This window comes from Natator depressus, chromosome 28, assembly GCF_965152275.1.
Source record: "Natator depressus isolate rNatDep1 chromosome 28, rNatDep2.hap1, whole genome shotgun sequence".
In the NCBI taxonomy this organism is placed as follows: Eukaryota; Metazoa; Chordata; order Testudines; family Cheloniidae; genus Natator; species Natator depressus.
In genome coordinates, this window is record NC_134261.1 from 6,911,890 (window position 1) to 6,964,615 (window position 52,726).

General features: G+C 49.9%; 7 non-coding genes across 7 annotated transcripts; 4 read left to right on the forward strand and 3 right to left on the reverse strand.

The window, feature by feature from the left end:
* Positions 1-9,237: 9,237 nt before the first annotated feature.
* On the reverse strand, positions 9,238-9,309 carry TRNAE-CUC (transfer RNA glutamic acid (anticodon CUC)). The gene has a single exon. It is a non-coding gene; the product is annotated as a tRNA-Glu (tRNA).
* Positions 9,310-11,503: 2,194 nt separating this feature from the next.
* On the reverse strand, positions 11,504-11,575 carry TRNAA-UGC (transfer RNA alanine (anticodon UGC)). The gene has a single exon. It is a non-coding gene; the product is annotated as a tRNA-Ala (tRNA).
* A 1,601-nt stretch (positions 11,576-13,176) lies between these two features.
* Positions 13,177-13,248, reverse strand: TRNAC-GCA (transfer RNA cysteine (anticodon GCA)). The gene has a single exon. It is a non-coding gene; the product is annotated as a tRNA-Cys (tRNA).
* Positions 13,249-27,723: 14,475 nt separating this feature from the next.
* On the forward strand, positions 27,724-27,795 carry TRNAE-UUC (transfer RNA glutamic acid (anticodon UUC)). The gene has a single exon. It is a non-coding gene; the product is annotated as a tRNA-Glu (tRNA).
* A 6,251-nt stretch (positions 27,796-34,046) lies between these two features.
* Positions 34,047-34,120, forward strand: TRNAT-UGU (transfer RNA threonine (anticodon UGU)). Its single transcript has one exon. It is a non-coding gene; the product is annotated as a tRNA-Thr (tRNA).
* Positions 34,121-38,037: 3,917 nt separating this feature from the next.
* Positions 38,038-38,109, forward strand: TRNAC-GCA (transfer RNA cysteine (anticodon GCA)). The gene has a single exon. It is a non-coding gene; the product is annotated as a tRNA-Cys (tRNA).
* Positions 38,110-42,014: 3,905 nt separating this feature from the next.
* Positions 42,015-42,086, forward strand: TRNAE-CUC (transfer RNA glutamic acid (anticodon CUC)). The gene has a single exon. It is a non-coding gene; the product is annotated as a tRNA-Glu (tRNA).
* The last annotated feature ends 10,640 nt before the right edge of the window (positions 42,087-52,726 follow it).

Genomic DNA, 52,726 nt, shown 5'->3' on the forward strand with positions numbered 1-52,726 from the left:
CCCTAAAGGTTTATAGTTTGTAATCTTTGAATAAATTGTTACCAGCAACAAGAAAATTACACATGAAGTTTATTAGTGTAACGTAAGAGGCTGATTCTGTGATCACTTTCAGTGTTACAGTATAATTCAGGTTTTCTTCTAGCCCCCTCCTACTACATAGGAAATGGTGGCTAATCCTGCAATTAAAACCTGCCTCCAAAGGAATGAGAGTGGGGGAACATGTGAGAGAAATAGCGTGTATGAGAATAGAGACCCAGTATAGACTGGAATGATTTCTATTTCAAATGGAATTTATTTGGATAAATTTTAAAATAAATCTTCTGTTGGGAGGAAAATTACTTGAGACAAGATGTGGAACCTTTTCCCCAGTGAGAGGGGAACAGCCAGAGAGTTCCCCAGGGCTCTTGTTCGCAAAGCAAAGATGTCACCTTAAGCAGGAGATGTCAAGATCTACAATGGTGATGGGCGTGTGATGGGAGCTTTTCTGGGTGGTTGTTGTTTGGTTGGTTTTTTTCATGTAATTTTTGTTTTGTTTTTGCAACCAGTTATTTTTATAGGTGCTGAGGCCCCTTCTCCTTTTGAGCACAGCTCTTTAACCCTCAGGCCTGGCTCTGGAAACCTCAGAACCGGCTTTGTGTTTTTTTCATGTTTGCTACCTTTGGGGTTCGCACATCCACACGACATGCGGTTCACAGCAACGGATACTTTGAGAAACCTGCTGGGTGAAGCATGCGTTTTCCAAACTGTCATTGGCCCAAATTCTGCCTCAATTCAGCTGGATTGGGACACGTCTGTGTCAAAGGAGTGGTTCACACCTGATTTGCCCAGAGACCTCAGGGGAGGGGTGGTAAGATATAGGATAAGTAGGAATTGACAACAATGAAGTTAAAAATAAAGGTGAAAGACCCTCACCTGGCAGGTCAACAAGCCTGTTCTGTTCATTCCCTCCAGTGTATCTAGCACTGGTCACTCTCAAGTAGCACACTGGGCTTGATGGAGCATTGGTCTTACCCAGTCTATGACCAGTCTTGCGTTCTTATATAAGCCCTCTACGGCCTTGTCTACACTGGCAAATTTCTGCACAGGAAAGCAGCTTTCTGCGGTGTAACTCCCGAGGTGCACACACAGATTTCATGGTGCATGATAGAAAGGGGCCATGACAGGGACACACTGCAGTGCAGGGTCAAAGTGAAGGAGCTGTGGCCCGCCTACCACAAGGTGCAGGAGGCAAACTGCTGCTCCATATTGGGGGCTAACTAACCCCAGCATCACAGCAAGAATCTACCTAGCATCTGGAGAAAAAATATAAATGAGAGTCAAAGACACCCCCACGTGGCCTGTCTCTTCCCCAATCTCAACACCTGGAAGATTGTCTGGAAGACTCAGAATTTGAACTGTGGAGATTGGTCCCAGGCTGAGAGGGAATTCAGTCTGTGTATTAAGAACTCAACATTGCCTGGAGCAACCAGTGAGTGAGAAAAGCTGTTTGATCCAATTCTTGCTTAGTATATTCAAATTAGAGTTCAGACTGAGAGTCTATTTCCATGTGTTATGTAACCACTTTTGACCTCTGTGACCAACACTTATACTGAGTTAAAATCTAACTTTCTGTAGTTAATAAACTTATTTTAATATTTGATACTTACTCCTGAGTTTGTCCAAAGTGCTTGGGAAAGTTGCTCACATGACAAAGGCTGGTGCGTGTCCCCTTTATTTTTGATGAAGTGGCGAACTCATTAATGAGCTTAAGCTTTTCAAGAGCAGGCCGTGAGCCGTGTGAGATGGTACATTTCTGAGGTGCAAGGCTGAGGGCTGGGGAGATACGCTGGTGTCTCTGGACAATTGAGGAGTGGCTTGTAGAGCATTCCTGCAACTTAGCTGGGTGCTTTGCTGCATGTTGTTGGCCAAATGATCATAGAATCCTAGGATATCGGGGTCGGAAGGGACCTCAGGAGGTGTCTAGTCCAACCCCCTGCCCAAAGCAGGACCAATCCCAACTCAATCATCCCAGCCAGGGCTATGTCAAGCCTGACCTTAAAAACTTCTAAGGAAGGGGATTCCACCACCTCCCTAGGTAACGCATTCCAGTGTTTCACCACCCTCCTAGGGAAAAAGTTTTTCCTAATATCCAACCTAAACCTCCCCCACTGCAACTTGAGACCATTACTCCTTGTCCTGTCATCTGCTATCACTGAGAACAACCGAGCTCCATCCTCTTTGGGATCCCCCTTCAGGTAGTTGAAAGCAGCTATCAAATCCCCCCTCATTCTTCTCTTCCATAGATTAAACAATCCCAGTTCCCTCAGCCTCTCCTCATAAGTCATGTGTTCCAGACCCCTAATCATTTTTGTTGCCCTTCGCTGAACTCTCTCCAATTTCTCCACATCCTTTTTGTAGTGTGGGGCTCAGAACTGGACACAGTACTCCAGATGAGGCCTCACCAATGTCGAACAGAGGGGAACGATCACGTCCCTCGATCTGCTCGCTACGCCCCTACTTATACATCCCAAAATGCCATTGGCCTTCTTGGCAACAAGGGCACACTGCTGACTCATATCCAGCTTCTCGTCCACTGTAACCCCTAGGTCCTTTTCCGCAGAACTGCTGCCGAGCCATTCGGTCCCTAGTCTGTAGCTGTGCATTGGGTTCTTCCGTCCTAAGTGCAGGACCCTGCACTTATCCTTATTGAACCTCATCAGGTTTCTTTTGGCCCAATCCTCCAATTTGTCTAGGTCCCTCTGTATCCTATCTCTGCCCTCCAACGTATCTACCACTCCTCCCAGTTTAGTATCATCCGCAAATTTGCTAAGAGTGCAATCCACACCATCCTCCAGATCATTTATGAAGATATTGAACAAAACCGGCCCCAGGACCGACCCCTGGGGCACTCCACTTGACACCGGCTGCCAACTAGACATGGAGCCATTGATCACTACCCGTTGAGCCCGACAATCTAGCCAACTTTCTACCCACCTTATAGTCCATTCATCCAGCCCATACTTCTTTAACTTGCTGACAAGAATACTGTGGGAGACCATGTCAAAAGCTTTGCTAAAGTCAAGAAACAATACATCCACTGCTTTCCCTTCATCCACAGAATCAGTAATCTCATCATAGAAGGCGATTAGATTAGTCAGGCATGACCTTCCCCTGGTGAATCCATGCTGACTGTTCCTGATCACTTTACTCTCGTGTAAGTGCTTCAGGATTGATTTCTTGAGGACCTGCTCCATGATTTTTCCGGGGACTGAGGTGAGGCTGACTGGCCTGTAGTTCCCAGGATCCTCCTTCTTCCCTTTTTTAAAGATTGGCACTACATTAGCCTGTTTCCAGTCATCCGGGACTTCCCCCGTTCGCCACGAGTTTTCAAAGATAATGGCCAATGGCTCTGCAATCACATCCGCCTTTAGCACTCTCGGATGCAACTCGTCCGGCCCCATGGACTTGTGCACGTCCAGCTTTTCTAAATAGTCCCGAACCACCTCTTTCTCCACAGCGGGCTGGCCATCTACTCCCCATGTTGCGATGCCCAGCGCAGCAGTCTGGGAGCTGTCCTTGTTCGTGAAGACAGAGGCAAAAAAAGCATTGAGCACATTAGCTTTTTCCACATCCTCTGTCACTAGGTTGCCTCCCTCATTCAGTAAGGGGCCCACACTTTCCTTGGCTTTCTTCTTGTTGCCAACATACCTGAAGAAACCCTTCTTGTTACTCTTGACATCTCTTGCTAGCTGCAGCTCCAGGTGCGATTTGGCCCTCCTGATTTCATTCCTACATGCCCGAGCTATATTTTTATACTCTTCCCTGGTCATATGTCCAACCTTCCACTTCTTGTAAGCTTCTTTTTTATGTTTAAGATCCGCTAGGATTTCACCATTAAGCCAAGCCGGTCGCCTGCCATATTTACTATTCTTTCGACTCATCGGGATGGTTTGTCCCTGTAACCTCAACAGGGATTCCTTGAAATACAGCCAGGTCTCCTGGACTCCTTTCCCCTTCATGTTAGTCCCCCAGGGGATCCTGGCCATCTGTTCCCTGAGGGAGTCGAAGTCTGCTTTCCTGAAGTCCAGGGTCCGTATCCTGCTGCTTACCTTTCTTCCCTGTGTCAGGATCCTGAACTCGACCATCTCATGGTCACTGCCTCCCAGATTCCCATCCACTTTTGCTTCCCCCACTAATTCTTCCCTGTTTGTGAGCAGTAGGTCAAGAAAAGCTCCCCCCCTAGTTGGCTCGTCTAGCACTTGCACCAGGAAATTGTCCCCTACGCTTTCCAAAAACTTCCTGAATTGTCTATGCACCGCTGTATTGCTCTCCCAGCAGATATCAGGAAAATTAAAGTCACCCATGAGAACTAGGGCATGCGATCTAGTAGCTTCTGCGAGTTGCCGGAAGAAAGCCTCGTCCACCTCATCCCCCTGGTCCGGTGGTCTATAGCAGACTCCCACCACGACATCACTCTTGTTGCTCACACTTCTAAACTTAATCCAGAGACACTCAGGTTTTTTTGCAGTTTCGTACCGGAGCTCTGAGCAGTCATACTGCTCCCTTACATACAGTGCTACTCCCCCACCTTTTCTGCCCTGCCTGTCCTTCCTGAACAGTTTATAACCATCCATGACAGTACTCCAGTCATGTGAGTTATCCCACCAAGTCTCTGTTATTCAATCACGTCATAATTCCCTGACATCACCAGGACCTCCAGTTCTCCCTGCTTGTTTCCAGGGAGAACTGGAGGTCCTGGTAATGTCAGGGAATTATGTCTCAAAAGGTCATCTGTTAACTCTGCTTTTGACTTCAAACCCTGTTGTGCCAAATCATCTTTCACCACCCCTAACTAATTTACAACCCTTCAGCAGTCCTTGCTGGAGCAGAACCAAACTTGAAAGATTCCTGGCAGCTTCCTGTAATGCTACCCTCACTTCGAACCTCTCACAAGCGGACTGAAGTGTCTCCTTTCCCTGGAAGGCATTCAGTCCCCATGGGCAGGGACCTTCTTCCACGACCCATACACCAAGAAGGGTGGGCTCCTCAGCCACCCCCCATCCCTCTGGGTCCCTGAACACTTCCTCCATTTCCTTTTTCATCTCATCCCAGGGTGACCCCTGCACCTAGTATGGGCCCTGGTTCTTCCTTACCCATTTATCCAAAAAATCCTTTACCCTGTCTTGCCAGAACCCACAACTGCCATCACGAGAGTTCGCGAGACCCCCTCCAAGCAGCTGTGTGGACTGTTGGGGAGGGGGGCTTACAGGCTGCCACTCACCTATCCCATGCGATGCATCCGAGTCAGTCACCGGCACCATGATGTTAGGGGGCTTACCTGTGCTACTCAACTCCAGCTCCATTATTCACGTAGCTGGAGTAGACGTACCTTAGGTTGAGTTCCAGTGGGGTCTACACCTTACTCTTGTTATTGGGGTTACAGAACAGGGGTCCATTGGAGAGCAATCTGCAGGGTCTTTACTAGACCCGCTAAATCAACCACCGGTGGATCGATCTCAGAGCGTCGATCCCTGTTATAGGGTAAACCTGCCCATTGTCACACACAACCTTATTCCCTTGAGCCCAATCCAGCCCTACCCCACCCCTCTCCCCCACACACTCCATTGGATACAGCCTCTCGATGACTCACCAAGATGGGGGCTCGTCTCTGCATCTCCCCAACAGGGGAGCAGAGAGCCTAAAGGGCCGCAGCAGACAAATGGAGCTCGGCAGGAATGGAAGAGACTTTCCTCCTCTTCTTAAAAGTCTCCTTAACCTCACCAATGAGAAGTTCCAGCACTGGGTGGCTTCAAACCACCAACCGTCCTATCAGCAGCTGAAGGCAGGTCCCAGGTCTATCAGACAGAAGGATACCACCCAGCTCACTTGCATGTGGCCTTTAGCGTGGATTTATTTTGGCTTATACACCCCTCACCCCCATCTGGGCTCCAGCGGTGCAATGGGTTAGCTCCTAGTACTTAGAGAGGAGCGATGCTGAGGTTGTGAGTTCAAGCATCAGCTTTCTTTAAGTAATGACTTCTGCCATTCATCTTGCCCGGTGGAAAATACAATTCCGGCTCAGAAGACACCCAGGTTCTCTTCGTCTGCAGAGTGCAGGGCAGATTCCACAGATCTACAAGGCTCCATTCTCTATCCGCACCCTGTGTGAGGAGGCATCAAGCAGAGCCCAGAGCACTGCCCATCCTCTGATTCTTGAGCCCCTGACTTCCCCATCAACCTTTGCTCCCCAAACCACCTTCCTGCACTCCCTCTTGGCTGTGAGACTCAAACCCTGCCTGGCTTTCGATATCTTCATGTGGTTTTTGTCTGTGGGGTTGATGAGCATGTGGGTCCTGTGTGATTTCTGTGGATGCCTTGCATAGTTTTGTGTGCGTGTGTTTGATTTTTGCCGGCAAATTGTTTTTTGCTTCGTATTCTTTTGGAATGTGGTTTTTGTGCTTTCGTCTTGTGTGCTTTTTCTGTATGTTTCATGTGTGGATTTGTTCTTTGTATGTTTTGTGTGGCTTTCCCTTATGTGCATATGTCTCTGTGTGCTGTGTGGGTTTGTGTGTGGGTCTGGTTTTTGTTAATGCCCGCATGGGCCTGTGCAGTGTGTGGTTTTCTCTTTCTCTCTCTGTGTTTCTCTCTCTGTTTGTATCTTCATGTGTAAATTCACTGGAATGTTTAAAAAGATCCACAGCTTTGCCAATTTTCACCAGGAATTTTTCTCAATCAGCAAATTCTCACTTGTTCCCTACCTAAGTGTTCACTCTTGGATGGCCTCAAATTAACCTATGAAATTCTGAACTGAAACCTCACCTGCTTTTCAGGGATTCTTCCTTGGACTCAGAGGATCAAGAGCTGGAAAATTCACCTAATTCAGTTTAAAGGCAAAGTTTCACTGAGAGTTGACATTCCAAGCCCTTGTTTACAAAATGAGAAAAAGAGCCAGGGGAAGCGCTTCCTTTTGGTTCACAGAATAAAGCGTTTGTCATTTAAGGGTTTGTTTCCCGTATTTTAAAACCAGAAGGGGTCTTCGTAAACACCCAGTCTGACCTCCTGTCTAGCACGGGCCCGAAACCTGCCCCCGAAGAATTCCTTTTCAACTAGAACAGATCCGTTTAAAAAAAATAGATCCACTTCTGATTTGAAAATTTCCAGGAATGGAGAATACACCAGGACTCTGGGTAAGATTTTCAATGGTTAATTACTTTCCCTGTCAAAAAGCACGCCTTATTTCCAATCTGAATGTGTCTAGCTTCACTTCCAGCCATTGGCTCACATTATACATTTGTCTTGTTAGATTGAAGAGCCTGTTAGTAAGTATTGTTCCCCATGTAGGTACTTAGGGAGTGAGATCGTCATCCCCTAAACCTTTTCTGAGCTCTTTGTGACTATCACAGCAAGGCGGGGGTTTTAAGCCTTTCATCCTTCTCATGGCTCTTCTTTCCTCTCTCAAATGTTTCATCCTCCTTCTTGAACTGGGGACCTCAGAACTGGATGAAGTGGGCACAGCAAATACAGAGGTAAAATGACCTTTTGACTCCTAGTTGAGATCCCGCTGTTGCTGTATACGTGGCTGACATTGCTTGTTCCTAGATGTACACACTTCCATTTAGCCTTAGCCGCAGGAAATAGTCATCAGCACCACCTCAGCTCTCTGTTCTGAGATTTACTTCTCAGTCCCTAGATGCCAAAATATCTCCTTAGGATCCTAGATGGCTGTCTTCCGCCGGCTGGATCAGCTGTTCCTGCTTCCCCTCAGAAATCTCCAGATGATCCGTGTTCTCCAGAGCTTACCCTCCCAGACAGGACTGAACAACCTTAGCTTATAACTAGACCACCCGTGACCTCAACTAGGTGCCCTGAATGCACCACTTTTGAATTCCCTCCAACTTCTATCATAGGAATACGAAGCAGTTGGTGTTGTAATGTTACAGGAAAGGTTGAAATGAGGCTATTTCTCAGGTAGAAGGCAACGATTGTATCAGGAAGGGGATTTGAACGCCCACCTCCATATGGATCCCAGAACACAAATGACGGAAAGACACAGGTTTGAGTTTGATGCGTTAGACCACTCGGCCAGCCTGTCACTGTTAGTCAAGCCACTTATCAATCTCAGTTTTCTTTAACTTGTTGTGAACTTTCCAGGGAGGCGGAGATTGCATATCTCTTTCAACTTCTAGAGACTTTCTAAAGCACAACCCATTTTTATATGTCGTCTCCCTGCTCCCTTTTTAAGGGAATAAAAGATGATTGCTACCATTCTGAGAAAGTAATGTTGAACCTCAAACTCCTGCATGGTGGGCCAGATGGCCAAGCAACCAGCACCCACAACTTCTACCACCTTTTGTTTTCAAAATAGCTCAGCCCTCAGTGTATTGAGCCTTTCTGAAAATCTGGCCAAAATGTTTATTGCCCAACTGGGAGCTGAGTTCTTCTGAAAATCTGGCTCTAGGGGTGGGGGTGAGACCTTCTGAAAATTCTGGCCCATGTGTCTGGAAGCTCGAAGAACCTTCAGAACTTTTATCGTGTGCTAGAACCTGATGAGAAAACCTTCCTTCTGTCGAACTCAGCAGAGATTTTGTCATTAACTTACAATCACAGCTTGATCCCATATTTAGGTATCAACAAAATGCATTGATTGTATTTTTACATGCAATGTGAAACAAACACCCCTAGTTGGGCAGAGGGATAGAAGTAGGTCAGCCACTAAACCACATTGCCTTTCATCAGTAGCTACCTGAGCAAGGTAGTAACCAGTGGCCAACAGGTGAAAGGCCCATCATCTATGCTTAGAACACGACAGCAGCTAGACCTCAGGAATGGAAGAGGCTAATGGTCAGTTTTGCCGAGATGGTTACTTCCAAAGACTAGTATATAGAGTGGGATGAAAGTTTTTTGCGTGAATATTTTATTTGCTGCAATAATTTGGTTGACCCAAAATGATTTTTTGGTTTTGTTTCAGCAAGAAAACTGACATCTTGGGTCAACCTGAGTGTCTATTACTGTTGTTATAACATTGGTTAGGCTAGCTAGCAAGGGGGAACAAGAATTTGCACCTATTTGTGGACATCGAGGTGCACAGTGGAAACATGTCCACATTCTGCTCCTAGTCAGTGGGAAGCTTTGATTTTGATATGGTCTCCAAAGCCCTTGCCAAGATCACGTAGAAGATGGGGGAGTCAGGGAAAAAGCGTCAATTTGTTAAAATAGCAAGTGAAGAATAAATTAAGGTGTTTTGCTGTAAAGTCACTTTTCCCTGACTGGGAATTGAACCCAGGCCGTGGCGGTGAGAGCGCCAAATCCTAACCACTAGACCACCAGGGAGAGGATGAGGCTCTTGTTCTTCTCAGCTGTGCTGCACTTCCTTAGGCTATTTTCTGTCCAATTTCTGAAGCTGCTCCTTTGTCCATTCCCTGAGCGGCTAAGAGCAGAGTGGGCAGGAACCCCTGTGCTCAGGGTCACAACCTGAGCCCAACCCAAGCCACTGAAACAAACTCAAATGCTGTGTCAGCTTCCTCCACTAGGATCACAGAGCAACACAGAGAAAACCCAGGAGGAACAATCCTCCTCTGCCTTCATTGACCCCATTGCAACCCTCTCAGCAGCCGACCTGGGCCTTCTTCTGGGAAGGACATTGAGCTGATAGGAACTTTGGCATAGAGAGCAAGGGAGGGACTTTGCTCCCCCTCCTTGTGACCTGATTGCATTCTGACTCCATGTAACGGGGCTCTGAGCTTTGCCATCTTCTGAATTCTGTGTCCTCAACAAGCAGCCAAAGTGCTGAACCCCCTGGACCCTTCTGCTGGGAGCATGGGGATTGCACAAGAGCTGCAAGCCCTTTTTACCTCTCCTTCTCCTCCTCCGCTTCCCTGGACTTTCCCCACCAATGGTTTCATCAGACTCTGGAGGAATCTAAGTCCCTGCAGGGTTTCCGTCACCCACCTTGTAAGGCAAACAGTGATTCCCTTCTCTGACACTCCTAGGGCCACATTTTCTGTGAGGAGCTTCTCCCCAGGGGGTCTGATGTCCTGCAAAAATGCAAAATCATTCTCTCCCCAGAACATCTGAGACAGTATTGACTTAAACAATTGACCACACAAGATCCAGTCCACACAAGAGATCCACTTCCTGGACACTACAGTGCTAATAAACAATGGTCACATAAACACCACCCTATACCGGAAACCTACTGACCGCTATTCCTACCTACATGCCTCCAGCTTTCACCCTGACCACACCACACGGTCCATCGTCTACAGCCAAGCTCTGCGATACAACCGCATTTGCTCCAACCCCTCAGACACAGACAAACACCTACAAGATCTCTATCAAGCATTCTTACAACTACAATACCCACCTGCGGAAGTGAAGAAACAGATTGACAGAGCCGGAAGAGTACCCAGAAGTCACCTACTACAGGACAGGCCTAACAAAGAAAATAACAGAACGCCACTAGCCGTCACCTTCAGCCCCCAACTAAAACCCCTCCAATGCATTATTAAGGATCTACAACCTACCCTGAAGGATGACCCAACACTCTCACAAATCTTGGGAGACAGGCCAGTCCTTGCCTACAGACAGCCCCCCAACCTGAAGCAAATACTCACCAGCAACCACACACCACACAACAGAACCACTAACCCAGGAACCTATCCTTGCAACAAAGCCCGTTGCCAACTGTGTCCACATATCTATTCAGGGGACACCATCACAGGGCCTAATCACATCAGCCACAGTATCAGAGGCTCATTCACCTGCACATCTACCAATGTGATATATGCCATCATGTGCCAGCAATGCCCCTCTGCCATGTCAAACTGGACAGTCTCTACGTAAAAGAGTAAATGGACACAAATCAGATGTCAAGAATTATAACATTCATAAACCAGTCAGAGAACACTTCAATCTCTCTAGTCACTCGATTACAGACATGAAAGTTGTGATATTACAACAAAAATACTTCAAATCCAGACTCCAGCAAGAGACTGTTGAATTGGAATTAATTTGCAAATTGGATACAATTACCTTAGGCTTGAATAGAGACTGGGAGTGGCTAAGTCATTATGCAAGGTAACCTATTTCCCCTTGTTTTTTCCTACCCCCCCCCCACCCCAGACGTTCTTTTTAAACCCTGGATTTGTGCTGGAAATGGCCCACCTTGATTATCATGCACATTGTAAGGAGAGTGGTCACTTTAGATAAGCTATTGCCAGCAGGAGAGTGGGGTGTGGGGAGGTATTTTTTCATACTTTGTGTGTATAAAAGATCTTCTACACTTTCCACAGTATGCATCCGATAAAGTGAGCTGTGGCTCACGAAAGCTTATGCTCAAATAAATTGGTTAGTCTCTAAGGTGCCACAAGTCCTCCTTTTCTTTTTAAAAGTACCAAGGTGACTTAGGAGCAGAAACCCCCACAGACCTTCTGTGCAATGGGCACCTGCCCCGCACTGAGCAGGACTGAAACTCCTGCAGGGAGACTGCTGGGCCTGAGCAAAGCAGCAGCGTGAAAAGAGAACCTGGAGATGCTGGGGATCGAACCCAGGGCCTCATACATGCAAAGCATGCGCTCTACCAATGAACTACATCCCCAGATGGGGGGTGTTTGGGGTGGGTTACACTCACAGCCCTCCTGTTTCCAGAGCCTCCAGGGGCCTAACGGCAGCATGGGGGACACATTCCCTGCTCGGAGGGCCAAACCCTCTGTCCTGGAGGTTGCTGGTTCGTAGGGGTCACTTTGCAGCAGGGCCAGTTTCTCTATGTGGGGGAGAGAGAGGGCCTGCCCTGGACTCAGGGTGCAGAGATACACTCGGCCCTTTCCCCGGCATTGACTGGCTGGAGCTGCCACCCCCTGCTGAAAGGGAACGGCGCTGGGGGGCGCTGTGAGTCGCTCAACACCTCACCCCGGTGGAAGAAGTGGTGCGGGGGGGGGCTCCAGGTGTTTCTCGGATCTGCTATTTCCACTTGCCTGTAAAGTCCAGCTTTCCCCAGCACATTCACTGCAGTGCACTCGGGTCACTGTTTCCATGGCTGACAGCAAAGAATCGCTCCCAGTTTCCCTTCTCTCTGCAGCACGATTAGCCTGTGTCGGTGGTTAATGAGGTGGATCTAGTTGTCGCTGGTTATTCATTCCCCACCTGGACAATTCACACAGTCCCTTTCCTGCTCAAATCCCCAGCACCTCACTGATCCCGGTAGCAGGGGTTGGGTTTTCCCTGAGGCCCTGAGATTCTCAGCGTCCTTTTTTCCCTCCACCTGGAGTGAACTCAGCTTTTCCCCATCCCAAACACTCCATGAAATAACAACAGCAGCATAAAGAAAGCGGGGAGGGAACATCTCCCGGCCAGGGCTGGAGGTGCCCAGGGCCCCCTGCTTCCCCATTGTTTCCATCGCAGACGAGGAGGGTTCCTTGGAATTTGACACCCTGCTTTGCACAAGGGACAGAGAAAGATCTTGATGTTCCTGTGTCTGTGCAAAGAAAATTGTCCTTCTGTGTGACAGAGAGGCAGGAAATGGCTGTTTCTACCCAAGCGATCAGTGAGACCAGAAAGTGATGCTGTGCAAGTAACGATCTGGTCCTACACTGACTCTGCGGTTACTTAGAGGCAGCCACAACCAGCTCTGTGGTTGGGAACCTTCCAGAGACGCTGCGGGTGATCATGAGCTCGAAGCACGTTCCCTTTCAACAGCTGCCATTGGAAGGCATCTGACAGTCACAAGGAACAACGATCTGTGTTAAAGGAAGGTGGCCATTTATTCGAGCCCCAATTTCTATTGTGTGCACAAAGAGAGGATCGAATGTGTAACAGGTAGTTTGGTAAATCGTGGTTATTTTATTTTTGGAGCAGACTCCTGTCCACCTCCAGTAGAGTTCTCAGTCCCAATGGCAACTTACTTACCGAATGTAACACAAACTAGTCCATTCCTCCCAAGGGGATGGGGTTCTTGCTCTTCCACACAATGGAGACCAAGGACCTGCAAATGTGCCTTCATGTGTCTTTGTTTCATTGACGAAAACATAAACTAGACACTCAGAGGAGTGGAACTGATTTCAGCTGAGGGACCTCTTTGCTAGGTTTCTATGCATTTGCACAGGAAAACACCTAGTGTTTCCATTCATCCCTGTTCAGTGGAACTCCCAAACATAATGGGGATGGATAGGCCCTTATTTTTGTTAAGGGAACAGGTTTGTAAGGGGGCACTTGGATTTGAACCAAGGACCACTTGAGCTGCAGTCAAACACTCAACCACTGAGCTACCCCCCCCATAGCAATTGTATAGGGGAGTTAGTGATCTTAAGGACCTTGAAGGACAGGCCCTGCCTCAGAGAGCTCCTTTTCCATTCCCAGACCATGGATGGTTTTAAAAATGGGGTCTGATTAAACTTTATCTATACATGTAGACCCCACAGCTTCTCCCACTGACACAGTTTCTCCCACTGACATACCTACCCTCTCTCGGGGAGGTGGAGTAACTACACGGACGGGACAGCTCTCTCCCATCCCCTTAGAGCATCTTCATTAGTTATGAATAAGTAGGAAATAACCGACTGAATGGACAGCAACCAATTGATCAAACGTTGCTGAGCCTGCATTCAATATGGGTAACTGGTCATATCGGGCTGCATTAGGAGGAGCGTTGCCAGCAGATGGAGGGCAGTGATTATTCCCCTCTATTCGGCACTGGTGAGACCACATCTGGAGCATTGCGCCCAGTTTTCAGGGCCCCCTCCCACTACAGAAGCAAATTGGAGAGAGTCCAGCGGAGGGCAACAAAAATGATTACGGGGCTGGGGCCCATGACTTACGAGGAGAGGCTGAGGGAGCTGGGATTATTTAGTCTGCGGAAGAGAAGAATGAGGGGGGATTTGATAGCTGCTTTCAACTACCTGAAAGGGGGTTCCAAAGAGGATGGATCTAGACTGTTCTCAGTGGTAGCAGATGACAGAACAAGGAGTGATGGTCTCAAGTTGCAGTGGGGGAGGTTTAGGTTGGATATTAGGAAACACTATTTCCCTAGGAGGGTGGTGAAACACTGGAATGGGTTCCCTAGGGAGGTGAGGAATCTCCTTCCTTTGAGGTTTTTAAGGCCTGGCTTGACAAAGCCCTGGCTGGGATGATTTAGTTGGGGATTGGTCCTGCTTTGAGCAGGGGGTTGGACTAGACACCTCCTGAGGTCCCTTCCATCCCTGATCGAGGGTTAGAATAACATTTTCCAACCAACCATCAGTTGAGCTAAGTGCAAATCCCTGTCGTAATCCCCCTCTGTCCAGTAGTCCCAGGGCACGTTGCAAGCTTTGGATTCGAGACACTGAGTCAGCTTCCTGCAATGAGTTTCAGCTTTCCCAGAGGTAATTTGTGAGGGCTCGCCATTTAAGGACGTTCTTCTTTAATTTCCACCTCTTCAATCCAAATGAGTTTGAAATTACCCATAGCAACATTCTTTCACGTACTTTCGTGAACTGAGAACAGTTAGGAAATCTTGTACTGAGAGACCAGTCGGTGGGGAACAGAGCGATAGTCATTTGTAAACCAGTTGCATTAAGAACCACAGGTCTCTGGATGGGGGTAGAGCACCGTGGGGATGGGGGTGTCACAGACAATTTGGAGGGAGGGGGCGGAGTAGAGGGTGGAAGAGGTTGAATTAGGGTACATTTTCCCTTGGCCCCGAAAGGGGCAGGACGACATGCCCAATTAAAAGGGGGTGTCACGCCTGAAGAATTTACAATATCCACCAAAATAACAGGAACAAGAAGACAAACGCAGAACACAATGTGTTGTTGCGACAGGGGACCCAGGGCGTTCTGGGTTTTCTTCCACTGGTGCCAGCTTGCCCCGAAAGTGTCTGAAAAAGAAAATAAACATTCCCCAGCCCCTGGGTGGGGACAGATGATTGCTTAAAAATGCCCCTTTCTTTTCACAATTTTTTTGGCTGAGTGCAGGAAAACGGAAGAATTACCTTTATATTTTGTTTGTTTGTTTTGTACAAAGGATACTTGCTGCATAGCTAGGCAGAGGAGGCCTGTCTATGTAAACACGGTCTGTTCCTGAAGTCTTTGCCCCAGCTCATCTCTAGACGTGAGGGGGGAGGTCATTCAGACCCTCCTTACACTTGGTATTTAAAAACTCCTTATTGTCCCTACCTCTGCTGGCCTTAGATTTCTCCTCCTGTCCCTTCTTAGGAAGCTCAGATGAGGTGGCCAAGTGGTTAAAGTGGTGGGCTGCTAATCTTTGTGCTTTGCACACATGGGTTTGAATCCCGTCCTCAGCGTGTGCATTTTGTCTTCTCCCCTCCTTCACAAACAACCATCTCCCCTTTGGTACAAGCCACATTGCTTCCTGTAAACAAAACCCTTCTCAGGAACTCAGACCTCCCTTGCTGTCAATAAAACACGTCAAAAACCCAGATTTCTCAAAGAGTTCTTTGTTTCTTAGTTTTTATCTCAAAAGGTAACAGCCTCATAATGTCCCCAAACACCCTGGAACCTGCCCAAATAATTAAAATGCCCCCACCTCAGCCACGACAGTGACCCACAGCTAGTGTGTCTAGGTCAAGGTGCTCTGGAAGAAGCAACTCAAAGATTTTCTCTCTGCTTCCCTTGGCGAGGTCTGACTGGGAAAACAAAATTGAAAATTTTCTGTTGAGTAACCAATACTAGTCTGTTTGGGGACTTTGATTTGGATGGATTATTATTATTCTTTTCTGATCTCTGAATTATTTCAGTTCAGTCTTTGTCCTCCAGATGTGTTGCCAGGTGTTGAAGTGCCGGGGAGAGAGGCCAAGTCATACCGTCTCTTCCCCTCTTCCAACTTGTTAGGAAGTTCCTCTGCTACGTTGTGAGTCAAGCAGTGTCCATTGTCTCCGGGCTGTCTCGGAGGAGTCCGCATTGTACACGGTTCCTGGGAGAGTCCTTGGGAGCGTGGATACCTTTACTGGGCCAGGAGCGAGTCTGGCTCCTCCAGCATCACACCGGAAAGGCTGGTGGTGGCCATTTCCCAGCCTCATCACATATTTCAGTGACGCACCCAGAGCAAAACTCCACCACTTCCCAGACACGGCTAGCACACACCATCCACCCAGGTATTAGCCTTCAACAGATCACGACTTTTACAATGATAGCTCACCAGGCCGACTCTGTACAAATCCTACCTTAATTCTATGAGAGTGGTGACTATGGGGCTTCCAGGGTGCTGCTTTGAGCACAGCCTGCCACCCCTGGGCTGACACTGCAATGGAGACGTCCCCGTAGAGTCCCTCTCTCCCGGGACAAAGATGGCAGCAGGGCTGGCCTGGGTCACCTGACGTGGGCTCCTGGAGCTCAAGCCGTGGGGCTGAAAAGTGGGGTGCAGATATCGGTGTTCCTGCTGAATCCTGGGTTCGGAAACCCTCCCCCCTCGTGGGGCCTCAGAGGTTGGGCTCAAGCCCATCTGTCTCCACTGCCATTTTATAGCCCTGCAGCCCCAGCCCCAGAAGCCTGAGTCAGCTGCCCCGGGCTCTGAGACAGGTGCCCTGGGTGTTTTAATCGCTTTGCAGACATAACGTTAGGATACGTCTACAGTGCAATGAATCACCCACGGCTGGCCCGTGTCACATTAATCCAGGACAGCGGCTTGGGCTGTAAAGTTGCAGTGTACGTGTCTCGGCTCAGGCTCAGGACCCTGCTCTAGGAGCCCAGAAGGTTGGGCGGGAGTTTGGCAAGTGAAAAAGGTAAAACCGCAGTGAAGTATTCCCCTGGACTCAGTGACATGTCTCCATTTCTCTGTCTGCTTTGGGGCAGGGACAAAAACAGGTCCTGCTGCATTCGTTATTTCAAAGGGAGGTTTAGGATTTTCATTCTCAGACACGGTGCACAAAGCAGGACTCCACCCTCGGCGTAAACTGAATGAGCCGCCCACAGATTCTGGCAGCCCCAATGAGCTACTTGGTGGGAGAGCTCGGACCTGCCCCTGTCCCGGCGGGAGGGGGTCATCTGCGAGGGGACTGCACCACTGACCTATCAGCCCTTCACACCCAAACTTTCAGTCACTCTCTTACCAGTGCCTGTGAGTGTAATTTAAACAACAAAACCAGCATCACTGGGCTAGACCAAAGGTCCATCTAACTCTGTTATTTGTCTTCTGACAGCAGCCAGTACCAGGTGCCTCAAAAGCCACTACTGGGAGTTGAACCCAGGATCTCCTGTTTACGAGACAGGTGCTTTAAACCAGCTCATCCATGGTGCCTTCCTCTGGCTAACACATGGTGTCTGCCCACACCCGACTCCCTGCCAACCCGCACTGGGCCCTGACAAGCCTTTCTTGTGTTTCGATTCTGTAAAGCAGAGAAGCAGGTGAAGTTTTACTCCCAAGGTGTGTGTGTGATTCTTTGGACAGGTCTATCCTACAAAATTAAGTCAGTGTAAAGACATTACTTTGGGGTGTAAAACATTTACCTTCCCTGAGCAATGCAGTTATATCAACCTAATCCCGGTGTAGATAGCACTGGGTTAACAGGAGGACTTCTTCCCACCCCACTCTGCCTCTTCGGCTGAGGCCTGCTGGTCCACCTTTCACTCGCTCCTCTCTCCCCGAGGCCTCCTTGCCTGCCGCTCATTCCTCTCCGCCCCCTACCCCAAGGTCTGCCCGCCACCCACACCTCTCTGACCCCTCCCCTGAGACCCACCACGGCCGCCACTCCCACCTCTCAGCCCCACCCATGAGACCCACCCAGCCTGCCACCCATGCCTCTCTGTCCCCTCCCCGACCTCCCCTGCCCTGCCCACCACTCGCACCTCTGTGCCCCTCCCCTGAGGCCCCTGCCCTGTCTGCTGCTCGAACCTCTCTGCCCCTCCCCTGAGACCCACCCTGCCCACCTCTTTCTTCATGCCGCTGTTGTTATTCCATGACACATTAAAGATGGAATGAAAAGCTGAGTTTGCTCCAGGGTGAGGAAAGGAAGGAGACACCAACCCCCTGGCAAAGCTCTGTGCCCCACAGAAAACCTGCCCCCTGCTATTACAGTCACTGATGTACTGGGGATATGACGGGAAAGGGACTGTCTGAATTATCGAGGCAGGAATTTTACAACAATCTACAGCAACGTCATTGGCCACAGACCCACTCTCCTCATGCTCCAGCCAGAAGGGAAACCAGCAGGAATTCTTGTTCAGCCCTGGGCACACTTACACAACCGCCCAGCAGTGAGTGTGTTGTGGACGCTGGTCTGAGGAAACAATTGGAAACGATCACTCAGTGAGAACAGAACTAGAGTGTCGTGAGAGCGCTGTATAAAGCAAGTAGTTGTGGCTGAGTGCTTAAGGTGGTGGACTCGAAATCCCTTGGGGGGCGGCGGGCTCTCCCTGTGCAGGTTTGAATCCTGCCAACTACGGAGGAAGTTGTGGCTCTTTAGTTTCAGTGCCTGAGCATCCTTGGCCCCAGTGGGAGCCAGGCTACGTCTACACGACAGAGTTATGCTGCTTTAGTTAAAGCGTTTTAATTAAGCCGCTGTTGCATGTCCACACTAGGCTGCTTGTGTCACCGGAGCGCATCCAGGCTAGGAGCTCTTGGATCGCCCCAGAGAGCAGTGCATTGTGGGTCGCTATCCCACTGTGCAACTGGCCGCAGGGTGCTGTGAGAAGGGCTTGCAATGCCTCGTGGGCTGGTACAAAGCATGGATTCTCTGATGCTTTATAAAGGCTGACTGGTCATATACGTTTTTCCCACACTCAGTGCATGTATTTTTTGTCTTTCCCCTGAGGATTTCCTGCTGTCTTGTGCTTTCCTTGAGGTCCTTCTGAGTTCCCCGACAGGAAATTAATTTACCCACTTTATCCCCTGGCTGATTTCCCTGCTCTCTCTCTGGTCTGTGCTGAACCTCACAGGATTTTCATGGAGCAGGTCCTCAAGGAATCAATTCCGAAGCACTTAGAGGAGAGGAAAGTGATCAGGAACAGTCAGCATGGATTCACCAAGGGCAAGTCATGCCTGACTAATCTAATTGCCTTCTATGACGAGATAACTGGCTCTGTGGATGAGGGGAAAGCAGTGGATGTGTTGTTCCTTGACTTTAGCAAAGCTTTTGACATGGTCTCCCACAGTATTCTTGCCAGCAAGTTAAAGAAGTATGAGCTGGATGAATGGATGATAAGGTGGATAGAAAGCTGGCTAGATTGTCGGGCTCAACGAGTAGTGATCAATGGCTCCATGTCTAGTTGGCAGCCAATATCAAGAGGAGTGCCCCAAGGGTCAGTCCTAGGGCCGGTTTTGTTCAATATCTTCATTAATGATCTGGAGGATGGTGTGGATTGCAGCCTCAGCAAGTTTGCAGATGACACTAAACTGGGAGGAGAGGTAGATAGGCTGGAGGGTAGGGAGAGGATACAGAGGGCCCTAGACAAATGAGAGGATTGGGCCAAAAGAAATCTGAGGAGGTTCAACAAGGACAAGTGCAGAGTCCTGCACTTAGGACGGAAGAATCCCAGGCACCGCTACAGACTAGAGACCGAATGGCTCTGCAGCAGTTCTGCAGAAAAGCGCCTAGGGGTTACAGTGGATGAGAACCTCGATATGAGTCAACAGTGTGCCCTTGTTGCCAAGAAGGCCAATGGCATTTTGGGATGTATATGTAGGGGCATTGCCAGCAGATTGAGGGACGTGATCGTTCCCCTCTATTTGACACTGGTGAGGCCTCATCTGGAGTACTGTGTCCAGTTTTGGGCTCCACACTACAAGAAGGATGTGGAAAAATTGGAAAGCGTCAGGCAGATTGCAACAAAAATGATTAGGGGACTGGAGCACATGACTTATGAGGAGAGGCTGAGGGAGCAGGAAATGGAACCTGGGTCTCCTAAGTCCTAGGCTAGTGTGGGGATACCTGCTGGAGCATCCTCCCTTTCCACAGTCTTCCTCCAACATCTGCATCATATTTCCCACTTATGCTAAGCAACTATCTTCGGGGCTTATCTGGTTCTAAGAAAAACAACCTCTCTGTGCCTGTGATGGGCTGTACCTGGGCTTTAAGGCTCTTTACAACAGGCCCTGTGGTCCTACTACACCCTGCCCCAGGAAAAGAGCCCCCAATCTGGGTCTGTCTAGAGAGGCCTCATGAAAGCAGCCAATCCGAGCCCATCAGGCTCAGCTAAAAGGAGCTGAATGAGGAGAGGCTGAGGGAACTGGGAATGTTTAGTCTACGGAAGAGAAGAATGAGGAGGGATTTGATAGCTGCTTTCAACTACCTGAGAGGTGGTTCCAGAGAGGATGGTTCTAGACTATTCTCAGTGGTAGAAGAGGACAGGACAAGGAGTAATGGTCTCAAGTTGCAGTGGGAGAGGTTTAGGTTGGATATTAGGAAAAACTTTTTCACTAGGAGGGTGGTGAAACACTGGAATGCGTTACCTAGGGAGGTGGTAGAATCTCCTTCCTTGGAAGTTTTTAAGGTCAGGCTTGACAAAGCCCTGGCTGGGATGATTTGATTGGGGATTGGTCCTGCTTTGAGCAGGGGGTTGGACTAGATGACTTCCTGAGGTCCCTTCCAACCCTGATATTCTATGATTCTATGATTCTAACTGGGATTATTTAGTCTACGGAAGAGAAGAATGAGGGGGGATTTGATAGCTGCTTTCAACTACCTGAAAGGGGGTTTCAGAGAGGATGGATCTAGACTGTTCTCAGTGGTGGCGGATGACAGAACGAGGAGTAATGGTCTCAAGTTGAAGTGGGGGAGGTTTAGGTTGGATATTAGGAAAAACTTTTTCACTAGGAGGGTGGCGAAACACTGGAATGGGTTACCTAGGGAGGTGGTGGAATCTCCTTTCTTTGAGGTTTTTAAGGTCAGGCTTGACATAGCCCTGGCTGGGATGATTTAGTTGGGGATTGGTCCTGCTTTGAGCAGAGGGTTGGACTAGATGACCTCCTGAGGTCCCTTCCAACGCTGATCTTCTATGATTCTATGATTATCTGTTCTGTTCATTCCCTCTGGGGAATTGGCATTGGTTACTGTTGGAAGACGGGATACTGGGCTAGATGGACCTTTGGTCTGACCCAGTGTGGCCGTTCTTATGTACTAGGGAATCTAGTGAGTCCACCGTAATGGGAAAGAGTATGAAAGTCCCTGGGTGTGGAGAACACTGGGAAATTAGAAGCTACAATTCAGGAGCAACAGACTCTAATTAGTCTGGAAAAGCAGAATGTGAAACATAAGAATCAGGTCATGTGACTTCAGGAATGATGGAGCCCAAAATCCAAGGAGTCTGCAGAAGAGAGAGATTGTGGCTATTATACATGGGAATGGGGGAGCAACACCCTCCACGTTTCAGGAAGTTCCACTACCAACCTGGGCCATTTTCCCATGCTGGGGTGCAATCCAGACCAGTGAGGAGTTGTGTCATCTGTAGTCCTGGGTGAGATTCAATGTTCTGCTGCTGGAGCTCCCTTGTCTGGATTCCCCCAGCCAGCATTCAAGGACGCCCCGAGTGTCTGTGTGATCAGTAACCCTGGACCAGCAGCCCTGACTTCAGCAGCCTGCTTCTTACACCCCAAGCACATCCTCGTTTGGGTGGAGAAGGCTCAGGGTTTGAGAGAAGGCCAGGGGTAGGAAGCTTCTGTTCGTTATGCTGGACCTAACCCCCCCAGTTTTACTTGTGCAAACAGGAGATATTGGACCCTGTGCGGTACTGCCCCTGTGCTCTCTTCCCACAGTGTTCTGCAGCCGGGGAGGGTCTCTGGTCGTGTGTGTGTCACTGGCACGCTGGGGTGATGCTGGAACAGGGCAGAGCAGAGGTGGCATTGCAGGGGTGGGGTGAACCTCATCTCTTCATTTCCCCCTCCAAGAACCGAGGGGACGGGAACCCTTACCCAGCGAGGTCACAGTCTCATAGGTCTCCTGCATGACGTCTCTGTAGAGGGCTCTCTGAGCGGGGTCCACCAGAGCCCCCTCTTCCCTGGTGAAATACACAGCCAACTCCTCGAAGGTCACCGGCCCCTTCACTTAGGACCTGCTGCCCCACTCACAGCCCCACTATTCGTGGGGGAGAGGAGCCAATCAAACGGAAACTCTGGGTGGATCGCAGTCAACAAAGTCCCACCCCCACCCCGCTCAGAGCATCCAGGAAACACCAGGGTGAGGGACGAAGAGAGAGCCCCTCCTCTCTCCCAGCAGATCCATCACACACCTGCTGGCCACAGCCTGATACAGGAGATGGAGCCACGAGCAGGGTCTAGGGAGAGATCTCTTGTAGGAAGCCCAACACCCTCCTCCTTGTGAGGAGCTGGATCTGAAGGGAGGGGAATCTCCCCTAAGCCTGATGGGTGGGTACCCCCTTCATATCTCACTGGTTAGTCGGGTCAGGCTCCAGCACTGGGAGTCTGGTCAGTTTTCCTAGCCCCATGTTGGTGGGTTATTTTCTGTTCCACAAATTAGAGCATTTCCACCTCCGAACCTCATGGCTCTGTTCCTCGAATCTAGGCCACTTATTAAACAACTCCCAGCAGGTCTGCCACCCCCTGGCCTCCTCCCTTTCTCCACCCTGTGCATTTCCTGCCCCGCTCCAACCTCCAAACCAGACAGTGCAAACCTTCCCCTCTCCGGCGTATTTGCTGTCCCTCTCCTCCTGCAGGACCACACCAGCAACCCCCCGATAATCTCTACATGACCTGGATCCTCTGCAGCCATTTCTCTCCCCTGTCCCATGGGAGGACGGGATGAACTGGAGCGAAACATGGACGTCGTTCTGCAGCCTGGCAGGGCGAGAAGGGCCGTTGTGGAGGTTTCAGACCAGGATTCAGTTCATTTCACATTACGCTTCCCCCAGACCCTTTCCCCACAGACAGACATCCTACAGTCTGCCGTGCTGGGAAAATGCTTGATATTCTCTTCATTACAGCAGAGACCTGGCCCCTCCTGCCAGGCTAAGCCCACAGACACATTTCTAAGCCTCCCTTCTCCCTCCCCACCACTCCTCAACAAAGTCTCTGAACACAATGCTGTAAAAGAGCAGAACCAAAAGAGTCCCTTTCGAGGATTCCCTCGGACACTGACCCCAGGGCAGCCACACCCCAGCAGGAGGGATGTGGGGTCAGGAACTGGCTTTTCCTCTCTCTGATCCTCGTCTTGTTCCACAGGAAAGTGATATTAACTAGGGTGCAGCGTTACCTCTGTCTGGGCAGATTAGCGATCTGGAAATCTCTCTTGAAACTCTTCTCTCCCACGGCCCCTTTCAGTCTCTGTCTCCTATCTCCTTTGCCCTGTCCCCTCTCCCTGCCCATCTGGTAGGAAAATCCCATTCCTGGGTTGGTTGCTCCCCCATGGCTGGATTTGATCCTGCAATTGCTAATGGGACGAGAAATGACGGGGGGAGGAGGGGCTGTTTGTGTAGAGTCATTTTAAGGCCAGACCCCAGCATTTTCCCTTCATTTCTTTCAGTTACCTGGAATCTCTGGCTGAGAATTTAGTATTAGCAAGGCCCAGGGCTGCCCCAGGGGGCCAGAACCAGCTGGAGAAAGTCCTCACCTGGGCTCAGCAGAGAAGAAGCTTTAATTAAGGTCACTTCCCAGCACAGAAGCCCTGGTGGGGGAGCAGCAGCTGCTCAGCCTGCTCTCCCAGATCTCAATGGAGGCTGCAGGGTCTGACCAGGAAGCTGAACCCCAATATCCTGAGCAGAGAGGGACAGAGCCTTTGAGCAGCCTTCCCTCCCTTAGCTCTCTGGGGAGAGCAGCTAATGAGAGCCGCTCCTCACAGGGAGAATTGCTAATCTCATTTGCCCAACTGTTCTTCTGGAGTCCCTCCTTGTCTTTCCATGCAGTGACTGGAGTCACGATGGTCTCAATGAAACCAGATTTCAGAAAGAATGAGTCCAGAACGCTGTGGAAGAGACCATTGTGTGGCAGTGCTAACCCCCTTCCCACCTCCCTCACCCCCCCAGATCTAGGACAAGGACTGGGCGTCATGAATTTTCCCAATGGAACCAGAATTTCCTGCAGTTTTCAAGGGGGGAGAAAATCAAAACCTGTGATTTCACCTCACAGTGTTTGAGAAGTGGATAGAAAGTTATCACGGTGACTGGGCGTGGCCGGGGAATGCCGCCGGGCAGTGCTTGGAGCCAGGGTTCTGGCACAAGGTGATCAGAGATAAGTGGCATGGTTAGTAGCAGCCCCCAGAGCCTCCATCCAGGGCCCCCAGTAGCCAGAGCCCAGACCCCCCCAGCCAGGGTCCCACCAGATATTCCCTGGGACCCAACCCCCAGAGTCCCTGGCCAGGGACCCCAGATACCCCTCAGAGCCCCACTGGCCAACAGAACCCCCCACCAGACTGTTACTGCCAGGTTGGGAATCCCAAAATTCCCCCCACCAAGAGCCCCCAGCAGCCAGGAACCACCCCAAGGGGGCCCCCCTCTGGGAATTCAGTCCCCCACTGCCTGCCTCGGACCCCTGCCTGCCCTCCAGCAGGATCTGCAAGGCCATTTGCCTGGGACCCCCCCACCCCCGGCTGGACCACCTGATGCTTTACAGCAGGACCCCTCACACTGCTTGCCTGGCATCCCTTGACCTCGCGCCGGGGATCCCCCCCGCACAGCTCTGTGCACCGGGCATGGCAATGATCCCAGGAGCCAGCTGGGCAATCCCACACAGAGCCCCTGGCACAGCACCAGGTACCCTCTAATCCCCTGCCCCACCTCCCCAAGAGACCCCCACCCGCACTGGTCTGCAGCCAACAGGCCCACCGCAATACCCACCCCCAGGACCCATAGCCTCAGGGCTGGGCACATCACAACCACCCCCTGAAACCCCAAACCCTCCAGAACCCACCAACCTGACTAGGGTCCCCCCTGCCCAGCCACCCAGAGGCCTCCCCCTACCACAATGCCCCTTCAGCTCCCGCTGCAATCTCCCCACACAGACATCCCCCACCCCCAGCAACAGTGTTCCCTCACAGTGTCTAATAAGTGGATAGAAAGTTATCACCACCCCTTGACGGCCAGTCACACAGGCAGAGCCCGGGGGGATGCTTATTTAACAGGAGAATGGACGGCCTGGAGGGGCCAAAATAGGTAAGAAATTTCCATGCCCTGTCATCAGCAAATAATGGCCACCATGGATCCACCCCAGAGGTGGCTGCATCTTAGCACTGCGGGAAGCAACCCCTCACAGAGACCCTTTGTCATGGGGTTTGGGATACTTCTGGACCCACGCTGCACTCAGAGGGACCTCCCCATCCCATGCCCACTGGGGAAAAGAAAAGGGTCCAGCCAACTCTCCTGTTACCAGCTGGGAACCACCGATCCCCCAAACAGGGGGAGGCCTCTGGCTTTAATGGGTATTGAATACATGGCTGATCTCTTTCATCAGTAAAGGTTTTTAACAGAGATAAAGGGGGGAACAAATGATTCTCAAAGGAGAAGGGAAAGATGATCACTGGGCAATTTATCCCCCTGCAACCTCCAGGATGGAGAAGGACTCAGGGCGACAGGTTCCCCCCAAGGAAGGAGAAGTTGCTGGGATTTAGAGACATGGGGAAGAGCCCCAAACCCGAGAGGATTTTTAATTGACATTTGATAACGACATAGAGGCAAAACCTGAATTTTGAGATCAGTGTTCAGAAATGAAAGAGAAAGGGTGGAAATCGGAGGGATTTTCTATCAGTTGTCGATATCAGGTAAAAGCTGAGTGTATTTCCCATCAATATTTGGTAAATCAACACAGCGGAAATGGGCAACATTGGCAAACGTTTTAGATCCATGTTCAAGAATCTGAGAAAAGGTGTAAATGTGAGATTTTCCCTGTCTCTCGAATGATCAAATAGTAAGAAAATCTCAGGGCATATTCAATTAGAAATAGACAACTAGAGGAAAAGTGGGGCAAACGTTTCGGATATTTTCTATCAACCTTTGAGATCTGCCGGGAAAAATTGTCACAAACTAGGAAATGGATAACACCAGAGAAAAACACCAAGACCGGAGGGGATTTTATATCGCTATTAACTAACTGGTGGAAAAGGGGGACGGTTGGGCTGGATTTTATGCGACTGTCCAACACATAAACAGAAAGTGATGGTCCCCCCCACTGCCCCCGTTCAGATGGGCAGCAGGGAGCCCTCTGAGGAGCTGATTGAAGAGGGCAAAGGAGGGGGAAGGCTCCCTGGATGAGGGAAAGGGGTTGCAGTGGGGGATGAGCAGGTGGGGGGCAACTGAGGGCTGGGGGCAACTGTGTTGGTAGTTAGGGGACAGCAACTGGGATTGGGAAACCGGGGTCCGGGCAGTCCCCATGGGGGACACTTGCTTCTCCCTTCCCGAGCAGAGACCCGGCATCTCCTCCCACCCCCACGCCGGGGGCAGCCAGGTTGGGGGATAGCTCCGGGCAACAATTTCCCACCAACACCGGGACAAATCGCTGCGGATAAAACTGGGGGGTGGGAAATCCCCCCATGGGAGGAGATTTTAAATGGACATTTGAGAATGAGGGAGAGACCGGGGGTGGGGGGGAATCAGGAGAGACGAGAGAGCGGATCAGTTGAGGGGAAGGGGGGGGGATCTCCCTGGATTTTACAGCCACGTGTGATAATGAAAAGGGAAAGAACTAGGGAGAATTTGTATCGGGGATCTGAGAGGCAAGGGGCACAAACAGGGACAGGATCCAATTAACTCCCCCCCTTCCCCCGCCCCCCACTTCTGCCCCAGGAATTTCCTGGCTGCACAGAGACAGTTCAAACCCCGCCCCCGACCTTCCCTTCCCTGCCAGATACCCCCACCCCACAGGGGACCCCCCCCTGCAGGGCCCCAGTCTCTCCCCCCCCATCCCAGCCGTACCGGGGGCAGATCCTGGCGGCGGCTCCGCTGGGGCTGAGGCAGCTCCGAGGCTCCTCCCTGGGTCCGGGGGGCAGAAAGTCACTTTCCTGCCCCCCCCGGGGTCTCCTGCTCATTCGGGGGCTCCGGCTCGGGGCTGGGGGCGGGCAGAGCCCGGGGCTGCCCAGGGGGCTGGTTCCAGCTGGAGAACCTCCCCCCCGGCCGGGCACGGAGGGGTTAATGACGGGCCCCCCAGCAGGGACCCCAGGGGGGAGCCGCAGCTGCCCAGCCCCGGCTCCCAGGTCCCACGGGGGCAGCAGCGGCGTCTGGTCTGGGCCGGAGCCCCGCCCCCAGGCACTGCCCCGCCCCCGGTCTCCTCCAGGCCCCGCCCCCAGGCGCTGCCCAGCCCCCGGTCTCCTCCAGGCCCCGCCCCCAGGAGCTGCCCCGCCCCCGGCCTCTGGGCTTTGTTCAACGGGCTCCTGCCTCCTTCTGCCCAGCACCCACCGCTCCCCCTTCCTGCGTCTTGCAAAGAGCACCCCGGGGCGGGCTGCAGCGCTGGCTGGGGCTGTCTCCAGTGGCTGAAGTTGTCTCCATCGCTTCTTCACCTGGGGGGCAGGAGCAGATGGGCCCGGGGTGTGCAAGCCAAGAGAGGGGGCAGGGGAAGAAGGACTGTTTGGAAAGGTGGGTTTATTGGGAGGGTCAGAAGAAGTTGGGCAGCAGAGGCTGAGGGAAATTGAGGGGAACCCCATGGGTGTCCCAGTGTTGGCCAGGGTTTGTACAGCGCCTTGCACAAGAGGGGGTCCAATCTCAGTCCCAGTCTGTGCAGCACCTGAGAGCCCCGATCTGTGGTTCCTGATCACAGGCACCGGGAATGGAGAGAGGGGAAACCTCAGCACCCGGAGGGTTCGTGCAGCCCTGGGCGCAGGCCCTGCTGGGCGGCACTGCTGCTCTCACAAGGGGTTGGCTTAGAGAAGCCCAGCAGAGCCAGTCCCATGTGGTCTAGTGGTCAGGATTCCTGGTTTTCACCCAGGCGGCCGGGGTTCAATTCCCGGTGTGGGAAGAGGGCAGAGCTTTTGCTCAGAGGGGAGGCCGGAAAAGAAAGGAACGGGGCGGGAGCCTGCCAGCAGGGGAGGGGAGAGGATCCCAGAAGCGGGGCTGGGGGGCAGAGTTCTCGGGGCGGGGGGGGAGGATGAGGGAAGGATCCCAGCAGGGTGGGAAGTGGGCAGCATGGAGAGCACAGGCCTGGCCTGGGGCCTGGGGAGAGTGACTGTGTCCCTCAAAACCCCCCAACTGCAGACTAGGCAGGCTCGGAAGAACGACGTATTTGTTGGTAATTGTCAGTTTTGGTGTAAACACACAACCCGATGGCAAAATATTTCCATCCATAATAATCAAAATTGACAGATGGGCAAAGTAAGAAACATGCTGCTTGAGAACGTATCCTAGTCCAATCCTACAGGGTTCCCTTATGCCTGAGGTGCCACCATGTGGGTGTTTCATTTCCCTCCTCATTTCCACACAGAGAAACATTTCCTTTGTGTGGCTCCATGAACAGCAAAATCTTCCTGTGTCTCTCCTCTGAGCCAGGGCATTCAATTCCAGTGAAACCTTCTCTCCGGCAATGGCCAGACAGAGGGGACGCGGCCACCTTCCCCCCGGCCGTGAGACGTTCCCTCTCCTCTTTCTTCATGCCGCTCTTGTTATTCCATGAATCATCAAGGATGGAATAAAAAGCTGAGTTTCCTCCAGGGCGAGGAAGGAAAGGAGCCACCAACTCCCCCCAAAATCTCAGTGCCCCAGAGGAAACCTGCTGTTGGAATCACAGAGGTGCTGGGGGTACGTTGGGGACAGGGACCGTCTGAATTGTCAAGGCAGGGAATGGACAATCTACAGCAAAGTCATCAACCACAGACACGCTCTCCTCGTGCTCCAGCCGGCAGGGAAACGGGCAGGGATTCTTGCGGTTCAGCCATGGCCACACTTACACAATCGCACAGCAGTCAGTGTGGGCGTCTTGCCATCCGAGGTGCCAAATGGAGCCAGTCTGGTCTTCCTCTGAGGCAAGTCGACATTCGAAATGCTGCCGTGGCACAGCCGCACGAATGCCTCTGCACTGCTGCGGCTCGTTAATGAAGATGCTCTAAGGGGATGGGCGAGAGCTGTCCCCTCCCTGTAGTTTATCCACCCCCCGGAGAGGCGGTAGCAATGTCAGTGGGAGAAGCTGTCTCCGTGGGGGTGCAGACTGGGGTGTCTACATGCATCTTTAAAGCTTAATCGAACCCCATTATTAAACCACTGTGGTCTGGGAGTGGAAGAGGAGCTCTCTGAGCAGGGCCTGTCCTTCAAAATCCTTAAGATCACTGACTTGCTTATGCAAATGTCATGGGGGTATAGCTCAGTGGTAGCGTGTTTGACTGCAGATCAAATCGTCCTTTGTTTACATCCACGTACCCCTTTAGAAGCCTTTTTTAAATGAAAACATATTCGTATCAATTTCCAGTATGTGCAGGAGTTCCCCTGAATCGGGATCCTTGAAATGAATTTGAACGCTCAGCGTTTTCCTGTGCAAAAGAATAAAAACCCAGCTAACCCGTCCAGCAGCTGAAATCAGTTCCCATCCTCTAAGTGTCTAGTTTATGTTTTCATCAATTAAACAAAAGTATAATATGAATGCACATTTGCAGATCCCAGTTCTCCAGGGCCTATGCTGTGTAGAAGAACAAGAACCACATCCAGCTGGAGTTCAGGACTCTGATGAGCAAAGACTCCTTGGTGAGGGAAAGGACACCAGCATCTTGGCTCCTTCACATTCAGACAACATCTGGGCTCCCAGGACAAGGCATGAGAAGAAGCCAGTGGCTTTGAGAAGGAAAATAGCCACCTAGAAGCTGGTTAGAGCTGCCAGGATCCCCGGAAATGCCACCATCCCATTTCCAGGAATAGTCGTTAGATGGTGGTGTCTGCAGCAGGACCAAAAAATGCAGGGAAAAGCCCTCAAAAGTTCTAAGCTGCCAAGACCCAGACGGTGGTCAAGATCCCACCTAAAATCAAGACAGGAGAGAACAAGGCTAAAGCCGAATCCAAAGCACCCAAAGCCAGGGCTGAGAAGGTGGCACCGAGAAAGAAGTGACGAGATTTCCATTGGGATGACTCCTGCTCCCCAAATGGCTCTTTATGAGTCACCATGGACTAGCCCGAGAGATCCAGGTCCCTCAGGACAAACGGCCCCATGGAAAGTACAGTGACTGGTGGGGAGAGAGTTTGTTTCTCTTCCAGAGGGGAAGTGCTGTGTTTTGTGAAACACCTCCCAGGGGAGTGATGCACTCAGAAGGCAGCTGCCCATACCTCCCACATGGGCTCCTTCTCTTTGATCTGCTTCTGCGGTTATTTCAGAACCAGCCCTAGCGGGAGTGTGTCCCTGGGACTTCACCAGCTGTACCATAGGCTGTGTCTGCATCTCAGCTTTGATTGACGCAAGTTTTTAATTGGATCTTCTTGTGATACTTTCCCAGTGCTCTGCCTTGTTCTGACATTCTGGAGATAGATTGATTACGGGGAGGAATGGACAAGTTTGTGTGACATTTGGTAAGTACGTTGCCTTGGTATGTGACTGAAAACAAGACTGGAGGTGGGCAGGTGCCGGCTACAAAAAGAAAATGGCAAAGCTGCTCACATCCACCATCGAATTATACTCCAGATAGTGATGCTTTTCAAAGGTATAGAGCAATGTGTTAATAAACCATCTTTGGTTCAATAAACAGAGTGGCCTACTCTGGGGCTAGTTTTGAAGTGACTCTGGCTATGAATGCAGTAGAAATCCGGCAACAAGTCTCTGAGGTGGGAAGTTTGTGCAGTCACGTTTATTTGGCTGGTTTTTCCCAGCTTGTTTCTACAAACCCCGTTATCCATCACCTCAGTGCATTTTTCACTTCAGTGATAAATTTATTATCCCTTAGTGCTAGTTCTTGAGTTGAAACGATCCCACGTCTACACACACGCTGCTGGGGGTTGAAAGACTGTCGCTTTTCAGATGTGGGATTTGAACCCAAGCCTCCAGAACACCCAAGTGAGGAGAAAAGAAAGTTCGAGGTCTGGTGCCTTAGACCACTCAGACACCACAAAAGCATGCGTTTAACACTCCTTGTTTTCTTTAGTGTTATGAGCTGTTTGGGGAGGCCAAGAGGCCATATTTCTAACCAATTCTAGGGCCCTTCTACAGCATAGTTCATTTTTATACACAATCACCCTGAGAGCAATTTGCAGGTTTCCTGGAGTCCCTTGAGCGAGGTGTTCCCGTCTTACCGCTGACTTATTATGTGAAGAAAAGACGTGCACCAGGGCTGAGGCAGAATCCAGACATCCAGCTTTATGAGAAGGTAACGGTGAACCTCAGACTCCTGCACCGTGAACCATATCGTCCAGCACCCACGATCTGAACCAGCTATTTTTCAAGGTAGCTCAGCACTCAGTGTGTTGAGACCTTTGGAAAATCTGGCTCTAGAGGTGGGGGCCAGTGCCAGACCTTTGGAAAATTCTGGCCGATACGTCTGGAAGTTCCGAGAACCGTCAGCACTTTGAGCATTTGCTAGAAGCCGATGAGAAAACCTTCCTTCTGTTGAACTCCGTCGAAATTTTCTCCTTTCCTTACAATCACAATGCTGTGTCGTGATCGCAGCGTTAGGTTTCAACATCATTTATTTTTGTGTGAAACAAGCACACCACTTTGGGCATTTGGACAGAGGGCTAGAAATCGATCGGCCACTTAACCCACAATTAAGAGGCTAATGAGCCTTCTCTCCAGACGGTTAATTCCAAAGACTTGTCTATAGCCCTGGGCGAAAGGTTTTCTGGATGACTGTTTTATTTACTGAAATATTTTGGTTTGAGGAAAGTGAAATTTTTTTTAGCTTTGTTTCAGGGTCTACGTGAATGATGTTTCAGGGTCTACATGTTTCAGGGTCTACATCTGGGGTCTACGTGAATGATGATGAGGATGGTGATGAAGTTATTGGTTTGTCTCGCTAGAAAGCAAAACAACAAATGATTCGCACAGCTCTATTTGTATAAACCATCCACATTGGGAACGTGCCTAATTTCTGCTCTGAGGGTCTAGAAAAGCTTGCTTGTTTCGATATGTGTTGATGAAAAGTTTCCCTGACCGGGAATGGAACCCATTCTAACCAAAAGACCATGAGGGAAGTGACAGTTTCCAGCTGATGCTAGGCTTTTTCAGGGAACTTTCTCCAAAAAATGCACCTTGAGTCATGCACCAACCGGAAATATTATTGTTGTTATCATTTCGGTTTGGCTCAGTAGCAAGCAAAAAATTAAATTATTTGCTCAAGTCTCTTTGTTTTAAAGGGTATAAAGCCTGGGATTTAAGGTGGGAACATGCCCACAGTTGGCTATTCGTCACTGGACAGAGCTTTGATTATTGCACAGTCTCCAGGCACCTTCCCAGCATCTTGAAATCTAAGCGGGTGTGTGAAGGAGTCATATCCCTGCTCGAGGTACTTCTGATCTTTGAGAAGGGAGACAGAGAGGGGGAAAGGCTCAGTCCACAGTGACGCTAATGAGCAGGAATAGCCAATGAGCTCTGCATGTAACTACTTCGTCAATTGTGAACCTTCCTATCATTATCCCTTTGCAATAATGATGGTGATGTACACTCGACTCTATATCCCAGTGTGCCATGGACTTCTGCAGGTTGCATTAGCCAGTCCAGCCATTTGGCACTTGCAGGTGGGTCCCTCTGTATTGTCCCTGATTCTTGTACAGCCATAAAAGGCTGGTAGATGCAGATACTTTCCCCTCTTCTTAACCAGCACTAATAACAGTGGGAGAATCTTCCTTACGGGGGGGGGGCCACCGGCGTCTGAACTGTGGTGCCCCCATGACACCCCTTTCCCCAAGGCCCCTCACTCACTCCGCCCCTTCTCCCTGATGCCTCGCCACACCCCTCCCCCCGAGGCCACAGCCACAGAACGCCTCTTCCCCCCCAAGACTCCACCGTGTTCCCCCCTCCGTTGTCCACCCTTACGGCTGGTAAAAAGTGCTGGGCCGGTGGCCCTCTAAACCCCCGTGTTCCTGCACCCCGACACACAGCCAGGCAGGCAGCAGCGTGTGTGTGAGTGTATGTGACAGAGACAGCTGGGCTGTGCTGAGCCAGTGCGGGAAGTGGGGGCTGATGTCGGGGCTGTCCCCCTCCCCCTGACTCAGGACTGGGGTGTCCGCCTCCCCCTGACTCAGGACTGGTTGCTTCCAGCAGCTGTCTGAACTTAGGGACAGCGTGCCGACACACTCACTCTTCCGCAACACACACGCTCCCTGAACACACACACTGTCTCTCCCCAACACACACACACTCTCTGCCCGCCATGCCCACTGCAGTTGAAAATCAGCTGGCAATCGAGTCGGATGCCCACGGAACAATGGGATAGAGAAACCTGCCTCTCGTGATGCTGTACCGGCCCACGAGGCATTGCAAGCCCTTCCCAAAGCACCCTGCGGCCAGTTGCACAGTGGGATAGCGACCCACAATGCACTGCTCTCTGGGGCGATCCAAGAGCTGCTAGCCTGGATGCGCTCCGGTGACACAAGCAGCCTAGTGTGGACATGCAACAGCGGCTTAATTAAAACGCTTTAACTAAAGCAGCATAACTCTGTCGTGTAGATGTAGCCTGGCTCCCACTGGGGCCAAGGATGCTCAGGCACTGAAACTAAAGAGGCACAACTTCCTCCGGCAGGTGCCTCGTGGGAGGGGCAGAGAGGTGTGAGCGGTCCTCAGGGCAGGTGAGGGGAGGGGACAGAGAGGAGTGTGTGGCAGGCTGGGCAGGTCTCATGGGAGGGCTCAGAGAAGTGTGGGTGGCGGGCAGAGTCTGTCTCAGGAGAGGGGCAGAGAAGTGTGGGTGGCAGGCAGACCGTGGGGTAAGGGGCGGAGAGGCAGGAGCAGCTGGCATTGAGGCCTCGGGGAGAGAGGAGCGAGCGAAAGGTGGACCATCAGGCCTCAGCCAAGGAGGCAGAGTGGGTGGGAAGAATCCCCCTGTTAACCCAATGCTATCTACACTGGGATTAGGTTGGTATAACGGCATTGCTCAGGGGGGTTAAATTTTTTACCCCCCAAAGTAATGTCATTACACTGACCTAATTTTGTAGCGCAGGCTTGTCCAAAGACTCACACACACACCTTGGGAGCAAAACTTCACCTGCTTCTCTGCTTTACAGAATCCAACACAAGCAACGCTTGTCCGGCCGTGCGGGGGGTTGGCAGGGAGTCAGGGGTGGGCAGACACCATACGTTAGCCAGAGATGGGCACCATGGCTTAGCTGGCTAAAGCACCTGTCTTGTAAACAGGAGATCCTGGGTTCAACTCCCAGTGGTGCCTTCTTGAGTGGCTTTTGGGGCACCTGGTACTGGCTGCTGTCAGAAAACAAAATACAGAGTTAGACGGACCTTTGGTCTAGCCCAGTGATGCTGGTTTTGTTTTTTAAATTACACTCACAGGCACTGATAATAGAGTGACTGAAAGTTTGGGTGTGAAGGGCTGATAGGTCAGTGGTGCAGTCCCCTCGCAGATGACCCCCTCTCTCCGGGACAGGGGCAGGTCCGAGCTCTCCCACCAAGTGGCTCATTGGGGCTGCCAGAATCTGTGGGCGGCTCATTTAATTTCCGCCAAGGGTTGAGTCCTGCTTTGTGCACCGTGTCTGAGAATGAAAATCCTAAACCTCCCTTTGAAATAACGAATGCAGCAGGACCTGTTTTTGTCCCTGCCCCAAAGCAGACAGAGAAATGGAGACATGTCATTGGGTCCAGGGGAATACTTCACTGCGGTTTTACCTTTTTCACTTGCCAAACTCCCGCCCAACCTTCTGGGCTCCTAGAGCAGGGTCCTGAGCCTGAGCCGAGACACGTACACTGCAACTTTACAGCCCAAGCCGCTGTCCTGGATTAAGGTGACACGGGCCAGCCGTGGGTGATTCATTGCACTGTAGACGTATCCTAACGTTATGTCTGCACAGCGATTAAAACACCCAGGGCACCTGTCTCAGAGCCCGGGGCAGCTGACTCAGGCTTCTGGGGCTGGGGCTGCAGGACTATAAAATGGCAGTGGAGACAGATGGGCTTGAGCCCAACCTCTGAGGCCCCACGAGGGGGGAGGGTTTCCAAACCCAGACTTCAGCAGGAACACCGATATCTGCACCCCACTTTTCAGCCCCACGGCTTGAGCTCCAGGAGCCCACGTCAGGTGACCCAGGACAGCCCTGCTGCCATCTTTATCCCGGGAGAGAGGGACTCTACGGGGACGTCTCCATTGCAGTGTCAGCCCAGGGGTGGCAGGCTGTGCTCAAAGCAGCACCCTGGAAGCCCCATAGTCACCACTCTCATAGAATTAAGGTAGGATTTGTACAGAGTCGGCCTGGCGAGCTATCATTGTAAAAGTCGTGATCTGTTGAAGGCTAATACCTGGGTGGATGGTGTGTGCTAGCCGTGTCTGGGAAGCGGTGGAGTTTTGCTCTGGGTGCGTCACTGAAATATGTGATGAGGCTGGGAAATGGCCACCACCAGCCTTTCCGGTGTGACGCTGGAGGAGCCAGACTCGCTGCTGGCCCAGTAAAGGTATCCACGCTCCCAAGGACTCTCCCAGGAACCGTGTACAATGCGGACTTCTCCGAGACAGCCCGGAGACAATGGACACTGCTTGACTCACAACGTAGCAGAGGAACTTCCTAACAAGTTGGAAGAGGGGAAGAGACGGCATGACTTGGCCTCTCTCCCCGGCAATTCAACACCTGGCAACACATCTGGAGGACAAAGACTGAACTGAAATAATACAGAGATCAGAAGAGAATAATAATAATCCATCCAAATCAAAGTCCCCAAACAGACTAGTATTGGTTACTCAACAGAAAATTTTCCATGTGGGAGATTTTGTTTTCCCAGTCAGACCTTGCCAAGGGAAGCAGAGAGAAAATCTTTGAGTTGCCTCCTTCAGAACAGCTTGGCCTAGACACTCTAGCTGTGGGTCACTGTCGTGGCCTTGCTGAGAACAGGGGCACTTTAATTATTTGGGCAGGTCCCAGGGTGTTTGGGGGAGATTATGAGGCTGTTAGCTTTTGAGATAAAAATTAAGAAACAAAGAACTCTTTGAGAAATCTGGGATTTAGACATGTTTTATTGACAGCAAGGGAGGGCTGAGTTCCTGAGAAGCTTTTGTTTGCAGGAAGCAATGTGGCTTGTACCAAAGGGGAGATGGTTGTTTGTGAAGGAGGGGAGAAGAGAAAATGCACACGATGAGGACGGGATTCAAACCCATGTGTGCAAAGCACAAAGATTAGCAGCCCACCACTTTAACCACTTGGCCACCTCATCTGAGCTTCCTAAGAAGGGACAGGAGGAGAAATCTAAGGCCAGCAGAGGTAGGGACAATAAGGAGTTTTTAAATACCAAGTGTAAGGAGGGTCTGAATGACCTCCCCCCTCACATCTAGTGATGAGCTGGGGCAAAGACTTCAGGAACAGGCCGTGTTTACATAGACAGGCCTCCTCTGCCTAGCTATGCAGCAAGTATCCTTTGTACAAAACAAACAAACAAAATATAAAGGTAATTCTTCCGTTTTCCTGCACTCAGCCAAAAAAATTGTGAAAAGAAAGGGGCATTTTTAAGCAATCATCTGTCCCCACCCAGGGGCTGGGGAATGTTTATTTTGTTTTTCAGACACTTTAGGGGCAAGCTGGGGCCAGTGGAAGAAAACCCAGAACGCCCTGGGTCCCCTGTCGCAACAACACATTGTGTTCTGTGTTTGTCTTCTTGTTCCTGTTATTTTGGTGGATATTGTAAATTCTTCAGGCGTGACACCCCCTTTTAATTGGGCATGTCATGCTGCCCCTTTCGGGACCAAGGGAAAATGTACCCTAATTCAACCTCTTCCACCCTCTACTCCGCCCCCTCCCTCCAAATTGTCTGTGACACCCCCATCCCCACGGTGCTCTACCCCCATCCAGAGACCTGTGGTTCTTAATGCAACTGGATAACAAATGACTATCGCTCTGTTCCCCACCGACTGGTCTCTCAGTACAAGATTTCCTAACTGTTCTCAGTTCACGAAAGTACGTGAAAGAATGTTGCCATGGGTAATTTCAAACTCATTTGGATTGAATAGGTGGAAATTAAAGAAGAACGTCCTTAAATGGTGAGCCCTCACAAATTACCTCTGGTAAAGCTGAAACTCATTGCAGGAAGCTGACTCAGTGTCTTGAATCCAACGCTTGGAACGTGCCCTGGGGCTACTGGACAGAGGGGGATTACGACAGGGATTTGCACTTAGCTCAGCTGATGGTTGGTTGGAAAATGTTATTCTAACCCTCGATCAGGGATGGAAGGGACCTCAGGAGGTGTCTAGTCCAACCCCCTGCTCAAAGCAGGACCAATCCCCAACTAAATCATCCCAGCCAGGGCTTTGTCAAGCCAGGCCTTAAAAATCTCAAAGGAAGGAGATTCCTCACCTCCCTAGGTAACCCATTCCAGTGTTTCACCACCCTCCTAGGGAAATAGTGTTTCCTAATATCCAACCTAAACCTCCCCCACTGCAACTTGAGACCATCACTCCTTGTTCTGTCATCTGCTACCACTGAGAACAGTCTAGATCCATCCTCTTTGGAACCCCCTTTCAGGAAGTTGAAAGCAGCTATCAAATCCCCCCTCATTCTTCTCTTCCGCAGACTAAATAATCCCAGTTCCCTCAGCCTCTCCTCGTAAGTCATGTGCCCCAGCCCCGTAATCATTTTTGTTGCCTTCCCCTGGACTCTCTCCAGTTTGCTTCTGTAGTGGGAGGGGGCCCTGAAAACTGGGCGCAATGCTCCAGATGTGGCCTCACCAGTGCCGAATAGAGGGGAATAATCACTGCCCTCGATCTGCTGGCAACGCTCCTCCTAATGCAGCCCGATATGACCAGTTACCCATATTGAATGCAGGCTCAGCAACGTTTGATCAATTGGTTGCTGTCCATTCAGTCGGTTATTTCCTACTTATTCATAACTAATGAAGATGCTCTAAGGGGATGGGAGAGAGCTGTCCCGTCCGTGTAGTTAATCCACTTCCCCGAGAGAGGGTAGGTATGTCAGTGGGAGAAGCTGTGTCGGTGGGTGGGCAAGCTGTGGGGTCTACATGTATAGATAAAGTTTAATCAGACCCCATTTTTAAAACCATCCATGGTCTGGGTCTGGGAATGGAAAAGGAGCTCTCTGAGGCAGGGCCTGTCCTTTAAGGTCCTTAAGATCACTAACTCCCCTATACAATTGCTATGGGGGGGTAGCTCAGTGGTTGAGTGTTTGACTGCAGCTCAAGTGGTCCTTGGTTCAAATCCAAGTGCCCCCTTACAAACCTGTTCCCTTAACAAAAATAAGGGCCTATCCATCCCCATTATGTTTGGGAGCTCCACTGAACAGGGATGAATGGAAACACTAGGTGTTTTCCTGTGCAAATGCATAGAAACCTAGCAAAGAGGTCCCTCAGCTGAAATCAGTTCCACTCCTCTGAGTGTCTAGTTTATGTTTTCGTCAATGAAACAAAGACACATGAAGGCACATTTGCAGGTCCTTGGTCTCCATTGTGTGGAAGAACAAGAACCCCATCCCCTTGGGAGGAATGGACTAGTTTGTGTTACATTCGGTAAGTAAGTTGCCATTGGGACTGAGAACTCTACTGGAGGTGGACAGGAGTCTGCTCCAAAAATAAAATAACCACGATTTACCAAACTACCTGTTACACATTCGATCCTCTCTTTGTGTACACAATATACATTGGGGCTCGAATAAATGGCCACCTTCCTTTCACACAGATCGTTGTTCCTTGTGACTGTCAGATGCCTTCCAATGGCAGCTGTTGAAAGGGAACGTGCTTCGAGCTCATGATCACCCGCAGCGTCTCTGGAAGGTTCCCAACCACAGAGCTGGTTGTGGCTGCCTCTAAGTAACCGCAGAGTCAGTGTAGGACCAGATCGTTACTTGCACAGCGTCACTTTCTGGTCTCACTGATCGCTTGGGTAGAAACAGCCATTTCCTGCCTCTCTGTCACACAGAAGGACAATTTTCTTTGCGCAGACGCAGGAACATCAAGATCTTTCTCTGTCCCTTGTGCAAAGCAGGGTGTCAAATTCCAAGGAACCCTCCTCGTCTGCTGCGATGGAAACAATGGAGAAGCAGGGGGCCCTGGGCACCTCCAGCCCTGGCCGGGAGATGTTCCCTCCCCGCTTTCTTTATGCTGCTGTTGTTATTTTCATGGAAAGGCTGGGATGGGGGAAAAGCTGAGTTCACTCCAGGTGGAGGGAAAAAAGGACGCTGAGAATCTCAGGGCCTCAGGGAAAACCCAACCCCTGCTACCGGGATCAGTGAGGTGCTGGGGATTTGAGCAGGAAAGGGACTGTGTGAATTGTCCAGATGGAGAATGAATAACCATCGACAACTAGATCCACCTCATTAACCACCAACACAGGCTAATCGTGCTGCAGAGAGAAGGGAAACTGGGAGCGATTCTTTGCTGTCAGCCATGGAAACAGTGACCCAAGTGCACTGCAGTGAAGGTGCTGGGGAAAGCTGGACTTTACAGGCAGGTGGAAATAGCAGATCCTAGAAACACCTGGAGCCCCCCCCCCCACTTCTTCCACCGGGGTGAGGTGTTGAGTGACTCACAGCGCCCCCCAGCGCCGTTCCCTTTCAGCAGGGGGTGGCAGCTCCAGCCAGTCAATGCCGGGGAGAGGGCCGAGTGTATCTCTGCACCCTGAGTCCAGGGCAGGCCCTCTCTCTCCCCCACATAGAGAAACTGGCCCTGCTGCAAAGTGACCCCTAAGAACCAGCAACCTCCAGGACAGAGGGTTTGGCCCTTAGAGCAGGGAATGTGTCCCCCATGCTGCCGTTAGGCCCCTGGAGGCTCTGGAAACAAGAGGGCTCTGAGTGTAACCCACCCCAAACAGCCCCCATCTGCGGATGTAGCTCAGTGATAGAGCGCATGATTTGCATGTATGAGGCCCTGGGTTCGATCCCCAGGATCTCCAGGTTCTCTTTTCACGCTGCTGCTTTACTCAGGCCCAGCAGGGATGTGGCCCAGCAGTCTCCCTGCAGGAGTTTCAGTCCTGCTCAGTGAGGGGCAGGTGCCCATTGCACAGAAGGTCTGTGGGGGTTTCTGCTCCTAAGTCACCTTGGTACTTTTAAAAAGAAAAGGAGGACTTGTGGCACCTTAGAGACTAACCAATTTATTTGAGCATAAGCTTTCGTGATCCACAGCTCACTTTATCGGATGCATACTGTGGAAAGTGTAGAAGATCTTTTATAGACACAAAGTATGAAAAAATACCTCCCCCACCCCACTCTCCTGCTGGCAATAGCTTATCTAAAGTGACCACTCTCCTTACAATGTGCATGATAATCAAGGTGGGCCATTTCCAGCACAAATCCAGGGTTTAAAAAGAACGTCTGGGGGGGGAGGGGAGGTAGGAAAAAACAAGGGGAAATAGGTTACCTTGCATAATGACTTAGCCACTCCCAGTCTCTATTCAAGCCTAAGTTAATTGTATCCAATTTGCAAATGAATTCCAATTCAACAGTCTCTCGCTGGAGTCTGGATTTGAAGTTTTTTTGTTGTAATATCACAACTTTCATGTCTGTAATCGAGTGACCAGAGAGATTGAAGTGTTCTCTGACTGGTTTATGAATGTTATAATTCTTGACATCTGATTTGTGTCCATTTATTCTTTTACGTAGAGACTGTCCAGTTTGACCAATGTACATGGCAGAGGGGCATTGCTGGCACATGATGGCATATATCACATTGGTAGATGTGCAGGTGAATGAGCCTCTGATACTGTGGCTGATGTGATTAGGCCCTGTGATGGTGTCCCCTGAATAGATATGTGGACACAGTTGGCAACGGGCTTTGTTGCAGGGATAGGTTCCTGGGTTAGTGGTTCTGTTGTGTGGTGTGTGGTTGCTGGTGAGTATTTGCTTCAGGTTGGGGGGCTGTCTGTAGGCAAGGACTGGCCTGTCTCCCAAGATTTGTGAGAGTGTTGGGTCATCCTTCATGGTAGGTTGTAGATCCTTAATAATGCGTTGGAGGGGTTTTAGTTGGGGGCTGAAGGTGACGGCTAGTGGCGTTCTGTTATTTTCTTTGTTAGGCCTGTCCTGTAGTAGGTGACTTCTGGGAACTCTTCTGGCTCTGTCAATCTGTTTCTTCACTTCCGCAGGTGGGTATTGTAGTTGTAAGAACGCTTGATGGAGATCTTGTAGGTGTTTGTCTCTGTCTGAGGGGTTGGAGCAGATGCGGTTGTATCGCAGAGCTTGGCTGTAGACGATGGACCGTGTGGTGTGGTCAGGGTGAAAGCTGGAGGCATGTAGGTAGGAATAGCGGTCAGTAGGTTTCCGGTATAGGGTGGTGTTTATGTGACCATTGTTTATTAGCACTGTAGTGTCCAGGAAGTGGATCTCTTGTGTGGACTGGATCTTGTGTGGTCAATTGTTTAAGTCAATATTGTCTCAGATGTTCTGGGGAGAGAATTCCACAGTAAGTGATTTTGCATTTTTGCAGGACATCAGACCCCCTGGGGAGAAGCTCCTCAAAGAAAATGTGGCCCTAGGAGTGTCAGAGAAGGGAATCACTGTTTGCCTTACAAGGTGGGTGAGGGAAACCCTGCAGGGACTTAGATTCCTCCAGAGTCTGATGAAACCATTGGTGGGGAAAGTCCGGGGAAGCCGAGGAGGAGAAGGAGAGGTAAAAAGGGCTTACAGCTCTTGTGCAATCCCCATGCTCCCAGCAGAAGGGTCCAGGGGGTTCAGCACTTTGGCTGCTTGTTGAGGACACAGAATTCAGAAGATGGCAAAGCTCAGAGCCCCGTTACATGGAGTCAGAATGCAATCAGGTCACAATGAGGGGTAGGAAACTCCCTCCCTTGCTCTCTATGCCAAAGTTCCTATCAGCTCAATGTCCTTCCCAGAAGAAGGCCCAGGTCGGCTGCTGAGAGGGTTGCAATGGGGTCAATGAAGGCAGAGGAGGATTGTTCCTCCTGGGTTTTCTCTGTGTTGCTCTGTGATCCTAGTGGAGGAAGCTGACACAGCATTTGAGTTTGTTTCAGTGGCTTGGGTTGGGCTCAGGTTGTGACCCTGAGCACAGGGGTTCCTGCCCGCTCTGCTCTTAGCCGCTCAGGGAATGGACAAAGGAGCAGCTTCAGAAATTGGACAGAAAATAGTCTAAGGAAGTGCAGCACAGCTGAGAAGAACAAGAGCCTCATCCTCTCCCTGGTGGTCTATTGGTTAGGATTTGGCGCTCTCACCGCCACGGCCTGGGTTCAATTCCCAGTCAGGGAAAAGTGACTTTACAGCAAAACACCTTAATTTATCCTTCACTTGCAATTTTAACAAATTGACGCTTTTTCCCTGACTCCCCCATCTTCTATGTGATCTTGGCAAGGGCTTTGGAGACCATATCAAAATCAAAGCTTCCCACTGACTAGGAGCAGAACGTGGACATGTTTCCACTGTGCACCTCGATGTCCACAAATAGGTGCAAATTCTTGTTCCCCCTTGCTAGCTAGCCTAACCAATGTTATAACAACAGTAATAGACACTCAGGTTGACCCAAGATGTCAGTTTTCTTGCTGAAACAAAACCAAAAAATCATTTTGGGTCAACCAAATTATTGCAGCAAATAAAATATTCATGCAAAAAACTTTCATCCCACTCTATATACCAGTCTTTGGAAGTAACCATCTCGGCAAAACTGACCATTAGCCTCTTCCATTCCTGAGGTCTAGCTGCTGTCGTGTTCTAAGCATAGATGATGGGCCTTTCACCTGTTGGCCACTGGTTACTACCTTGCTCAGGTAGCTACTGATGAAAGGCAATGTGGTTTAGTGGCTGACCTACTTCTATCCCTCTGCCCAACTAGGGGTGTTTGTTTCACATTGCATGTAAAAATACAATCAATGTATTTTGTTGATACCTAAATCTGGGATCAAGCTGAAACATTGTGATTGTAAGTTAATGACAAAATCTCTGCTGAGTTCGACAGAAGGAAGGTTTTCTCATCAGGTTCTAGCACACGATAAAAGTTCTGAAGGTTCTTCGGGCTTCCAGACACATGGGCCAGAATTTTCAGAAGGTCTCACCTCCACCCCTAGAGCCAGATTTTCAGAAGAACTCAGCTCCCAATTGGGCAATAAACATTTTGGCCACATTTTCAGAAAGGCTCAACACACTGAGGGCTGAGCTATTTTGAAAAGAAAAGGTGGTTGAAGTTGTGGGTGCTGGTTGCTTGGCCGTCTGGCCCACCATGCAGGAGTTTGAGGTTCAACATTACTTTCTCAGAATGGTAGCAATCATCTTTTATTCCCTTAAAAAGGGAGCAGGGAGACGACATATAAAAATCAGCTGTGCTTTAGAAAGTCTCTAGAAGTTGAAAGAGATATGCAATCTCCGCCTCCCTGGAAAGTTCACAACAAGTTAAAGAAAACTGAGATTGATAAGTGGCTTGACTAACAGTGACAGGCTGGCCGAGTGGTCTAACGCATCAAACTCAAACCTGTGTCTTTCCGTCATTTGTGTTCTGGGCTCCATATGGAGGTGGGCATTCAAATCCCCTTCCTGATACAATTGTTGCCTTCTACCTGAGAAATAGCCTCATTTCAACCTCTCCTGTAACATTACAACACCAACTGCTTCGTATTCCTATGATAGAAGTTGGAGGGAATTCAAAAGTGGTGCATTCAGGGCACCTAGTTGAGGTCACGGGTGGCCTAGTTATAAGCTAAGGTTGTTCAGTCCTGTCTGGGAGGGTAAGCTCTGGAGAACACGGATCATCTGGAGATTTCTGAGGGGAAGCAGGAACAGCTGATCCAGCCGGCGGAAGACAGCCATCTAGGATCCTAAGGACATATTTTGGCATCTAGGGACTGAGAAGTAAATCTCAGAACAGAGAGCTGAGGTGGTGCTGATGACTATTTCCTGCGGCTAAGGCTAAATGGAAGTGTGTACATCTAGGAACAAGGAATGTCAGCCACGTATACAGCAACAGCGGGATCTCAACTAGGAGTTGAAAGGTCATTTTACCTCTGTATTTGTTGTGCCCACTTCATCCAGTTCTGAGGTCCCCAGTCCAAGAAGGAGGATGAAACATTTGAGAGGAGAAAGAAGAGCCATGAGAAGGACGAAAGGCTTAAAAACCCCGCCTTGCTGTGACAGTCACAAAGAGCTCAGAAAAGGTTTAGGGGATGACGATCTCACTCCCTAAGTACCTACATGGGGAACAATACTTACTAACAGGCTCTTCAATCGAACAGACAAATGTATAATGTGAGCCAATGGCTGGAAGTGAAGCTAGACACATTCAGATTGGAAATAAGGCGTGCTTTTTGACAGGGAAGGTAATTAACCATTGAAAATCTTACCCAGAGTCCTGGTGGATTCTCCATTCCTGGAAATTTTCAAATCAGAAGTGGATCTATTTTTTTTAAACGGATCTGTTCTAGTTGAAAAGGAATTCTTTGGGGGCAGGTTTCGGGCCCGTGCGAGACAGGAGGTCAGACTGGGTGTTTACGAAGACCCCTTCTGGTTTTAAAATATGGGAAACAAAGCCTTAAATGACAAACGCTTTATTCTGTGAACCAAAAGGAAGCGCTTCCCCTGGCTCTTTTTCTCATTTTGTAAACAAGGGCTTGGAATGTCAACTCTCAGTGAAACTTTGCCTTTAAACTGAATTAGGTGAATTTTCCAGCTCTTGATCCTCTGAGTCCAAGGAAGAATCCCTGAAAAGCAGGTGAGGTTTCAGTTCAGAATTTCATAGGTTAATTTGAGGCCATCCAAGAGTGAACACTTAGGTAGGGAACAAGTGAGAATTTGTTGATTGAGAAAAATTCCTGGTGAAAATTGGCAAAGCTGTGGATCTTTTTAAACATTCCAGTGAATTTACACATGAAGATACAAACAGAGAGAGAAACACAGAGAGAGAAAGAGAAAACCACACACTGCACAGGCCCATGCAGGCATTAACAAAAACCAGACCCACACACAAACCCACACAGCACACAGAGACATATGCACATAAGGGAAAGCCACACAAAACATACAAAGAACAAATCCACACATGAAACATACAGAAAAAGCACACAAGACGAAAGCACAAAAACCACATTCCAAAAGAATACGAAGCAAAAAACAATTTGCCGGCAAAAATCAAACACACGCACACAAAACTATGCAAGGCATCCACAGAAATCACACAGGACCCACATGCTCATCAACCCGACAGACAAAAACCACATGAACATATCGAAAGCCAGGCAGGGTTTGAGTCTCACAGCCAAGAGGGAGTGCAGGAAGGTGGTTTGGGGAGCAAAGGTTGAGGGGGAAGTCAGGGGCTCTAGAATCACAGGATGGGCAGTGCTCTGGGCTCTGCTTGATGCCTCCTCACACAGGGTGCGGATAGAGAATGGAGCCTTGTAGATCTGTGGAATCTGCCCTGCACTCTGCAGACGAAGAGAACCTGGGTGTCTTCTGAGCCGGAATTGTATTTTCCGCCGGGCAAGATGAATGGCAGAAGCCATTACTTAAAGAAAGCTGATGCTTGAACTCACAACCTCAGCATCGCTCCTCTCTAAGTACTAGGAGCTAACCCATTGCACCGCTGGAGCCCAGATGGGGGTGAGGGGTGTATAAGCCAAAATGAATCCACGCTAAAGGCCACATGCAAGTGAGCTGGGTGGTATCCTTCTGTCTGATAGACCTGGGACCTGCCTTCAGCTGCTGATAGGACGGTTGGTGGTTTGAAGCCACCCAGTGCTGGAACTTCTCATTGGTGAGGTTAAGGAGACTTTTAAGAAGAAAGTCTCTTCCATTCCTGCCGAGCTCCATTTGTCTCCTGCGGCCCTTTAGGCTCTCTGCTCCCCTGTTGGGGAGATGCAGAGACAAGCCCCCATCTTGGTGAGTCACCGAGAGGCTGTATCCAATGGAGTGTAGGGGGGAGGGGGTGGGGTAGGGCTGGATTGGGCTCAAGGGAATAAGGTTGTGTGTGACAATGGGAAGGTTTACACTACATCAGGGATGGATGCTCTGAGATCTATCCACCGGTGGTTGATTTAGCAGGTCTAGTAAAGACCCTGCAGATTGCTCTCCAATGGACCCCTGTTCTCTACCCCCAATGAGAAGAGTAAGGTGTAGGCCCCACTGGAACTCAACCTAAGGTACGTCTACTCCAGCTACGTGAATAATGGAGCTGGAGTTGAGTAGCACAGGTAAGCCCCCGAACATCGTGGTGCCGGTGACTGACCCGGATGCATCGCATGGGATAGGTGAGTGGCAGCCTGTAAGCCCCCCTACCCAACAGTCCACACAGCTGCTTGGAGGGGGTCTCACGAACTCTCGTGATGGCAGTTGTGGGTTCTGGCAAGACAGGGTAAAGGATTTTTTGGATAAATGGATAAGGAAGAAGCAGGGCCCATACCAGGTGCAGGGGTCACCCTGGGATAAGATGAAAAAAGAAATGGAGGAAGTGTTCAGGGACCCAGAGGGATGGGGGGTGGCTGAGGAGCCCATCCTCCTTCGTGTATGGGTAGTGGAAGAAGGTCCCTGCCCATGGGGACTGAATGCCTTCCAGGGAAAGGAGACACTTCAGTCCGCTTGTGAGAGGTTCGAAGTGAGGGTAGCATTACAGGAAGCTGCCAGGAATCTTTCAAGTTTGGTTCTGCTTCAGCAAGGGCTGCTGAAGGGTTGTAAATTAGTTAGGGGTGGTGAAAGATGATTTGGCACAACAGGGTTTGAAGTCAAAAGCAGAGTTAACAGACGACCTTTCGAGACAGGACAGAAGTGACTTTGTCTGTACAAAGTGCAAGCTGGTCTCCATATTGGAAGAGAAGGTTCAAGGTCTGGAGCAACAGGTATCGACCCTGCGTTGCATAAGAGAAACTGAAGATTTCCTGGACAGACGTCAGGATATGCTTCTACGGGCACAAAGTTCTGAAGATTCAGAGCAGGCTGCACATTGGGGACAGGAGGACGGTGAAGAAATTTGGCATCGTGTGACTTCCAGAAGAAAAAAAGGGAACGTCCATGTACCAGCAACGCCGGTACAGGTAAGTAACCGATTTCATGTTCTCTCCACAGGTACTAATGCGGAGCGTGGACCAGATGATACGTCTGAGGGAAGGGAGCAGAAGGAGACTCCGCCAATTGGAAGGCATGAGATGCACTGCCCTAGGGTTGGGGGTTCCACGACCACCGCTCCCAAGAGAAGGAGGCGGGTGGTGGTGGTCGGGGACTCTCTCCTCAGGGGGACTGAGTCATCTATCTGCCATCCCAACCGGGAAAACCGAGAAGTCTGCTGCTTGCCAGGAGCTAAGATTCACGATGTGACGGAGAGACTGCTGAGACTCATCAAGCCCTCGGGTCGCTACCCCTTCCTGCTTCTCCACGTGGGCACCAATGATACTACCAAGAATGACCTTGAGCGGATCACTGTAGACTACGTGGCTCTGGGAAGAAGGATAAAGGAGTTTGAGGTGCAAGTGGTGTTCTCGTCCATCCTCCCCGTGGAAGGGAAAGGCCAGGGTAGAGACCGTCGAATGGTGGAAGTCAACAAATGGCTACACAGGTGGTGTCGGAGAGAAGGCTTTGGATTCTTTCACCATGGGATAGTGCTCGGGCATGTAGGAATGAAATCAAAAAGGCTAAATCACACCTCGAGTTGTAGCTAGCGAGAGATGTTAAGAGTAACAAGAAGGGTTTCTTCAGGTATGTTGGCAACAAGAAGAAAGCCAAGGAAAGTGTGGGCCCCTTACTGAATGAGGGAGGCAACCTAGAGACAGAGGATGTGGAAAAAGCTAATGTACTCAACGCTTTTTTTGCCTCTGTCTTCACGAGGTCAGCTCCCAGACTACTGCCCTGGGCAGCACAGCATGGGGAGGAGGTGACCAGCCCTCTGTGGAGAAAGAAGTGGTTCGGGACTATTTAGAAAAGCTGGACGTGCACAAGTCCATGGGGCCGGACGCGTTGCATCCGAGAGTGCTAAAGGAATTGGCGGATGTGATTGTAGAGCCATTGGCCATTATCTTTGAAAACTCGCAGCGATCGGGGGAAGTCCTGGATGACTGGAAAAAGGCTAATGTAGTGCCAATCTTTAAAAAAGGGAAGGAGGAGGATCCTGGGAACTACAGGCCAGTCAGCCTCACCTCAGTCCCTGGAAAAATCATGGAGCAGGTCCTGAAGGAATCCATTCTGAAGCACTTAGAGGAGAGGAAAGTGATCAGGAACAGTCAGCATGGATTCACCAAGGGAAAGTCATGCCTGACTAATCTAATTGCCTTCTATGATGACATAACTGGTTCTGTGGATGAAGGGAAAGCAGTAGATGTGTTATTTCTGACTTTAGCAAAGCTTTTGACATGGTCTCCCACAGTATTCTTGTCAGCAAGTGAAAGAAGTATGAGCTGGATGGATGCACTACAAGGTGGGTAGAAAGTTGGCTAGATTGTCGGGCTCAATGGGTAGTGATCAATGGCTCCAAGTCTAGTTGGCAGTCGGTATCTAGCGGAGTGCCCCAAGGGTCGGTCCTGGGGCCGGTTTTGTTCAATATCTTCATAAATGATCTGGAGGATGGTGTGGATTGCACCCTCAGCAAGTTTGCGGATGACACTCAACTGGGAGGAGAGGTAGATACGCTGGAGGGTAGGGATAGGATACAGAGGGCCCTAGACAAATTGGAGGATTGGGCCAAAAGAAATCTGATGAGGTTCAACAAGGACAAGTGCAGAGTCCTGCACTTAGGACGGAAGAATCCAACGTACCGCTACAGACTAGGGACCGAATGGCTCGGCAGCAGTTCTGCAGAGAAGGACCTAGGGGTGACAGTGGACGAGAAGCTGGATATGAGTCAACAGTGTGCCCTTGTTGCCAAGAAGGCCAATGGCATTTTGGGCTGTATAAGTAGGGGCATTGCCAGCAGATCGAGGGACGTGATCGTTCCCCTCTATTCAACATTGGTGAGGCCTCATCTGGAGTACTGTGTCCAGTTCTGGGCCCCACACTACAAGAAGGATGTGGAGAAATTGGAGAGAGTCCAACGAAGGGCAACAAAAATGATTAGGGGTCTGGAACACATGACTTATGAGGAGAGGCTGAGGGAACTGGGATTCTTTAGTCTACGGAAGAGAAGAATGAGGGGGAATTTGATAGCTGCTTTTAACTACCTGAAGGGGGTTCCAAAGAGGATGGATCTAGACTATTCTCAGTGATAGCACATGACAGGACAAGGAGTAATGGTCAAGTTGCAGTGGGGGAGATTTAGGTTGGTTATTAGGAAAAACTTTTTCATTAGGGGGGTGGTGAAACACTGGAATGCGTTACCTAGGGAGGTGGTGGAATCCCCTTCCTTAGAAGTTTTTAAGGTTAGGCTTGACAAAGCCCTGGCTGGGATCATTGAGTTGGGATTGGTCCTGCTCTGGGCAGGGGGTTGGACTAGACACCTCCTGAGGTCCCTTCCGACCCCGATATCCTAGGATTCTACGATCATTTGGCCAACAACATGCAGCAAAGCACCCAGGTAAGTTGCAGAAATGCTCTACAAGCCACTCCTCAATTGTCCAGAGACACCAGCGTATCTCCCCAGCCCTCAGCCTTGCACCTCAGAAATCTACCATCTCACACGGCTCACAGCCTGCTCTTGAAAAGTGTAAGCTCATTAATGAGTTCGCCACTTCATCAAAAATAAAGGGGACACGCACCAGCCTTTGTCATGTGAGCAACTTTCCCAAGCACTTTGGACAAACTCAGGAGTAAGTATCAAATATTAAAATAAGTTTATTAACTACAGAAAGTTAGATTTTAACTGAGTATAAGTGTTGGTCACAGAGGTCAAAAGTGGTTACATAACAAATGGAAATAGACTCCCAGTCTGAACTCTAATTTGAATATACTAAGCAAGAATTGGATCAAACAGCTTTTCTCACTCACTGGCTGCTCCAGGCAATGTTGAGTTCTTAATACACAGACTGAATTCCCTCTTAGCCTGGGACCAATCTCCGCAGTTCAAATTCTGAGTCTTCCAGACAATCTTCCGGGTGTTGAGATTGGGGAAGAGACAGGCCACGTGGGGGTGTCTTTGACTCTCATTTATATTTTTTCTCCAGGTGCTAGGTAGATTCTTGCTGTGATGCTGGGGTTAGTTAGCCCCCAATATGGAGCAGCAGTTTGCCTCCTGCACCTTGTGGTAGGCGGGCCACAGCTCCTTCACTTTCACCCTGCACTGCAGTGTGTCCCTGTCATGGCCCCTTTCTATCACGCACCATGAAATCTGTATGTGCACCTCGGGAGTTACACCGCAGAAAGCTGCTTTCCTGTGCAGGAACTTGCCAGTGTAGACAAGGCCGTAGAGGGCTTACATAAAAACCCAAGAGTGGTCATAGACTGGGTCAGACCAATGGTCCATCAAGCCCAGTGTGCTACCTGACAGTGACCAGTGCCAGATGCATCGGAGGGAATGAACAGAACAGGCTTGTTGACCTGCAAGGTGAGGGTCTTTCACCTTTATATTTAACCTCATTGTTGTTGATTCCTACTTATCCTATATCTTACCACCCCTCCCCTGAGGTCTCTGGGCAAATCAGGTGTGAACACTCCTTTGACACAGACGTGTCCCAATCCAGCTGAATTGAGGCAGAATTTGGGCCAATCTCAGTTTGGAAAAGGCCTGCTTCGCCCAGCAGGTTTCTCAAAGTATCCGTTGCTGTGAACCGCATGTCGTGTGGATGTGCGAACCCCAAAGATAGCAAACATGAAAAAACACAAAGCCGGTTCTGAGGTTTCCAGAGCCAGGCCTGAGGGTTAAAGAGCTGTGCTCAAAAGGAGAAGGGGCCTCAGCACCTATAAAAATAACTGGTTGCAAAAACAAAACAAAAATTACATGGAAAAAAACCAACCAAACAACAACCACCCAGAAAAGCTCCCATCACACGCCCATCACCATTGTACATCTTGACATCTCCTGCCTAAGGTGACATCTTTGCTTTGCGAACAAGAGCCCTGGGGAACTATCTGGCTGTTCCCCTCTCACTGGGGAAAAGGTTCCACTTCTTGTCTCAAGTAATTTTCCTCCCAACAGAAGATTTATTTTAAAATTTATCCAAATAAATTCCATTTGAAATAGAAATCATTCCAGTCTATACTGGGTCTCTATTCTCTTACACGCTATTTCTCTCACATGTTCCCCCACTCTCATTCCTTTGGAGTCAGGTTTTAATTGCAGGATTAGCCACCATTTCCTATGTAGTAGGAGGGGGCTAGAAGAAAACCTGAATTATACTGTAACACTGAAAGTGATCACAGAATCAGCCTCTTACGTTACACTAATAAACTTCATGTGTAATTTTCTTGTTGCTGGTAACAATTCATTCAAAGATTACAAACTATAAACCTTTAGGGCAGTTTTCTCTTAATTCCCATTTTCACCCAATGAGCTCTGTGTGAAGTCACATTCTACCGTAACCTAGGAGCCTTCCATTTCTGAGGGTTCATTTCTCCCTGGGTCTTCTCCCAGAAGTGTGGGTGGAAGGGGTCTCACACTACGTGGGAAGGCTGCATCGTGAGAAAAACCACCTGTGCTCTACTTTCACACTTTCTAATCTTTCAGAGTAGCAGGAGGCGGAGAAGTGAGACAAAGGCATTAGACTCAAGAGCAAAACTAAGAGACCAAACCACAGACTCTGGACTCAGCATTCATGTATCCTGCAGTCTGAACTTGGAATCTGTTACATTCCCTCATTGGCTACCATCATTTAACCAACACGGAAGTGCTTCTTGTCCAGCCAGGCAGCCACTTTGGGACCCATAGGCATGGGATGGCTCTGAAGGAATCAGCTGTTTCTCTCTGTGCTTCAGGAAACTTTGGATCCAAATGGTAAAAGACAGTTGTTCCCAGTTTCATCACGGCATCCTGTAGAAGTGTGAGCAATGCCACTTCACTAGGGAGCAGCGTTCTAAAAACAGTTTACCTCGGCCACAGGTCGCCAGAGCGTCCATCTCTGGGGTGAAAATCAACCACTCGTACCTGTCATTTCTACCTGAGTTCTTGTCAAATCTTTGACCTGAGTTGTAGCAATTTTACACTTCTCTGCTGTAGAATTCTTCACCAACCACACAACATACCAGCAGCGATACTGAGGTATAACTCCCCCAAATATGCCCTTTTGTTTCTTTAATCTGGTGGCACAGATTTAAATAAGGGACTAAATTCAGGTGCGGCTTAGAATCCCTGTAAGACACCAAATGTCAGGTATCTACTCAAAATAGGTGTCTTTCTGCAGCTCCATCACGTTCCTCATGGATTTCATTTCCTACACATTTACAGCATCTCCCAGGAGTGAGCTGAACAGAAATGTCACTTCCATTTTTCCCATCTCTACCTAGATAGGGATTGCATTTCCCAAATAGGCAACATGCACCTGATTAGGAAGGGGAGATCTTCAGGAGCAACCTCCTGCAGGGCATGGGCCACAACTGCTTTGGGAGGCAAATGAATGGGTGTTTTGCTTAGTTCCAAATCATTTACTAGGGAATCCTCTTCCCAGCCCCTTCGGGAAATATTGACCTTACCAATTGAACAACAGGGGGATTGGGATGGCGATGGAGAATCCCTCTGATTTACCCGATGTTCTTCTGTTGTTACAGAGGGGAAAAGACATTTTTCTCTATCCCTTCCCTGTTCCTGCTCTTTGCTATACTTCAATATATTTTAAAGGGAGGAAAACGGTAGTAAAAATATCCGCCTTCAGGAAAACCTGAAGCAACAGTGCTCTGATGAACTGTGACAACTGGGAATGAAACAATATGTTCCTGGTGGGGGAACTTGATGACTAACAATTGTTTTTAAATGGGGGAACAGTATAACTGTGATGGTCAGGGTTTGTTTAGACTAGGAAAAGTGACGGAGTTTAGGTCAGGTCAAGGGGAAAGCTAATGCCAAC